This window comes from Leptopilina heterotoma, unplaced genomic scaffold, assembly GCF_015476425.1.
Source record: "Leptopilina heterotoma isolate Lh14 unplaced genomic scaffold, ASM1547642v1 Lhet_615, whole genome shotgun sequence".
Classification (NCBI taxonomy): Eukaryota; Metazoa; Arthropoda; class Insecta; order Hymenoptera; family Figitidae; genus Leptopilina; species Leptopilina heterotoma.
In genome coordinates, this window is record NW_025111144.1 from 206989 (window position 1) to 279077 (window position 72089).

General features: G+C 33.8%; 5 protein-coding genes across 5 annotated transcripts; 3 read left to right on the forward strand and 2 right to left on the reverse strand.

Moving 5' to 3' along the window:
- Positions 1-11212: 11212 nt before the first annotated feature.
- On the reverse strand, positions 11213-11681 carry LOC122509707. Its single transcript, XM_043623937.1, has 2 exons — positions 11562-11681; positions 11213-11483 (listed from the first exon to the last, which is right to left on the reverse strand). The coding sequence occupies exons 1-2, from the start codon at positions 11679-11681 to the stop codon at positions 11301-11303; spliced, it is 303 nt and encodes a 100-aa protein (XP_043479872.1). The 3' UTR covers positions 11213-11300.
- A 1785-nt stretch (positions 11682-13466) lies between these two features.
- Positions 13467-14276, forward strand: LOC122509713. The gene has a single exon (XM_043623943.1). It carries the CDS (start codon positions 13467-13469, stop codon positions 14274-14276), a length of 810 nt encoding a protein of 269 aa, XP_043479878.1.
- A 2513-nt stretch (positions 14277-16789) lies between these two features.
- Positions 16790-17608, forward strand: LOC122509714. The gene has a single exon (XM_043623944.1). It carries the CDS (start codon positions 16790-16792, stop codon positions 17606-17608), a length of 819 nt encoding a protein of 272 aa, XP_043479879.1.
- A 7035-nt stretch (positions 17609-24643) lies between these two features.
- On the reverse strand, positions 24644-26774 carry LOC122509705. The gene is made up of 5 exons (XM_043623935.1): positions 26239-26774; positions 25338-25524; positions 25152-25243; positions 24931-25066; positions 24644-24854 (listed from the first exon to the last, which is right to left on the reverse strand). The coding sequence occupies exons 2-5, from the start codon at positions 25518-25520 to the stop codon at positions 24717-24719; spliced, it is 549 nt and encodes a 182-aa protein (XP_043479870.1). The 5' UTR covers positions 25521-25524; positions 26239-26774; the 3' UTR covers positions 24644-24716.
- A 20859-nt stretch (positions 26775-47633) lies between these two features.
- Positions 47634-49204, forward strand: LOC122509715. Its single transcript, XM_043623945.1, has 3 exons — positions 47634-48135; positions 48675-48999; positions 49090-49204. The coding sequence occupies exons 1-3, from the start codon at positions 48036-48038 to the stop codon at positions 49202-49204; spliced, it is 540 nt and encodes a 179-aa protein (XP_043479880.1). The 5' UTR covers positions 47634-48035.
- Positions 49205-72089: the final 22885 nt, after the last annotated feature.

Sequence of the window (72089 nt, forward strand, 5' to 3'; positions counted from 1 at the left end):
ATGTGGTCGAATCTGCAGCTTGTGTTTCTAGAACACAGTTTTGACCAGACATCTATAAAAAATTTTTTCAATAGCAAAAGGTTAATTGTTACAAACCAGAAATAAATTTATAAATTAGGCTTTTGAGATGGCCTTTTATATCGATTTGGGGAGGCACCAAGCTGCCAGAATGTTTTATTATTCTGTTTAATTTTGTGGGGACGTTATCCTACTTTTAAAAGTTACCTTCTGATTCGTTAAAGGTAAGGGTTAGAGGCTTGTCGCGAAATCTCAATCATTGCAGTACGATTTCTCGCTTCTTCTTGAAGACACCTCTCCTGGGTCTAACCTGGCAAGTGTTTTGGGACAGAGAAATTCGCGATTCGCCCGTCCGCGACCCGGAACCCGAATTTCTCGTTGAAATTTAGGGCAGACGTTAACTTTTCAAATTCTCTGAGCCGGTGGAGTCCAGTGCGGGCTGATTTTGGAGAGATTTCGAAATTGTTAATCTAATTATCAGTTCTAAAATCTTGTTATTTATAACCGGCCGGTTGCATAGATATTGCCCGCGTCCGTCTCAAATATCGGTGGCCCACGAGCGCGATCATAACCAATTATCGAATTATCGGTTGCATAGATATTGCCCGGACTAATTCGGTAAAAGGTAGATCCGCAGTGAGTTTTACACAGTTGTGTGAGACGGCCGGTTGCATAGATATTGCCCGCGTCCACTCACCACAGGTGCAATCTCGCAAACAAAAGAAAATAGCGCGAATCTTACGTCGCGATTTTCGGTGAAAACAAGAACAAAAGAATTTTCGCCCGACGGATGCTTTGTGATTCGAAAGAGGAATAGCTCCGCCGGTAGTTGTAAGTAAAATAAGTATCGTTTCAAATACATATTCTAACACACACACACTTTCTATTTGTAACACACACTATAACCATTCTGTATTCAAAAGGTATTTTGCTATTCTAAAATAAATCACGTATTCATAAAATCAATTTCTTTACTTACCTAACTAAACCTAAAATTCAAATCATTCTAAAAATAGTGCATTTAACGAATCAGAAGGTAACTTTTAAAAGTAGGATAACGTCCCCACAAAATTAAACAGAATAATAAAACATTCTGGCAGCTTGGTGCCTCCTCAAATCGAGATAAAAGGCCATCTCAAAAGCCTAATTTATAAATTTATTTCTGGTTTGTAACAAGCTGATGGTGGCAGCGGTGGGATTTTCCTACGCGTTACCGCCCTGCCCCGTTACCTGGTAACATTTGTTACCAGTGGCACCAATTTTCACATTTTTCAAAACTTAAAATTTTTACATAATCGCTAAATTAAGGGTCTCCGTTTCCTCTCATATCTTGCTTGCCTGTTCTTTATTAAATTAAAAAAAAACTTTAATTAATTCGAACCTTATAATTCATTAAACACAAGAATAATAAATATAAAATATATAAAGGATCTCTGTCTTGGAGAAACTACGAATTTGGCTCTCCAACCGAAAGGTTGTTGATGATGATTTATTCTATGTTTTCGATTTCGGCTCTCCAACTGAAAAGTTGTTGATGACGACTTAATCAATTAAGACATTGACTTTTAGTATTTTACCTATTTTTCTATACTCCTAATTCCGATCAGAAAATTAAGACTTCTTGCTTTAAACGAAATTGGAAATTTGGCTCTCTGACTAGTCGTTGATGATGACTTAATTCTAATTTATTCCTGAAGCATTAAGTTTAAACAATTGATCGAAAATAGAAACGAGTTAAATTAAAATAGAAATAAATATTTTTGTGATTATGAGTCAGGTTTTGAATTCCTAGCAAGTTTAGACAGCGCGGTAATCGTTAAAAAAAACGAAATAGTGTCTGTATCTCTAAACTGTTTCTAAGCAGTATTTAATTCGAATCTTATAAGTCATTAAGCACAGGAATAATAAATATAAAATATATAAAGGATCACTGTCTTGGAGAAACTGCGAATTTGGCTCTCCAACTGAAAGGTTGTTGATGATGACTTATTCTATGTTTTCGATTTTGGCTCTCCAACTGAAAAGTTGTTGATGACGACTTAATCAATTGAGACACTGGTTTTTAGTATTTTAATTATTCGCTTATTCTTCCGTTTCTCATCAGAAAATAAGAATTTCTTGTTTTAAATAAATTGGAAGTTTGGCTCTCCGACTCGTCGTTGATGATGACTCATTTCTAATTTATCTTGGCTCTCCAACCGAAAGGTTGTTGATGACGACTCGAATAATTGAAACATTGAATTCAGACAACTGATAAAAAATAGAAACGAGCTTGATTGGAATAAAATATAAATTGCTTAGTAATTATGGAATTCATTGGTAATGCCTAATAAATTTAGGCGGCGTGGTCATCGTTCAACGAAACGAAACCGCACTAGTAAGGAAAACGTGCCGGTAAGCGATGCATTTTGATCAAACAAGGAACGACTAGGGCACCAGAATCTGAAATCCCAAATCATACAAGCAAGACGTAGGCAATTAGACTTTTGTAAATCCTTAAGCGAATTAGAACAACTAACGCAAAATTTAAATTTGGAACCTTAGAATATGGATCTAAATACAAGAATTACAGGCCGTTCCCCTTTTTCTATACCCTTAGTTAAAGTTGTTAAAAAAGAAAACGGTAGACTGATTGTCGACTTCACGAAAGTTAATCCCGAATTCAGCAAAATACATTTCTTGATTAGAAACCGCATCCTTAATGAGAAAAAATCTAATTCCTAAAAGGCTCAAGTTGCAGGAATTTTCTGCGGTGGCGAACCTTCTGCTCTTTTAAAAGTTACAATCACAGTTACTTTTAATACATACATATAACCACTCACACTTTTCGTATAAATATAAAAATCGTAAGTATAAAAAAAATTGTATATATATCTAGTTATAACACTTTTATGCACCTTAAATATCCTCGCATAAACATGTCGATCCCAAATCCTAACCGTCAGCAACCTCCGGCGAACCTTGACGTTAGAGTGGCAAACGCTTTAGATCGATTAAATTTACGAACAAGCGCAAGTGACATCCCTCTGTTCGACGGTCGAAACCCCTCGCTAAAAGAATTCCTACAAGCCGTACAACGTGCGGGAATTTTCGTCACGGATACCGCCGAACCCGAATTTCTTAGGGCCGTTTTAAGTAGATGGCATGGAGCAGCATGGGACAGATGTAAAAACAAAGATTTTGATCAATTAGACGAGCTGCTTGATCATTTAAGGAAGCGATTTGCCCCGAATAAAAAATATCAATGGTATTTCGAGAATATCCTTCATTTAAGGAAGGAACCCAATACTGCGACGAGACGAAGAACGGACTCTGACAGAGAGACAAATTATGTCAACCATTCCTCCAAGCCTACTTCCTCTGACATGCTGCATCTTACCCCAGAGCAGCTTGGGCATTTCTATCGATCCATCATGCCTCAGTATCCTCCTCCTTTCACATATCCTACACCACCTCACATGATCCCACCTCAAAACCCGCAATATCCAACATCTTTTGCATACCCACAAATGATGCCCCAGGCTCCTCTTAATCCCATGCCTATGCAGAACCAATATCCTAGACCAACTCAGAACTATCGGACTAGTACAACCCCACCACGGGCTGTGTCCCCAGCACCTGCTAGTAATTTAAACTACCAGCAGACTCGCCGTCCGGACGCACCAGCGAGTCCCCTTCCGCAGCGTCCGAAGAACGTGCACTTTGCGGAGCACTCGATAGGGTCTTTAGAGCAAAATCAGAGGCCGAGGACTCCCTAGTAGTCCAATTAAGCGCCCCTGAATTCAGACATGATAAAATAAGATTCCTCGTAGATCCTGGGTCGGACACTAACCTCGTAAAGATTTGTGCATTAAATCCCGTGCTCACACTTGTCCCAGACAAGTGTCTTGAGATTACGGGAATAACTAATCACGCTGTTAGAACGATGGGAACCATTCAGTTAACTATCGATAATGTTCCGCTAGAATTTCACGTTGTCAAAAACTGTTTTCCCATTTCGACCCATGGTATCCTTGGAAGACCATACCTACGACAGGTCCAAGCCCAAATTTCTTTTAGGCATAACACCCTAGTGACCATATCTTCCCCAGTGACCCCTATCAATTTTGTTGATAAGGAATCAGTGGAGGCTAAAAAAGCCCTAAGGTCTGAAATCAAACCGTTTGCTCGAGTCCTACGCATCAAATCCCGCACAAAAACCCCAGTCGCGATAGATATAATTAACACAGGGTTAAAGGAAGGATATCTTCCCCGAATCGAAACCCCAGAAGGACTTTACCTGGGTGAGGCCATTGTCACAAATAAGGATGGTGTATGCCACGCCATGGCAATTAACACTACCGAAAATGACATTGACATAACCCTTAAGCCTCAGGAGTTAATCCCGTTCGATTTCTGTAAATTCCCCGGTGAAGAATTTACAGATTCTGAGGCTGAAGGCACTCAATTCGATTCGCAACAAACTTATTCTGAGAGAGACATCAAGGTCAAGAATGCGTTATACTTTGCTCATTTGGCTCCAGACGAGCGGAAAATCGTTTCAGGATGGGCGGAAGACTATGCGGACATATTTCATTTAAATGGCGAACTACTATCGTGCACTCACCTTATCCAGCATAGAATTCCGACCATCGACGATAAAGTCATTCACAAGAAACAATATAGGTCCCCTATTGAGGCCCTTGAACAAATTGACGTTCAATTATCAAAGCAGTTTAATAGCGGAATTATAGGACATTCTAATTCCCCATACAACTCGCCACTGCTGATTGTCCCAAAGAAACTTGACGCGTCGGGTGAGAAAAAGTGGCGTGTTGTAGTAGACTACAGAGTCCTAAACGAAAACATCATAGGAGACGCTTTTCTACTGCCCAACATAACCTCAATATTCGACCGGTTGGGCACCGCACGCTACTTCACCGTTTTCGACCTTGCCAGTGGTTTCCATCAGGTGGAAACTCACCCAGACGATAGGCACAAAACTGCCTTTTCATCTCGCAATGGTCACTATGAGTACAAGCGGATGCCCATGGGCATAAAGAACGCCCCGCCTACATTCCAAAGACTGTTAAATAATGTTTTAAGTACAATACTTGACGATGAAGGGTTTGTGTACTTAGATGACATTATAATTTACTCTGACACCCTTGAAAAACACGACAGACGAGCACGTAGACTTTTCAATCGACTTAGGGATGCTAATTTGAAACTTCAGCCAGATAAATGCGAGTATCCAGACTTTAGTGAAACCTTTAAATTAACGTGCGACGCGTCAGAACACGCTGCAGGCGCAATTCTAACACAAGCAAGGGACGGCATTGATTTGCCTGTGGCATACTACTCAAAGGTGCTAAACAGTGCAGAACAATCTTATCCCAAAGCTGAAAAGGAGTGCTTAGCCATACTGTACGCGACCGAACATTTCAAACCCTATTTATATGGTCGCGAGTTCGTTCTAGCCTGTGATTTTGAGCCAGTACACTGGATGACCTATATCGATAATCCGGGACCACGAATTCAAAGCTGGAGAATTCGTCTTCAGAATTATCAGTATAAGTTTGAATATAAACCCGGAAAAATCAATAGGATTGTTGAAGCTTTATCAACAAATCCTGTTGACGCAGAAAACGGGTCGAATTCAGATTCCAGTTGGTCAGAATCATTCTTCTCGGATCTCGAAAAGCCCAAATCTCGAAAAAATGCAATCACTCGTAAAACGGAATCCAGTGATGTCGAGCCAAGCGAAAAGGTAAAGACATGTCGGGCATTACCTATAACGCGTTCCTCAACCAGCGAAGCGAATGAAGATGCGCGAGTGAACCCAAAGGATAAGGAAAGAAAGTCCGAAGGGACTGAAAAAGCCAGCACGTCAACAACCCGACAACGATTTGGTAGTTTACAAGAAAAACTCAAACCAAAAAAAACGAAACCACGACCTGGACCTTCCTCCAATTTTGGGGCTACGCAGAAGTTGTTTAACCCAAAACATTCAGGAAAGGAACCTCCTCGTCGACCCTCTGTTACCACGGCTCCAAAAAGGATAACGGAACCAAGAAAGACAATTCTAAAGCGCCCAAAGGATCCGGAACCAAGTACCAGCTCGGGACAACCAAGCAGTTTAAAGGGTCCTACTAAACTCCATTTGAATCCCACTAAGACGGCTGCCAAGGAACCTCCTCGTCGAGGGCGACCTGTTGGAAGCACCAAATCTGCAATGGCTGATAGTGACGAAACCTATCGACCCCCGCAGGATATCCCCGTTAATGAAGCATCCGCTTCATCCGAAAGCTGCATCGCCAACAGACTACGACCCCGAGGAAACACTGCTCCAAAAGAGGATACAACTAAGGAACCGTCCTATTCATCATCAAGTGATGAAAGTGCTAAAGAAGAATCGGAGGAAAGAACAGATGAAGATTCGGATCCCCCTGTGTTCCGAGAAGACTATAGTGCTTTCCCTCATCTTCCTGTCCATACTATTCCACCCAAATCACCTAAGCTCAAAACCAACGCTCCTCAGAGTCAAGGCCCTGATCCGTACACGGACGTTTTCGTTGATGGAGCCTGCTGCGAAAATGGAGGATCCAGTCCAAAAGCAGGAATTGGCGTATGGTTTGGTCCAGACAATCCTTTAAACATTTCTCGACGTTATAACGGACGTCAAACGAATAACGCTTCTGAAATCGAAGCAGCCACTATGGCAGCTCGACAGGCCAAAAAGGTGGGCATCAAGAAACTAAGGATCAAAACAGATTCCCGGTACTTGGTGCAGAGCGTTGAGGAATGGATACCGAAATCGAAACAGAACGATTGGAGGACAACAGAAAACAAACCAGTGAAGAATAGGAAGCCTTATGAACGATTAATTAAGGCTATTGAACCTCTTGACGTTGTTTGGCAGCATATCCCTGGACATGAGAGCATTATCGGCAATGAGAACGCGGATCGTCTTGCTAGGGAAGGAGCTCTGAAAAACCCAGAACCGGATTCATCGCCATCATCGAAATCGGAACTTGAGAAGTTACCTCTAGAAGAAATGATCATCGAAGGTCGACGCAAAATTGATAACAGCGATGACGAATCCAGCGAATCAGATGATCAGAAAGCAGAAAAACGATCACCGTCCAACTCTAAACAACTGATCCAGAGTGTATCAGAATCTGTCAATAGATTCGATTGCTCGATTGCGAACGCTGGATTAAATCTCTCCAATCCAACAAACAACACTCTACTTTGGGATTATGAAGGCTTAGACCATAGTCCACGAAGACAATATGTTTCTGACGGTGAAGAAGATCAAGAACATCTGGACTATTTAGAAACTCTTGACCCTGCCGTTGGAACCGATGACGAACTCTCCAAAAGAGTAAAGAAATTTCTGGACGACTTCAACCGGAGTAGAGCGAAAAAATTAACTGAACCGGAAGAGTTTTTAAGTGAGCAACCTGAATTGCCCACCACGGTGGAAGGATCACAAAAGGAAACTCCTCTAACTAGTAAATCTACCAACCCAAGGAGACAAAGCACGGTTAGATTCAAGGATATCCCAGAAGTGTTTGAACATTCTATGGATGATCGATTGCTCCGGATGGAAACGGAACTATCAACTCCAGGGCCATCAACTATCCCACGTGCACAATCCACCCCGTTCACGAAATTCAAGGATGAAAGTGTCAACTCTAACCAGGAGATCACCGCGAGGAACCAGGGCATGAAACCTAGACGAATACAGGATACAGACAATGATGTAGCAAAGAAGTGCGCGCCTCTTAGCTCTTCGTTCCTAAACTTCAAGAATTCATATTTTGATCCCCCATCATCTTCTGGGACATCCAGTGAAAGTGATCGTGATTGTGATAGTGAGCCCCAGGAATTGAAACCGAACAACAGCAAGCCCCTTGGTGGTGTAACAAATCAATGGACAGAACCTTTGACGTACAGACGAGACAACTATGCCCATTTCCTTTCAGAAGATTGTAAACCGGTCGATCAAATCTCGAAACTATTAGTCGCCACAGAAAATATTGACTTACAGGATATTAGGGATAGTAGACCCGTCAAAGGACAAATTTTCATTTCCCCTAACGGTAAATACAAGGTCTTCTCGATCATTGTTAAAAGACGTCATTTTGATGAAATTTGTTGGAAAGATGTTATAATTGGACTAAAAAATTTGAGAAAAGCCTTAGCATCTAACAATCAAAATTCTTGTCGAATGGCAAATTCCGGAGACCTGCTAGGTACACTCCCTCAAAATAAAATGTCGGAACTTGTCGCAGGAATTTTCCGCGGTGGCGACGCAACCATCACCCTGTGCCACGGAAAAATCGAAGTACCTCCTGTTGAATTACGCGGTAAAATCGTTTCCGAATTTCATTCCAGTTTGATAGGTGGACACAAAGGTATAGGCAAGACCTACCGACGAATAAGGGAAATATACTATTGGCCCCGGATGCGTGACGACGTTACCCAATTTATTCGAGGATGTAAGAATTGTTTCGAAAACAAACTCGCTAGGTCCCGTACAAGAGAACGCTTTTTGACAAGGTGTCTTTAGACACCGTCGTGAAATTGCGAACCACCCCAAACGGAAATCAGCACATCCTCTCGATGCAGGATAATTTCTCTAAGTACTGTATCGCGGTCCCCATTCCGAATATAGAAGCAAAAACAATTGCCCATGCGGTAGCTACGAACTTATTCTCAGTGTTTGGAGCACCCCGTTGCATTCTAACGGATAGAGGAGCAAGTTTTGTTAGCACCTTGATGCGTAAATTGGAAAAAATCTTTGGCGTTAAACAACTTACGACATCTGGTTACCGCCCACAAACTAACGGGGCACTTGAGAGAAGTCACATCGAACTGACGGATTATATTAAACATTACGCGAAGGATTTTGACGATTGGGATCGTTTGCTTCCGTTCGCGATGTTTAATTATAATACGTCCGTTCATGAGGCAACCAATTTTACCCCATACGAACTCGTGTTTGGACATTTGGCCAAAGCACCTAGTTCGTTACCTCAAGGACCCGAACTCGAAACGTATGGATCCTATCTGAAGGACTTAATTACACAGATGAACGAACTACATAATTTAGCTGCTAAATATTTAGTTCGATCAAAACAACTGGAGGATTGCCGTATTCCTGGACGTGGGCAAGCAGACTCGATTCTTTGACGACCTAAGGAGCAGGCTGCAGCGACTAAAACAGCAGTGTAAACCTGATGAGGAATGGTGCAACGAATTAGTCGAATACTATGACTGGGAAGATAAATGGGAAATGGCATCGGAACTTTAAAAACAGTTTCGAGTCCAGATCGAAGAGTTGGAATATACTAAAAAGACCTTACCAACCAAGATGACTACGCAACTACGAGCAAGGCGTTCAGTCCCACTATTAGGATTCCTGAGGAAGATTGCAGGACCAATCGTCGGCGTTTTGACCTATAATGACGGAGAAAGATATAGTGCTGCCATCCAAGATCTCAACGAAGCCCAGGCCAATTTGTCACACCTGGTGGGAAAACAAACCCACGTAGTGAGATCACAACTCGATTCGCTGCACTCCCAGGTGCAACAACATGGATCTTTGCTGAAGGAACTACAGGAACAACTCCAAGTCCTGATTGCCGTAGGGAGTACTAAGTCGAAGGCCGAAATGGAGAAAAGAAATCTAACATATGCCATCGCCAAGACATTAAGATTGGGCCTCGATCACAACATGCAGGCCACTACCACTATGTTAGAAACAGTTCATGAAGCCAGGAAAGGATATCTACACCCCGGCCTCATAACATCAGAACAACTGGAACCAATTCTGCGAGAAGTGCAGGATAACCTCAAGGATGTTCAGTTTCCATTGACCGGAGCGAATCCAAGTCTTACTGGAAGCCTTTGACCACCATAGGCGGATGGATCTATTCCTTTGCTGCACCAGAAAAGGCGACAATAGCATGCCATTCCATGAGTCCAATCAAGATCATGCTGAGCGAAGTTGGGATCCTCAAATTGGGTCCAGGGTGTTCCCTCAAAACCAAGGACGCCATAATTCCAGCCACCACCTCACAAGCTGGTCAATCGGAATTTATTTTTGAATCAGATCTGCACTTAAACTTAACGAAACTCTCTCCAACACTACTAAAATATAATCACTTGCTCGAGAACACCAGAGTCCTAACGAAGTCTATTCTTGAAATTAACCCGAATTTATCAGCATTCGAGGTGAATTCAAAAACCCTAGATGAACTAGAGCAACAGCTTCAAGAGTTCGCCTTACAGCAACATAATCAAGAAAGACACTCGACCTTGATTTACGGATCATATGGAGGAGTTATTCTCCTATGTGCATTTCTGCTTATGTACCTGTGCCGATCACCGCTGAAAACCGGGACATATAAACTGTCTCAAACAATTTTCTCAAAGTCGAGTGATGAGAGTATCCAAACGTCACAACGAAAGAAACCGTCGATTAAAACTCCAACACCCAAGGATGTTGCTGGATTATACGAGGATATCCCTTCTACAAGTACAACCGCTGTCAACAAGGGGGTGACCATACAACAAATAACAACCTCAACTGAACCAGCAATTACCCAAAAGAAGGAGATAAAGTTTGCAACGTCCGAAGATAGACCATCAGTGAAGATCAGATGACTAACCGAAGGGTTAGGTTCCAAGCTGCGTGGAATCCAGGTGGAGGAGACTTCATTGGGAAGGAATCGCCAACCACCTTCTCGCCAGTAGTTCCGCCAAACATAACCTTGCAAGACAACAATGAAGATCTTCGACTTAAGAGGTTAGTGTTCACGATGACCTTAAGAAACGTTCAAAATCGCCACCTAAAACAGCCTGATGCCGCAGGTCTATCTATCCATTTCTTCTTACACATAATTATCCAAAGAAATTAAAAAAAAAATATTCAAACTCAATTTCAAATTTGTTTGCCTAATATAAATTCAATATTAAAGGTTTCTCATTCTACTAATATAAAATTTTGTTTTGACTTCATTATTAAATTACTAAGAAAATTCTCATTTAATATAAAAGAAAATAGTTAATGATTTATTCATTATGTAATCCAAATATTCTAATTTTAGTTATCTCAAATAATCAAATCACTTTATAAAACATATATAAACGGAGAAGAATTATTGTTGGGATATTTTAATGATAAAACATCAACTGCGTGTAAGCCTGTTTATTTCCTCAGGTACAATTGTTAAAAATTGATTGTTGTGATAAAAGTAAAATTTTAGATTTTATTTTATTTTTTTATCCAATTAATGGATTCTAACCCATAATGGGTTCTCACAAACCGTTTGTCTCTCCACCAAATGAATTCTCCTCGAACTGGGTGCCCGAGAGTCTGGTAATCGCAGTTCGAACGCACAGCTCATGCACCTCCAAACGTACGGTCGTAATTGGTGGATCACCCTCCGTGGGAGATCGTGAAAGACATCCGCCTAAAAACAATACACACAATTAATATTCTATATCACATAGTAAAATAATGACAACAACATAAGTAATTAACATTATACCCGATAGAGCCCCATCGCGTTAACTCGATTCACCTCGTCTAAAAACACCTGGGTGTGGTTGAGGCTGTCATAATCCAGTCTGTGCTGGAACAATTTCACGTGGATCATCTCGTGTAACATTGTCCCGAATAGGTCTTCCTTAGGAAGAAGTCTGTGTATCTCCCAGCTTCCCTCCCTAGGGGATTCAAGACCTTGCCGTTGGTGGGAGGCGTAGGAGGGGCTTTTACCCAGTGGGAGGCTACTTCTCGATATCTCTCGTGGGGACTGAGGGGGCGAACCCTTCAAAATGGGTCGGCCGCTACAGAAACCGAATCTTCTGTGTTTCGCTGGGCAGTGTCTCAGGGCACGGGGATTTAGAGGGATATCGAGAGAGACGGGATGTACAGAGGCTTAACCGCGGGTCCATTCCGAAGACTTCCTACTGGTGGAAGTCTGACCAAGAAGAAACCCTTCCATGGTTACGTTGGCTGTGCCATGGCGATTGAGGCGCGAGTCTCTGCCACCCAATCCGTGATGAACTCCTGTCCATGGATGAATGATACTAGGGTTAACAAATCCGTCGGGTTCTTCCGTGGGGAGGGGGTTGGACGGGGGACGACCTTCGCTGGGTACAATAAACCGTAAACCGTAAAGCTCGGGAACGGTTGTGTTACAGGAAGGGCCCGTCATCTGGACGACCCGTCCCCGGGGTGGGGCTCGAATGGAGGTATCTTGAACGAGACTCTGAGATACCAGGCGAACTTTCAGATGTAATTTAGCCTTTTCCTTAAATAGAGGCTCTTTAAGGATTGACCTTTCTTTCCTCTTTTCTCGTGGGACCATAATGGATACTACAGAAATTAATAAAAATAAAACCACACACGTGAGCGTCGAAGAGCCCTTTTGGGGGATCACGATGCTGGCGATCAAGGTGTGGACGCGACAGAGGGGACAGTGAGTCAGTCTTAAATATGGCTGCTTCCGGGATCCACTGTATGCAGATTAACTTGCATCATTGTACAGTACCGTCCGCAATTGTCAGTCCACCCATTTTTAAAGGAATGACAAAAATTTTTTAACATAAAATTCATGAAAACTAAAATTTTTTTTGGTTTATATTTTGAAAGACGATAAAATTTTGAAAAGAATAAGACCTTACAGAAGTCATTTGGCCAAAATTTGTAGAAGATATTCCTAAAAATCGTCATTTTCAATGTTTTACAAAAATTTAAATAACTTCTAAAATAATGAACGCTTTTTAATAATCTTAGGCTTATTTTAAAGGTCTTTTTCTACGGAAAAAGAATTACTTATAGGCATTAACCTGTCATTTTTAACTTGGAATAAGCATGACGTCAAAATTGGACAAAAAAATTGGAAAAATTTGAAATCAATTTTTTGTACTAAAAACTATTCTAGAACATATATAAAACATGATATGGTGTAGATTTTTCAAGAAAATTTAATAAAAATATATGTTTGAATTTCAAAAATTATTTTTCTTTTAATAATATTATTTCAAATTTTTTGAATTTTTTTGTCCAACTTTGACGTCATGCTTATTCCAAGTTGAAAATGACAGGTTAATGCCTATAAGTAATTCTTATTCTGTAGAAAATGGTCTTTAAAATAAGCCTAAGATTATTAAAAAGCGTTCATTATTTTAGAAGTTATTCAAATTTTTGTAAAACATTGAAAATGACGATTTTTAAGAATATCTTCTACAAATTTTGGCCAAATGACTTCTGTAAGGTCTTATTCTTTTCAAAATTTTATCGTCTTTCAAAATATAAACCAAAAAAAATTTTACTTTTCATGAATTCTATGTTAAAAAAATTTTGTCATTCCTTTGAAAATGGGTGGACTGACAATTTCGGACGGTACTGTAAGGGCGCTTCGGCGATTCTAGCCAAGAACTTTGCAAGGATGCAGGCAGCTATAGCCTTTGTTCAAGAACCTTGGGTTTACAAGGGTAAGATTAGAGGTCTAAGTGGCGGTGGGGTGCTAGTTAGTTCACCACAGGAACCAGTTCCAAGGGCTTGTCTGATCTATAAAGGTCTAGATGCTTTCCCTCTATTGGAATTAACTACCAGGGACTTAGTTGTTGTTAAGGCTAAGTACCTAGAAAAGAACGGAAATAAAAGGGAGGTTGTAGTAGCTTCCGCATATTTTCCGGGATCGGGGGATGACCCCGCACCACCTGCAGAGGTGGAGAAGTTGGTAGATTACTGTCAACGGCAAGGTCTCCCATTAATAATAGGTTGTGATGCCAATGCGCACCATGTCGTATGGGGCAGCACTGACATTAACGATAGAGGCAGAAGACTTTTAGATTTTCTGTTAGATACAGATTTAGATATTTTAAATCAGGGTAATGAGCCGACTTTCGTTACTGTTAACAGAAAAGAGGTGTTGGATATTACGATCTGTTCAAAGTCTTTTTGTGATGGTGTGAGGGACTGGAGGGTGTCTGATGAAGATTCCCTCTCGGACCACAGGCTTATTACGTTTAGATTGGAATCGAAGGATCGGGAACAGGAGTGGGGACGTAATCCTAGAAGTACCGACTGGGCTTCATATAGTGAAGACCTCAAGGCCTCCATGGCATGCTTCCCCACTTCCTATGGAACGATGGAGGAGTTAGAACTTGCAGCGGAATATCTGCGAGATTCTGTGAGGAGTGGTCAAGCGGTGATTAACTTCGGTAGCTCGGTCCAAGCGGGGAAATACTTTTAGGTGGGAAATAATGATAAAGTGGGAAATACTTGTAATGGGGAAAATTGCGATAAGGCAGTCTCTCCTTGCCCTTCCGCGTGTTAAAATTGTATAGTCACTTTGGTTATTTTAAATATATGTATTAAATGGTTTTTTATGTGTGCGAAAATCAAAAGATGTTGACATATGTAATTATACCTGCGAGAAACGCAACCGAGGGCAAGGAGCGATTGGCATTAGTTTTAAAAACAGCGAGCGAGTATGGATTAGAAATAAACTGGAAAAAATGTCAGCTGCTTCAGTCGTCTGTGAATTTCTTGGGGTATATTGTAGAAAATGGGTCAATTAGACCGTCAGCTGAGAAAACTCGTGCTGTGGAATTATTTCCAGAGCCAAAGAATGTAAAGTCGGTACAGAGTTTTTTGGGGTTAACGGGGTTTTTTTGAAAGTTTATTCCGGGGTTCGCTGTGTTAGCGAAACCATTATCAGATTTGACAAAAAAAGATGTAAATTTTGTATTCAGCGAAAGTCAGCGGTGCGCGTTCAAAAAGCTTAAGAATTTGTTATGTGAGAAACCGATCTTGTCTTTGTATAGTCCGTTTGCGGAGACCGAGCTACATACTGATGCGTCAGCGCTTGGATTGTGGGCAATTCTTATGTAGCGAGATAGCGAAGATAGATTGTTCCATCCTATCCATTATGCTAGTTGGAAAACTAGTAAGACGGAGGAGAAATATGACAGCTATAAGTTGGAAGTGCTTGCAGTGGTGAAGGCCTTACAAAAATTTCGCAACTACTTGATTGGAATGGAGTTTAAAATTGTAACAGATTGTCAGGCCTTTACGAGGACAATGAGTAAAAAGGACATTTCTTTACAAATTGCAGGATGGGCTCTTAAATTGGAAGATTTCCGATATACAATAGAGCATCGTGCAGGGACAAGGATGCAGCATGTAGATGCTCTAAGCCGTTATCCTTCTCCAGAGGTGTTGCTGATTGAAGAAGAAGACGAGACGGTAGCAGCGAGAATTAAAAAATGTCAAGAGCAGGATGGTGTTCTAAAGGAGTTGAAAGAGCAAATACTGAGCGGGTTGACGAAGGGATTTTCTCTCGAGGATGGCATTCTGTGTAAGGAAGTCGAACAGGAATTTATGATACTGGTGCCAGAGCAGATGCAAGACGAGATCATCTGTAAATGTCACGATGAAGGTCATTTCGCAGTAGCCAAGACTGAACAACTGGTGAGAAGAGACTATTGGTTTGCGGGGATGACTGAGAAGGTGAAATATGTAGTTCAGAATTGTTTGTCGTGTATATTGGCGGAACGAAAATATGGCAAACCCGAAGGATTTCTGAATCCATTAAATAAAGGTGATGCTCCGCTGAACACGTATCATATAGATCATTTGGGACCGTTGAATTCGACTAAGAAAAATTATAAACATATTTTAGCAGTTATCGATGGATTCAGTAAATTTGTTTGGCTGTATCCTACAAAGACAACCTGTTCAGCAGAAGTTATAAGCAAGTTGCTGCGGCAATCAGCTGTTTTCGGAAACCCGAGAAGAATAATTTCTGATCGAGGCTCAGCGTTTACGTCGTCGGAATTCAAGGAGTACTGCAAGAATGAGGGAATTGAGCATTCTACGATTGTGACAGGTGTTCCGCGGGGAAACGGTCAGGTGGAACGCTTGAACCGAACGGTGATACCAATCTTGACGAAACTTGCAGCGCCTACGCCAGGAGATTGGCATAAGTACGTGGGAAAAGCACAACAATTCGTTAATCATGTTCCTTCAAGCAGTACAGGTGTCGAACCTTTTACACTTTTGTTTGGCACCAGAATGAGAATTAAAGAGGATCCACAAATCGTCGAAATTATCGAAGAAGAGAGAGTACGACTTTTTTCGGAAAAAAGAGAGGAATTGCGAGATCACGCTAAAAAAGCAATTTCTAAAGCTCAGAAGGAAAACAAAAAACACTATGTTAAAAAACGCAAGGCAGCTAGTGTTTACAAGGAAGGAGACTTAATCGCAGTCAGACGCACGCAACAAGGACCAGGTTTGAAGTTTTGCCATAAGTTTCTGGGACCATATAAAGTATCACCAGTTCTACGGGCAGACAGATATTTGGTTAAGAAAATAGGCCAGGGCGAAGGGCCAAAAGCCACGTCTACCTCAGTGGATAACATGAAGCCGTGGGTGGGATCTAAGTGTACCACCAACACCTGAGGACAGGTGATTTGTCAGGACGGCCGAGTGTGAGGAGTGGTCAAGCGGTGATTAACTTCGGTAGCTCGGTCCAAGCGGGGAAATACTTTTAGGTGGGAAATAATGATAAAGTGGAGAAATACTTGTAATGGGGAAAATTGCGATAAGGCAGTCTCTCCTTGCCCTTCCGCGTGTTAAAATTGTATAGTCACTTTGGTTATTTTAAATATATGTATTAAATGGTTTTTTATGTGTTTTAATTATTTGCAATTCCCTTACAATTCTATTATCTGTTCCTTTGAAAGGAACTGTGTAGTTAAGAAAATGGGCTTCAATGGGGGCGGTAAATGGTGGACCCCCCGTTGGGAGGAACATAGGAAAACTGTAAGAAAGCTTTTTAATAAAGCCAAGAAACGTAGGCATCAGCGAGCATGGGATGAATATCATACCGCTCGCGACTCTTATAAGAAAGAAGTAGATAGGGCAAGGGGTGTCAGCTGGAGAAGTTTTTGCGAGGGAATCGAGAGGGTACCAGAAGCTTCAAGACTTCATAAAGTACTAGCTCGAGACCCAATGGCAAAATTAACTACTATTAAGCTGCCTAATGGGCAGTATGCCCAGGATAAAAGGGAGTGTCTAAAGCACCTGATGGAAGTAAACTTCCCGGACTTTAGAGAAGGTTTGGAGAACAGCCAGGGCATAGGACCAGGTAGGAACCGAGGATATCGGGAACACTGGAAACTAGCAGCCAGGGTTGTAACTCCGGAAGGGATTGATTGGGCAATAAGCACTTTCAAACCATTTAAGGCTGCAGGGGGGGACGGTATATATCCGGTTCTTTTGCAAAAGGGATTGGATTGTATTAGAGTACCACTGTGTAAAATTATGAGAGCATGTATAGCTCTTGGTTATACACCGGAGTCTTGGAAAAAGACGAGGGTTGTGTTTATTCCGAAGTCCGGTCGGTCAGGCTATACTGCGGCGATGGACTTCAGGCCAATCAGCCTAACTTCCTTTATATTAAAGACGTTAGAGAAACTGGTGGATAAGTTTATTAGACAGGAATGTCTTAGAGATTTTCCCCTACATCAGGGACAGCATGCATATAGAGCAGGCTTCTCAGTAGAAACAGCCCTCCATTAGCAACAAATTAGCAGTGGTGGTTATGCGGTTGGTACTTTTCTTGATATCGAAAATGCCTTCCCTAACACCTCTAGCAAAACTATCTGCAGGGCAGCCAGGATGCGAGGCGTGCCCGAGCCGCTAGTTAAGTGGATCGACAGCATGCTTCGCGAAAGGGCCCTGGAGGCAGAGTATGGTGAGGCCAAGGTAACCGGCCTTGTCTCAAAAGGGTGCCCACAGGGAGGAGTTCTCTCTCCTTTATTGTGGTGCTTAGTGGCAGATGAGTTAATTAGAAACCTCAATAGCCATGGATATTATACGCAAAGTTATGCGGATGATTTCCTTATAATTATAAGAGGGCACTCAATTGAGACCCTCTTAGAACTTACGGAACGTGCGCTTAAGATTGTCAAGGATTGGTGCAATCTGACTGGACTTTCTGTAAACCCAGAGAAAACGAATATAGTAGTTTTCACAAAAAAATATAAGGTACCGAGTTTGAAGAAACTGATATTTTATGGAAAAGAGATTTCCTTTTCTGAATCGGCTAAGTATCTGGGAGTAATCCTGGATAAAAAGCTGGTTTGGAGGGAACATTTCGAATATCAGTATAGCAGGTTTTGTACCGCGTTTTGGGCGTGTAGAAGGGCGATAGGGTCATCATGGGGACTAAGGCCTAATATGGTCAACTGGCTCTATCAGATGATCTTAAAACCAAGGTTTCTTCACGCGGCGGTTGTCTGGTGGTCTAGGACTCAACTGATAACCTCTGCATATTGCCGCGGTGAAAAAGGCGGCTCTCACTATGAGCAGGTTAACTGCGCAGGGAAGGTGAAAGGTTGGTGGTATACACACCAAGCTTCCACGCTCAATTCTATCAATACCAGAATTAGGTATGGTGCAAGATAGAATGATCAAGAGGGTGAAATTTAAACCCCGCTTTAAGATCATTACACCTTCCAGAATGGACTGGAAGAAAGGTTTTCCACTTGGGGACGAAGTCTGGTATACAGACGGCTCTAAGATGGACTGCGGTGCAGGCTTCGGAATTTATCGGAAAACTGGCTGCATTAAAGTGGCTGAGTCATTAGGACAGCATGCCACGGTCTGGCAGGCAGTTGTCTGTGCGCCCAAATAATGTTAACTTGCGCCCAAATATCCATTCGAAATGGAACAAAGGGCAAGAGGATTAGTATTTGTGTGGATAGTCAAGCGGCCTTAGGGGCTCTGAAAAATCCCACAATAGAATCAAAACTCGTCTGGGAATGCCGGAGCGTACTAGATGAGTTGGGTTCAGCAAATAGACTTTCATTGATTTGGGTACCGGGTCACTCGGGAATCAAGGGTAATGAAAGAGTAGACGTCTTGGCGAAAACCGGTTCCGAGACGAAATTTATAGGTCCTGAACCAGCAGTGGCAATAATGCCATGCTTGGTTAAGGGAGCCATAGAAAGATGGGGTGAAAAGGAACATGAGAAGTATTGGGCGAACGTTGGGGTGGGAAGGCAAGCGAAAACTCTGTTGGGGTTAGCACTCAACAAGAGGCGAGCGAGCGATCTCCTAAAACTCGATAAGCTCAGAGTTAGAACCGTAGTTCGTCTACTTACGGGTCATGGACTATTGAACTACCATCAGCATAAAATAGGCAGACAAGTTTCACCTATGAGCAGACTGTGTGGGGAAAGTAACGAAACTTCGACTCACATATTATCTGAATGCCCAGCGTTAGCTAGGATCAGGCTATCTAGCTGGGGTCAAGCAATTATTGACCCTAAGCAGGTGATCAACCTATCGATAGGTACTGGACTTCTGGAGAAGAACAGGACTCTAAGAAGTTGCTATAAACGAGCGAACTGGAGTCTGGTACAATGGGTTCTATAACCTAGGTGCTTACTTTCCCCTCTTGAGGAAAATCCAGCTCGATCTCGGTGTCAGATTAGATTAGATCTCCCAGCTTATGCGCACTTCGCGTGGGGGTAAGTCAGTAAACCCTGAATTTGACGTCATTTTTAGTCCTCAATGCAACGTATAGCCGGCACCCGCAAGCTCGCCATTAAAATATATTTTGTCCAGTCCTTTAAATATCCCTCTCAAATCTGGCCTCCCGTCCGTAGTGCGCTTGCGCTCAGAAAAAATCAACCCTTCTTCTAAGGGTTGTTATTGCGATCGTGTTGCTCTTCTGCTCATTTCGAGAGTTTATCTAAATGGAAGTAAAATGTAGCGTTAAAACAAAAAGGTCTTATACGGGTGAGATAGCGAGAAACTGGAAGGTCAAGAAAAACAAAATTTTACTGGCAGAGTGTCAAAAATGTCGTTTCCGGAGCGCCCCAACTTTAAAGTTGGGTCATTTTTGAGGCATTTCCGTTAAAAATTCGCGACACTCGAGAATCAGGGAAAAATATTGTAACTATGATTCCGAGGAATAATATAAAACTTACTAAACAAAAATCGGCTTATTTTTGTGGTATTTACGACCAAATTTTTCGATCCTGTCATTTTCGAGCGCGCGAGATACTTGCCGGCGGCTGCCGCCGAGCATGGCAGCCGCCGCCGACCACGTGAGAACCCCCGTCGGATAACCACTGTAGACTGAATAGACTAAATCAAACTAAGCTCCCCGGAGTTCAATTGTTCTCAGAAATTTATTTTTCCAATTTTATTTATTTTCAATATATAATATTGAAAAATATATAGAATATATATATATATATAAATATGTAATAAAATTGTCAGTGGAGTTCTATTGATTATGAATTTTATAAGTCTCTTCGCAATGATTCAATTATTGTTTTAGCGAGGAATAGCATTTTACCAGGAATTCAATTGTTTTCATAAACTGGCAATTCACTTTTAACATCCGTAGTAATAGTATAATTTTATGTCGCATGTCACATGAGAATAAGACTTAAATTTTATTCCGTTAAGCATGTTAAATTTTAGGGTCGACTATTGTTCATGGAGGAGAGTGATTGCCAATGAGACGATAATGGAAGATATGTTTGTTGCAGTATTTTGACTTACTAATTAAAAAAAAATAATATAAATTACATTTAATTACAATTAACTACTTATTTGTTGTTTTGTCTCTAATAAGTTTTCAAGGCAAAATTAAATAATATTATTTTCATACCATGAACATTAAAAAAAAATTCAATAGTTCAGTAGAATCCTACACAAAATCACTATTTTCTAAATTTATTCAAAAAGGGGTCGGAGAATTTTGTCAAGGGGCTGAAACAACTTTCAATTTCAAGAATCCATAAGAAAATTCTGAATGTTATTCCTCAGCGTTGAAGAGATTTTATTTAGTTCAAACCTTTCTTTGCAATGATTGGACTTTACAAATTTAAAAATTGAATTTTGAGATGATTCAATTATTGAGGAGTGAATAAATAATGAATTTTTACTAGAGGTTCATTATTTGCAGGTTTTTCTTTTGTGGATTTATTTGCAAAATTCAATTGTTTTATTACACATTTTGATCAAATTTCCGAAAAATGTAATTGTTCTTGAAAGTTTTGTTAAAAATTGTCAAAGAAATTTAATTTTTTCAATAACCTCTGCTACAATTTGATTATTAGAATTCAAATATTATTCAATAAATTTAATTTCGTATTTAAATAGTGAAATTCTCGTAGAATTATCTCATGAAAATTAACTTAAAAATGGATTTCGGTTGGAATTTTAGATTATAATTGAACACTGAAGGTACTAGAGCGTAAGGCTTTAGAAGCGATTAAATTTTGGGAGATTTCAGGATAGAATCTTTAAAAATTTGAAATTTTTTTTACTAAGTAATAATCCTGTGGAATTGATCCTTGAGAAGTTTTGATTGCGAATTTTAATTGAAGTTTTATTTTCTGATACATATTTAATTGAAGAATTGATTTAAAGATTGTCAAGGAACTTTTCGGGGGTTATAAGAAATGGTCGATTTCGAGAAGAATCCTAATTGAGGATTTTGAAAGTAATAATTGAATTGGCAATGGTTTTATCACTCTATCTTTAATTATTATAAAACGGGAAGTAGTCGATCGCTCCGAGTCTTTAAGTCGGAGCTGTCGGTATCTTCAATTTTATCTAAAAAAGTAAATATATATTCCAGGTAAACTTAGACGTTTTCTTTTTCTTGGCCTCCCAGTCTTAATTCTACACATTGATTGTTTAATTGGATTTTAACTTTATAATATTCGGAATAGATATTTGATACATATATATATATATATATATATATATATATTTAACAAATTTTTTTTTGACAAAGGATTTTCATTGATTGTTGAATATTCTATGACTCAAGTAATTAATTAAATACATTAAAAGTAAGTCACGTTAAAAGTTAACGAAGTAAACATATTAGACAACACTTTATGAAAAAAAAAACTATAAAAAAAATAAATTGTATTAAAATTACTATTTTTTTTAAAATGCATTTTGATGACTCGAACTTATGTTTATATAGTTTTGGTAATATGGTAGTTATTTAATAATAATGATATCTGTCAAAATTTTTGAAAAATGAGTATTATATCGTTAACAATTATGTTACTTAGAGTTTTACATGTTAAAAAGAAAGATTATTAAAAGACAAATTTCGTAAGCTTACCTTACGATTATGAGATCTAGTCCAAATTAAATCCTTCACATGTTTTCCAATTGTGGCACGAACGAAAGAAAAGAAAAACGATTGTTAAAAGAAAAGGAACACAAGAAAATAATAATGATTGTTGTTCGCGAGTATTATTGCTCCTTCACTCCCGAAAACCAAGGCGCACTATAAGAAAAACAAGCGTAGAACCAAAAACGAATTGTTATGTCTAAAAAAAAATCTAATCTCGCTACAACGAAGTGTTTGTACGACTGGGCACGTTTAGGGCGATAGCCGGCGTACTCACCGCAACAGTCAATCCCCCCCTTGGAACAGCCAAAGACCCATTAAACTTAATGTGTAGTTAACGAGCGGCGGCGACGTGACTTTTCAATAGGAAATTAAGTTTCTCTCAAAATCAGACTTTCTAAAATTAATTTCTCATATAAAAAAAAAACATATATATTTTTATTTCTAGCGTTACAATTGCAACTACATTTTCTTTATATTTAATAAAGTTAAAACTTAATTATTCCTTAAAATTCTTATCATAACGCTTCTCATATTCAAGTATTTTGAAAGCTTTTATTGGAATTCCTTATAAATCTAATTTTGTAATTGAAAATTAACTTTTTAACATGAAAAAACAAAATTATTTATTTGAAAGAAATAAAAAAAAGGAGGAAAATTTTCCTAGTTTTGAACTTTAAATTTGAATGAGTATTATTATTTATTGCTTGCAAAGGAATTGAAATTTCAAAAAGTTTTGAATTAAAAAAAAACATTTCGAAATCTAATTAATTCTAAACATTATATATGCAATTTTCTGAATGTTAAATATTCTCTGAAATTCTAAATGAAATTCTTTTAGAAATTAATTCCTATCTAAAGGTTCTACTAAAATTAAACTAATTTGACATGACATGACTTCTGACATGACAAATAGTTTGGAATCAGAAAATCGTAATTTCACTTGAGTACAGAAATTTATTAGTATATAAGTAATGATAATTATAATAATGTATTTATTATCTAACATTCCTGAATATTCAAATAAATAATTTTGTTCAATTTTGCTTCTTCGTGTGAGTGCAGTTCTTTTAAATTTTTTTTTACTTGCTACAAATAACTAAATACATTATGATAATTTAATAAAGATATAAAACAATTAAAAAAAGAAAAAGAAAAAAAAATTATTTTTCCTTTTATATATATAAATGAACAAAACCATTTTCCAATTATTTCTTTATGAAAACTAGAAATATGTTTTCTTAAAAGAAAAACGTGTGGCAGCATTGCCTGTAACATTCGGAAAAGCATAGCTGCCAGTTAGTCACGTTGAATCGGTGTCAGGTTACCTACGGCGCCATTCAATACTCCGACCGCCATAAAACTATTTGAACCCTAACGCACTTATAATGACCAGCGGGTGATGAAAAATCTTCAGCAAAAGCATAATAGTTCTTTTTCCTTCTCTCCGACTCCAATTTTCTCTGGCCCTCCGTTGTTGGAATTCTACGTCTCAGAATGACTCAAAATTCTAAGAAGAAAATATTTCTTTAAATTAAACAACTGCAAAATATTTTGTGTTCTTTCTTGACTCTGGGGAATGTTTTGTTTCAGAAGTGATTGGATATAATAAATAATTGAATGCTTTTATTTTATTTGCCTACCAATCTCATTAATATTTTAACTAGCACAAATAACGCTCGTTAAAGCGCGCGTGAAGTTTTTGTTTCATTTTAACATATATATAACAATAATGTAGTTTTTACATTATATATCACATGAAAATTAATAAATGCGTGAATGCCAATAAGACGATAAAAAAAATAGGTTCATTGCTTTATTTTGACTTATTAATTAAAAAAAAAATAAATTACATTTATTTACAGTTAATTATTTATTTGATATTTTGTTTCTAATAGTCTTCTAGTCAAAATTAATTAATATTGCTTTCATGCCATCAACATTCAAGAAAACTCAATTATTCAGAAGAATTCTACACAAAAATCACTATCTTTCTAAATTTTTTTTTAACAATAATCAGACTTTACAGATTTAAAATTGATTTTCTAAAATAATTTAATTTTTTTTTTAAATAAAAAAATTATAAAAAAAAGAATTATTTTATTAACTATTTTGCAATAATTTTTTATAAAAAAAAAATTATTGGTGTTTTCAAATAATTTTAGAATTAAAGAGACTCGTAAATAAAATTAATGGAACATTTTTGGAGTATCTAATCATTTTAGAGTTAATCGGAATATTCTTTGGAGTCGGGGAAGAGGTCAAAATATTGTTAAGTAATAAGGTTTTTCATATTAAAAAAAAAAGAATATATTTCACAAATTTTACATTTGTTAATTTTTTAAAATGTTTGTTACAAAATGCTAATTTTAAGAAACAAAGGCAATTAATGAGTAATATAATAATATTAATAATTTTTAGACTAATGAAAATATTTCTGGAATTATTTCAAAATTAAAAAAGAGAATAATAGTAAAAAAAAAGAGGAGAAAAGAAGAAGGGGAGCTGAGCCTAGAACCAATCTTCCTCGCTTTCCTCAGCACCAGCATCCGTGCACTTTTCCTCTGAAAAATTGTCGCGGCGACCTCCGAATAAGTGACCCTCCGAGCCAATAGTTTCCCACGATTCGGGCAGTTCCACATTGTAAGTCTGAAAAACGGAATAGAAATTTTTTTTATTGAAGGAAAATATAGTATATATATGTATCTTAAGCGGTAACACTCACCAATTGCCACGAATCCGCCTGCTTGTGTACACCCGCCGCGGTTTTAAAGAAAACCTGCACGAATGTGAGGCGAAAAGAATCGCGCTTGGAAAAAAAGCCCACGTGCGGCGGAAATTGGGGAAGCGACTGAAACAAACTAAGAACGAATAGGTTAAAAAAAATATATATATAGAGGGAGATTCATGTGAATATGTTAATGGAATTGAATTACCAAACCTTACCAAGTTTCCGTGTTCGGTACCGCATTTAAACCGGTTCGCAGCATCAACTCCGAGGAAGGATGCTCAACCAATAGGGGATGTCTAAAATGTTTCTGAAAAAGAGAAGAAAGAGTATATACACTACAAATAAAATAAAAGTAATTAAGCCCAAGCTACGCAATAATAGATATAACTATGTCAACTCACCGTGGCCCAGAATCCTCTCACGCGGTACTTTTTTCGGATCGCATCCCAATAATACTCCTGGTGCCAGCAACTCCTTGAGAATGGCCTGGCACTTGTGTTGTCCCGCAAAAGTCGGCTGAAGTGCCAGGTCTCATTCGAGCTTGCTCTGGAGGGGGCGGGTTCCCATAAACCGAACTTGATCATAAATCTAAAAAAAAGGAATATTAAGAATTTTTTTATTAAAACATGTTTATTTAATTTTAATTTTGGCCTGAGTTTCGAAAATTATTTGATATTTTGTATAAAAGTGTTTGTCTATTTTAAATTTATTCTTTTCTATATCTAAATAAAATAAAATTTTTTAGATTTGAACGATTACTTATTTTATTAATTTAATAAACTTGTTTAGAGCACATTTTATATGTTTACTTACACTATTTATAATCATTAACAGTCGAAAATTAATTTTTTTAAATAAATTATTTAACCTTTAAATTACAAATTTTTAAATTGTTCGTATATAAAACTAAAGAAAGAATTAGGCTCAAATATCTATAAAATAATCATTCTCAAGCTTTATTAGAAAGATCTAAAAAAAAATTTTTTTTCTAACATATTCAAAGGTTACCACTTTGCGGAGAAGCACCCATATATATATGCATAATTTTCTCTCAATACATGTTTTGTAATAATTAAAATTAATTCACTGCTCAAGTCATTTATTCTATGTTATAAAATGTCACTACTATTAGAAAATTCTTTTTGACATCATTATTTAAATTTCATCTTTAATTCAAACCTTCCGTGGAAATTGAATATTTTGGTATAAAATAAACCGAAAATTGAAATACTGATAAAAGTCGAATTAAAGTTGTTTAAATATAAACTTAATTGGAAGTTAAAATAGGAATGCAGAACCTACCCTCTGTCCGGTCCACTCTGCAGAAATGCATTTTTCGCAGCAAAATATCTCTTTATTTTCGCCGCATAAGACAGGGGATTCTGTTTTGTTTCGTCTTCGAATAGTTTCGTTAATAAATAACCCCTCGTTATAACAGACTTATTGCCTGGTATCAGCGCACATATCTCCCTGCCTCGCCTCACAATATCTACAGCACTTTCACCCTCGTCGGATGAGGACCCTTCATAGGAGCAAGAAGAAACACAATCTTCCCTGTCATCAAGCTCCGGAATAATTCTTCCACCAATGAAGGCCTTTTTTTTCTTTTGTTTGTTGCAAAAGAACCAATAACTTCAACACACTCAAACTTAACACAACACTCACGGCCTGAGAAATGTTCACTGCACTAGTCGCCGCAAAGACTGAGAGAGCACTGAACCACTGGAGTGAGGTACTGGACCGCTACGCACTAACATTACGTGACTAATCTGACGGTTCCCAATTGCGTTTGTACTACTTGGAGATGCACGAGCCTAACATTAAGGGGTACAAAATGTATGCTATCAATGGTTGCCGAATTTTTTCTAGTTTATGATCAATTTAAAAAAAAAGAAGGAGAAAAGAGAGAGGAATATAGACAGAGAAAATGTTCTTCCCTCAAAATGGGAATTATTGACTGCTATCAATAAAAAAATCAATAAAAACAAAAGAATTTTTGCCCGACGGATGCTTTGTGATTCGAAAGAGGAATAAGCTCCGCCGGTAGTTGTAAGTAAAATAAGTATCGTTTCAATTACATATTCTAACACACACACACTTTCTATTTGTAACACACACTATAACCATTCTGTATTCAAAAGGTATTTTGCTATTCTAAAATAAATCATGTATTCATAAAATCAATTTCTTTACTTACCTAACTAAACCTAAAATTCAAATCATTCTAAAAATAGTGCATTTAACGAATCAGAAGGTAACTTTTAAAAGTGGAATAACGTCCCCACAAAATTAAACAGAATAATAAAACATTCTGGCAGCTTGGTGCCTCCCCAAATCGAGATAAAAGGCCATCTCAAAAGCCTAATTTATAAATTTATTTCTGGTTTGTAACATTAATACAAAACAAAAAATATATAATAATATATAATAATAACAAAAATAATTTTTATTTAAAATGCTTGAAAAAAGAATTAAAATTTGCATGACAGTTTTTATTATTTCAGAAAATAATAAAACTCTGCATACGAATTTTATAAAAAAAAATTGTTTTAAAATTTTTTTTTCATTTTGTCAACATGTAACAAATATTGCGGAGTTTTTAATTTAATTAATTGAATTTTTTTTGCTAAAAAACTTTATTTTTGAAATTTTACTTTTTATTTTTTTTTCCAAAAAGTTGTAAAACTAATTGTGGTCTTTCAAAATACTGTTCAAAATATTGCAAGTCACATAAAAAAAATGCCCTGACTTTAAAAAAATTTTCCATGACATCTCCAGGTTTTCCAGGTGTAATAAACACTCTGCCTAACATAAATTCTATTATTGAACGAAAATAATGAAACTATTCAAGGAAATTCAATCAGTTTCATTACTATTTTAAAAACACAAAAACTTCCGCCTTCCGTCAAATTCAAAAATAAAATTTTGATAAATAATATTACATTTTTAATTTTTCTGTCATTATTTATTCTTATCTAACAACATTATTTTTTTTTTTTTTAAATAATCCAAATTATTCTTATTAATCAAAAAAAAAGTTTTTTTTCTTCCTTTATATTATTAAACTATTCATTATTCCATTCCATTTGCTAAAAATTAGCATTTTATAACAAACATTATAGAAAATTAGTAAAATACTTTTTTTTTCTAATAGGAATAACTTTATTACTTGACAAAATTTTGATTATTTCCTTGACTCTAAAGAATATTCTGAATCACTCTAAAAAACGATTAGATACTAAAAAAAAAAATTTTCTTGTGATTGTAGGGGAGAGTCTCCAGTTGTGAGACACCTCCAGTTGTGAGACAGTCAATTTTTTTTAACATGCAATATTAAAAAGCCGATTGGTTTATATAAAAACATTTCTTTTTATATGAGCCAACTTTTTCGTGTACGCCGAAGCGGATATATTGTTTTTGTTAAATACCAACACTGTGTGTGATAATCGACTAAAAAGCGTTTTTTCAATAAATACAAAGTACTTTTTTTCCAAGTTAATTAATTGGAAAAGGTAAATGTAATGCATTTTCTTTTAGTGTTTTCCTTATATTTTGTGATGCAATATTGCATTGTTCCAATCTACGGTTGAAAATAATTTAATTTTCCTTTTTCAAAATAGCGCCAATTTCTGGGTGTGAGACACAGCATATCACCAGTTGTGAGACGGTGTCAACACCCATCTGGGCAGCATAAAAAATACGACTTTGCAGGCATACTATTTAAATGTTGTTTTGATTTTTTTTCTAGTATTTTTGGGCATGTCAAGTGGAAAAAAGTCAATTGATTCAGAAGAAATCAATTTTAATGCTCTTGTTCAAGCTATTAAATTGTGTTTATTTGATAGTCATATTTTGGCGAATAAATATTATTATTTAGTATATAATAATATATATTATTAATATATTTAATTATTTCTACTAAACATAACGTTTTATGTCAAACTTATTAAATTTTAGCAATTTTTAATGAGTGTCTCACAACTGGAGACATTTTTTTTTTTTGAAAAAAGCGATGTGCTCGGAAAATGTATCGTAAAACTTTTTGAGTTCATCGAAACACTATACTTTCTTTTAATAAAAGTTGCGTATTTCTGTTACCTTTCGAACGGTGTATTTTATTAACAATTTCGTTTACCCGTTTACAATTTACGGGTCAAAAATGAAACCCGTCTCACAACTGGAGACTCTCCCCTACTTATTTACAAATCTCTCTAAATATAAAATTAATTATCTAAAAACATAAATAACCAATTTTCTAAACAAATTTGAACGATTAATATTTTCCCACAGGAATAAATTTTATTAAATGATTTAAAGAGGGAGTTTTTTTTATATTCATAATTCTTCAACTAAATACGAATCTAAAAAAAAACTAAAAATACAGATAATTTCAAAGAAATATTCAATTTAATCCAAAAAAAATCAATTAATCCTACAGAACCATTAGTTACAAGTATGAAAAATACAAACTTATTAAAGAATTGATTTAGAACCATTTTAAAAAATTAATTATTTCTTAAAATTCATACTAGGGTAACTGCACCAATTGCCGAGGGTGCTCCAATTGTCGAGGATAATAATTTTCTTTTTTAGATAAATAGTATAATATATAATATTTAAGAACAAAAAAAATTTATAAATAATCTTTGTATTTTCAACTGTATATTTATATATACAAATTTCGTAGCGATTCTACTAAAATAATTATTTAATTAATATTATAATTCACTGCTGTGAAATTTACACGAATCTCCATTTTCTTAATACTTTAGGTTGATTAAAACAGATTTTTAGAAATGCAAATTAAACGTATTTATAATGACTTTTTGTGTACAAAATTATTATTATAATTTTGTACACGAACTAAATTAATTTTGTATGCATGTTTTTTTGTTAAAAAAAATATTTAATATTTTTTAAAAGCAAATCATCGGTATTTGGTTCCTTTTTTTTGACAGTTCCATTTTTCGAGGTAATGACTCGAAAATTGGTGTAGTCCCTTTTTTGCTGATGCACCATTTATCGATGGTTAAGTGTTTATTTACTAAACGTCAAACATAAATGCCAAACATTTATAGGTACAGAGAAAAAGAAAAAAAATGCTCCAAAAATTTACAACCAACAGAAAATAATCAACCAAAAAAACTAGGAAGACCGAAAAAAATTAATAAAAAAATGCATTATTATTTAAAACTAAAAAATTTTGTACTATAGTTTAATTATAATTAACCATTATATTTACAGTTCGTAATAAAAGTTTATTTTATTCGTTTACAAATTTAATGTGACTTAAATTAATTTATTTTTTCAATTAATGTCTGATTAACAAAATTGATTAAATTTAATTAACTTATATTTATAAAAGTTTAAAAAACAGTTAAATAATTTTCTGTCCTGTATCATCTACTATAAAAATGTTTTATATCGATATTATAAATTATTCAATTATAGTTAAATAAATATATTTGTTTTCTGGTAATGTTCTATAATATTTTTATTGAAAAAATAAATATCTACTCGATTTTCTAATATCTGTACAGGTTAATTGTTAGGTTATATTGGTTTATATGTTTAAAAATGTCATACCCTCGACAATTGGAACAGACACTCGAGAAATTAGCACAAGACCATCGACAAATGGTGCTTTTGCTCGATTGACTTTTAAATATATTTTTTGCTTAACAATTTAGTTTATATTAAAAAAAGAAATATGAATATTAAACATTATTAGATCCTTCGTCCAAATATACAAAAATCAAATTTTAAAGTGCATTTACTTCCGAGAAAAAAAATGTCAAAGTCACATGTTGCCTAAAACCCTTGACAATTGGTACAGTTACCCTATAATGCTTTTAACACTCAATTATTATGTAGAACCTTAAATAAAATTCATTTTTAAAATAAACTGTAATAGATAAATCAATGATACACAAAAAAAATAATTTATGGAATAATAGAAATTTCGTATAATTTAAGCCTAATAAAAGTTTTTTTTGAAAACATTGATTTAATTTTAAAAAAAAAATTTTACCAAATTTTAATTGTTTGTAAAGTATTCAAAATTGAAAACTAATATATTTATATAATTACAATTATTATAAAAAAATTAAATTTTTGTAATTCGATAATTGAATTCAAGAAGAACTTTTTGAAAATTATTCAAATTAATTGATTCATAGATGAAGTTTAATTAAAATATTTTGTTTAAAAAAAAAAAGTTTAAAAACTAAATACTCTGTAATTAAGAAATTTATGAAAATAAAATTCAATTAAATATTATACCAAATATTTTTTTAATAATATCGAAATAATGTTAACATTAAATAAAATACATTAAATTAAATTATAAAAAGTATTCACTCTTAGAAGAAATTATGGTTGAGAAGTTAAAACTTAAAGTGAACAAACAAAGATATAAAACATAACCGTTGAACACATCAAAACACATTAAAAAGTTAAATATTAAAATTATTAAAAACGCTCCTAACCCATAAAACTTAATTTTCAAAACAAACAAATCTAGTCTAAAACTATTAAATTAAATAAATTAAATATAAAAATATATATATATATATATAAATATAATATAATTTCTTATACATAATAGTAAACGCTGACAAAAACAAAAAGCTAAAAAAAATTAAACAGAAAATATGCACAAATATGTACTGAAAGAAGAAAAAAAGGAAGCAAGATAAATGCATGAAGATCGTACGGAACATGCACACCCTAGGCGCTTGAAATTTTTCGGTTCTCGACAAACTGGGATCGCGCCAGAGAAGATAGTTTGTAGGTACCGGAAGAGGTGGAGAAACGCCGGGGAGCGGGCGAAAAGCATAGGAACAAAGACAAACGCATGGAACCATGCACTGCTTCGTGGTAGTCTCGGTACAGGCGGGGCGCCTACGAAGGTGTGGAAGCGGAGAGAAACGGAGGAGAATCATACGCCAAGTATAGCTATACAACAATATATATGACGGGTTCCACGTCAAGTGACCCAGGTCAAAAATTTACATGGAATATTTGAAAAATTTCTAGTTTCTTTAAAACAAAACGAAAATACGTTTTCTATTTTGGGTTTTGCTGCTGTTTTTCAACACTTTCTAATAGTGTGAAAAAATGTAGAGAAGAAAAATTGTTTGACCTTGAAAAATTAAATTAAAAAATAAAATTTCATTTTTTTATCAAATGGGCAGTTTTTATTTTTTTAAAAAAAATATAATCACAAAGGTGAGGTTTTTTCCTAAAAAAAATGTATAGGTCAAAACGTTAGACAAGAACTTTTAACTAGTCAAATTAAGCAGTTACATCTGCACTGCACCGGCCCACAGAGGAATTTTTTTTACAATTTCCTATTAAAAAATGTCTATAGCTTACTTTCTTACTTGTCTATTAGCTTTTTTTAACCGATTTGAGTGTTCTTTGTCTTAAATTAAAGGGGAATAAATTCTTAAGACATCCTTCGAGGCCGATTTTGGGGATTTTAATTATTTATAATTTTTTTTAAATCAAAGTTAACAAATTAATACACTTTTTTAAAAAAGGACGTTTATTTTCTTATTCCGTTAATGCACATGATCTACATCAATTTAAATTCATCCAATATGACCACCAGATAATTAATAAAGCATAAAATAATTTATTTTAATTGTTATAAACAATATACAGCCCAACAACGCGCAGGGGCGGTGGATTGCAGAAGTAAATGTTTATTTTGACCAGTTAAAAGTTCTTGTCCCACGTTTTGACCTATACATTTTTTTTAGGAAAAAACCTCGCCTTTATGATAAAATTTTAAAAAAAAATAAAAACTGTCCATTTGATGAAAAAATGAAATTTTATTTTTTAATTTAATTTTTCAAGGCCAAAATTTTTTTTCTCTACATTTGTTTACACCATTAGAAAGTGTTGAAAAACAGCAGAAAAACCCAAAATAGAAAATGTATTTTCGTTTTGTTTTAAAGAAACTACAAACTTTTCAAATATTCCATGTTAGACCAAAAATTTAAACTTTGACCCCCTCCAGTTTTTATATTTGTTTAAATAAATGAATAATATTTGGTACTTTTAATTGTATCGAATAGGACTACTGTTTGTGCAAACTTTTAACCCGATCCCAAACATTTAAAATTTGGACCTGGGTCACTTGACATGGAAACCGTCATATATATATATATATATATATATATATACGGGCGGAGAGTCAAGCAGCGAGTATATCTATATAACACGCTAAATATATAAAAAACCAAATAACTTTTTAGACGTTTGACAGAAGTAATTTAAAATGATAAATATGATAAAGCTCTATTTAATTTTTAAAAAAAATTAATAAATTTGAAAACATAAGATTATTATATAAATATATTTTTAAAAAAAAACTTTTTCTATGATTGTTTTGAATATAAAAGGGTAGCAAAGTTTTTTTTTGATATTCAATTTTCTTTGTACAACAAGAAAGTTCGATTATTTATTAAAGTAAAATTTATTAAAATTTTTTTTAATATACTTTAAAATTTTAATATAATATAATTTGACAATTTAATTCTAATGAATTTTTATTGAAATTCATGATAGTAATAAATTTCTTTTAAAAAAAATATTTTTCAAAAAATAACTTCCAAAAATTTAATAAACCTAAAAATGTTCGCTATTTTTTTAAAAAAAATGTCTTAAATAAGGTTCTTTAAAAAAGAAGTAAATCATTTGTAATTGAATGTAACGAAATTTCAATTACATCAAACATTTTCAATTAATTGTTTATAAAAATTTAATTACCTTAAAATAACGAAATTAAAAATGTTTATTTTTTAAAATATTGCGAAAATTCAATCTTAATTTTTTTAATTTTTTTTTAATATGAATCCTTTTTATAAATTAACTAATTAAAAAAAAATTATATTAATAATAATAATTTAATTGTTCCCACTCACCGTTGCAGTACAACCGCCTATAGAAATAATACAAAAAAATTCACAAAACACCAAAACCCAGTCTTTTGTCAAAATTTACACCAACAGTTTTTTTTATATACATAGGTGATTTGCACGTAACTGTAATATTTGGCGGCGTCACAGAAAACACATTCAAAATAAAAAATTTTTGCTTGGGTATGGATACATTTCACAGGTATATATAAAACCTATTCGCAACCACAAATATGTACAAATAGATATTATAATTTTTGATAAATTGCGGAGTTCCCTCCAAAATTTCAGCTCCGTGGCGTGTCCGTTTTTTAAAATTTTAAGTTAAAATTCAGAAATTTTATTGAAAACGCCGAAATTAAAAACGAGAATTTTTGTAATATGAATTGTGTATATAGGTGAACAATTTCTACATATAATGCATCTTCTAATACTTCTTATAAAATTATAAAATGTAAAATAGTTTTGTCCACAAATTTTTTCAATTTTGTAATAAGATTTTTTTCCCTATAATTTAACTGTTTATGGCACATTTTAATGTTATCTGAGAATTACAATCTAAAATAAGATCCATTAGCATCAAATATCAGTAAAAAAAGGTTCAAAAATTGGAAGTTCTACACTCAAAAACAATTTTTTTTTTTTAAATGTGAAGGTCATAAAAAAAGTGATCAGTACCGTGGTATTACTATTCTCTTAATCTAAACACTCTCTGTTGTAATTATTACGATTTTTTTGAAGATTATAATAGAAACAAATTATCTGCCCAAAGAAAAGAATTATTTTGCAGAATTGTCGGAGTTAGGTTAGTTTAAATGTCAAATTTCAGCTCCGTGGTGTCACATAAAATATCAGCTCCGTGGCGCCTGTGGCGTACAGTGTGAAAGTGCAAATTCATGGATCAACAGTTGCTACAATAATGGAGAGTCCACAATATGTGCAAAATGCAGGTAGCAAGTCCAAGTGCAAGTGCGATTCCTATACATTTAGCATTGGTTCGCACTTGCACTTCTTGCCCTTTGCACCTATTGTGGACTCTCCATAACACATATTATAGAAGAGGACAGGCATAGTTGTGTCCTTTTATATTTCAGTGCTTCGGCAACCGTTGACTTATTAAAAAACACCTTAATATTCGAAAAAACACGCCTTTACTTTTGGTGCTTAATTTAAAATGTGTTTATGTCAACCATGCAGAAGCACAGTATTACTGTTGATCGTAACGCTTTTATTTGTGAATACTTTTCTGAAATTAGTTTTATGCGCTAATTTCATAATGTTATGAAAATAAAATTCTCTGGTTATGTCAAGCTGATAGTAAATAGTAAATATTTTTGCTGGGGCTATTTTGTGTATCAAAATGCTTTTTTTAACTCAGTGATTTATTCAAATTCAGAATTAAAAGAAAATCAACTTTTGCTTATGTTATACTTCCTTCTGAAGGTTTCCTACGAGTTAGTCAATGAAATAAATTTTTTTGTCGGAGTTGTAGTCATTAAAAGTTGTGCACAAAATAGACCCCGGGATGGGGCTACTTTGTGCATTGATCTTTCTGCTTTTATAATGTTACGTAAACATTTTTTTGATCCTTTCTTATTCATTAAATCTTTTGTGTAGATATTTCAGAGTAAATTAAAAAAGAATAAGATATTAAACAAAAAATTTTGTAAATATTATACAACAAAATGTAAAATAAAACATTAAGATTTTGCTAAAATCATGATTTATTAAAAATTAACAACCTTTCTTCAAATTTTATATTACTCAGAAAATAAATAACACTTTTTCTTTTTAAATATACATTTTACAATAATACATTATGATAATTATAATACTATCATTTAAACACATGTAAATAACTTTGAATCTCATCATTTCAATAGGAGTTTTTTTAAACGTTTTGAATATGATATTTTTCAAAAACTTTAAATTAATATTTTAAGGTTAAATGAATAACAATTTAATATCTAATACACTTTTCAAGTTATTAGAGAAACGAGAGAAATAGTTTTAAAACTAATTTGAAAAACTTATAAATATTAATTAAAGTTAATTTCTTGCCGTTATGTTCCTCACCGGTTGAAGTTTTAATCGTTTTAAGGATTTTAATTAAATTATTTTTGGTTTTTTGACAAAGAAGTTCTTTTTAATAATTTTATTTATTAAATACCTCGAGTACATAAAGTAGCCCCAGTTGACGACAGTATTATTCAATGCATAGGTTGGTCAGCTCCGTGGCAGCCAATTTTCGAAAATTTGTTATAATTTTTTTATAATTATAGCTGTAGTAAAACCGTTAAAATTACAACTATATTATGCCCTAATGATGAGGAAAAGTCATATTTAACATTAAAAAAACAAAATTTTTTTTCTTTTAAAACTGATCTTGAAATTGCACAGTTACGTGAAAATCACCCATATATATAAATTTTTTTAAATACAAAACACTAAACAATAACTAAAAAGAGAACAAAATAAACACTAAACAAAAAACACTATAACTAAATATAAAAGAAAACTACACTGACGCCTACAAAGACAACGAAGTAGATAATAAACGAGATGTGAAAATGCATACTACAGCACAATGCACATCTCACACGAGTGACCACCTCACCGAGAGATGCTGTCACCATACGACAATTAATCAAAACTATTACGAACCACTTCAATTCAAATTCTACCACTTAAACAATGAAATAACAATTAATATAAATTATTTCGCTCATTTTTTTATTAAATTTTTTTTATATAAAACAGGGATCGTTTAAAGCAAATTTAAAAACCGGAAATTAAAGAAAATTAGCTTCTATTTTTTTATAAATTCAATATTTTCAATCACATATTTCCAAAAAATTCAAACAAATTTAAAAATAATAACATTTTATAATTATTTTTATTTTTTTACATTCTGAAGAAAACAATCAAGTTCGAAACATTTAATTGAAATTTATCAAAAATTGACTAGATTCCTTTAAATTATACAAAATTCTTCTAGAAATAGAATTGTTTTTTCTTTAGAAAAAGTTAAATTATTACAATTAGTTTTATAACATTTTTTAAAAAAAATATTCTATTACCTTCAAACAATACAAACAAAATTTATGAAAATTCATTTTCTAAACTTATGAAAATTTTATAGAAATCATGATCCTGAATTTAATACAATTACTAAAAAAAATATTGTAAGAATTTAACTCAATTTAAATTTTATTCGGTATATGTTTGTCCACCTTTTGTACTGTGATACCTGTATAAAAGCTCAAAAAAAAACCACAATATCTCAAATATCACTTTTATATCCTTTTTTCCAAGTATCCTAACTTTTTAAACAAGACCTGGTTTTGAAATCAGTCTACGTTGCCCTGACCCTAACAAAATAATTTTATAAAAACAACCTATAAAAAAACAAAATAATTTTTTTATAAAAGATACAATGAAATATCAATTTAAATTTTAAGTACATTATTTTTTTTATTTTTTTTCACAAATATGCCAAGCAAAATAATGTTTAAATCAATCATTGTCTAAACAAACAGAAATTTCGCATTTATTTGTTCCATATTTATTTATCACAAAGCAACACAAAATGTAAAAAAAAATGAAAAGAAATCTATGCTGGTCAACAATATAACACAAAACAAAAAAATCAAAAAAAAACTTTTCACTGAGGAACCCAAACAGAAGAAACATCCAATTTCCAACGCTGAAACAAATAACATAATCATCATTTTCTTCACAACCTACTCTTCGATTATAAAGTAAACAAATATACATTTCTTTTTTCTTACGAAATTTAACAACTTAAATTTGTTGTGCAAAAAAAAAGACCAAAAAAATATATAAATACAAAACCAGAAACACATTCATTTTTTTAAAAAAAAGACACTTACAAATTCCCACCCAGAATAAGACAGCAACAATTCCTCCCACTCTTGACGATATCGCTGCACGAATACTAAATCTAAAACTCCGTTTTTAGGACGAAAACCTCGCATAGGGGGAAATGCTGGCAAAGTCGAAAAATCTCTAAAAAAAAGAAGGAAATAAAAAATAATAACAACCAATCTAAAAACAAAAAACACATCCTTCAATTTTCTTTTCACAATACAAATAAAAATCAATCAACTCACTGACAAATCACGTTGATTCCCAAAATCCCAGCAATCTTTTCAACCACCTCATCTTCCGGAACACAACAAAACAAAGGAAAAACAAAACCTCTTGGACACTAATAATACCGCACCTTGTACCTCCTCTCATCCCAGGACCATTGGTACTCTTGTACCCACTCAGCCCCATCACAATCATAAATTATTCCCTCAGACAAAATCTTCTCCAAAGGCCACAAAGTTTCACCAGAGTCGCGAGAAGAAGCATTTCCCCAAGAAGAAAAAAACACCCCTCTCCTATAAACAAACAATGGAACACATTTTTTGTTAACATTTTTTCACAGACACAAAAATAATATTAACAAAAATATAAAAAAAATACTTACCCCAATACACCTGATTTAATTTTTCTTTCTTCCTCCAACAAATACTTTTTTTTAAATGAACAATAAGACCTTCTACACTATTGACATTATCCGCAATTAAATCCAAAGAGGCACGAAGCACAGTAAAATCAAAAAATCCACCAGACATTTAAATTTTGTCCTGCAGTCACAAAAAAAACAAACACTCGAACAAACGACAAACGAACTGAAACCGACAAACCACGGAATGTAGATTCTACTACAAGACATTTTGCAAGCTTGCAAAAAAAAACAACCGTGAGAAAAAAAGATACAACTAGACGGAGACAATCCACGAACAAATAATCTTTATATTATTTTCAGCTACAACAAAATATACGAAAATTATTTCCAAAATAATTTTCATATTTTTTTTTCTTTTTGATTTTCGTTTATATATAAAAAAAACACTGTCAAGGGACGACAGTGCATAAAAAAGGGGGGTATGGGGTTAGAAAATATAGACACCATATAGACATAAAATTTTATTAATTTGCGCTTTTCATTTTTTTTAATGATTTGATTCCAAACTGGTATTAAAGAAACAATGTCAAACAATAAGAATAAACATTATTTCTTTAAAATTTTACAATATTCAAAAGAAACACGAATCATCGAACTATACTTACGTTTTCGTTTTTTTTAATTAACTCATTTAGAATTTCATGAATGCAACTTTAATAAATTCAGCACATTTTTTTGTTAAACAAAAATTTAAATATAAAATTTAATATCCATCATTGTCAGTAAACCAAATAAAAATTAGCGACATATAGGTTATCTTACAAAAGTCATTTCATGTAGATGTATTAAATTTCAGATTATTTAAAAAAAAATAATAATTCTTTAAAACAAATAAAAAGCATGAAATAACTTTTAACTTTGTTTTCGTCTAAAAATATAAAAAGAATAAATCAAACAACAAATAAAACTTTGTAATCTACGCAACAAATAAAAAAAAGGAAGCAAAAATATACTGAGAAAATGAACAATTCTTTATAAACAACAAAGACAAATTAAAAAAAAAATGGTACTCAAATTCAAACAAATTGTTACAGTAAATTCAAATTTCTACATTAGGAAAATATTTCATTGCAAAAAATCTATTCTATGTACTCTACGTCTGAAATTCGAAATAATTTGATCATGAATAATAATTATAATCATCTGTTTAGCATAAAAAAAACACAGAAATCATCGATTAAATTACACAGCCCCACAAAAAAAGAAAAGTATCCTGCGCGAAAGTCCACAGTATACACCAGTATCCACCTCTATGTATTTTGATGCGCTGAACACGAATCCAAAGTCAGATTTGCTCCATCACGTCAGAATTTTTTTCTAACCTCAAAAAACATGTCAGATTTTATGTAATTTATGTAAAATACAAAATTTTTAAAAAATTAATTAGATTTTTCTCAAACTTGTTTTTCGGGGGTTTTTAAGATCGCTGATTACAAATCTGCAGTCAGTTTTTAAAAATTCAAAATGGCGGATCCAATATGGCGGACAAATTAAAAAATTTTGTTGGATTTTCACATTACTTGGTATATGTATAGGGGTTTTCGGGGTCGCTGATTACAAATTTGCAGTCAGATTTTAAAAATTCAATATGGCGGTCATTTTTTCGAAAATTGATTTCTTTTGCTTTAAAATGGGTACTCACTGGTTTTTCGGATCGCTGATCACAAATTTCAAATCAGACTTTAAAAATTTCTAACAACTGGTCCAATGTGACTTGATATGCAAGCATTTTGGGAGTCGGTTAATTTAAAAGTTTCGAAAAGTTTGTTGGTAAACATTTATGCAGCAGAAAATGCAGATTTTTGTTAACCTGAATGCCTAAATTAAAATGTATTTATCGAGACGACATCTAGGAACATTTCTAGAGAATTAGGCATAATTTCTGGATGAAGTTCAATTCAACAATTGCAGAATACTTTTCTCTTGAACGCAGGCCTGCTAGGACATAATACTGTATTGTATTTCCGTTGTGCTTTGGCACAATATAGACCTTTTCATTTAAGACCGTAAGTTGAAGCTACGCCATGACAGACGGCGCGATTTCAAAATTTTCGAGCAACTTTGTGTCAGAATGTATATTGTGCTAATAACAATTCAAATAAAAAAATAGATGAAAATGATATTCCAGAAGCAAAATTAATGTATGAACAGGTAGAGAAAAATACTGTGGCTGTCAATTAAAAATATAGTTATAAAGCCGAAGTCAGTGTTTAAAGGGTAAAAAAGTCTATATTGTTTATATGTAAATAAGGTTATGTTATGTTATGAACATAACCTTACCTAAGGGTCTCATTTTCGATATACTTGACAAGTTTTGCAATTACTTCGAATATTTTCATTCCTAATATTTTATTTTTTAAATGTTAAACGGTTTTAGGAAAGAAATAAAGTAATAATTTTCAGTCAAATAAGACTTGCAACGAGCATCACTTTTGCAATTCCCAAAACAATATTTTTTTTGTGCATCAATTTTTTTCCTTTGTGGATTATTTTTCTCAGGAATACTGCTCATTTTTAACACACGCTAATTATTTTTTTCTACATTCATTAGTAATATTTTTTAATTACTTTTCACTATTAGCACTGTGCATTTTGTACAAAAAGTGCTATATATATACTCCGCGCTTGCGCAGTACAGATTCCTTAAATGAAAAGGTCTATTAATCCTGCTGCTTCGATAGATGTAGTAGGCGATGACAACTGCCCCGAAATAGGATGTGTAGAATTATTTGCTTCCTGTCTATCGTAGTGTGTCCGACGACGAGTTGATAATGTCCTCGTCAAAGTCGGAAAGCTCTCATACTTAGGCCTAGCGAGGTATGAGGGTTATCACCCCTAGGACGGTGGACTCGCCTGCGATCAGACCAGGATCCCTAGCGTGCGGGCATTTTCCTAAATATCATGGCTTTCAAAAATCAAAACAATAAAAAAACTTCAAACGCTTCAAAAGTTCTATTTGGAGTGTCAACCTCACAACATACATGTGACAGCAATGCAGATGTATTTTGTTACGTATGCGGACAATTTTATATCCCGAAAAATCGCAAATTAATTAATGAAAACATTAAACAAATTTACAAAGATTGTTTTGATTTTGAGATAGTCAATCAGAATGAAAAATGGGTTCCAAATACAATCTGCAGTTCCTGCTACACAATGTTAACTCGTTGGAATGATACGAAAGAGGATAAACACCTGAAGTTTAAAAAACCAACATTGTGGAAAAAACCATTGAATCGAGAAGATTGCTACTTTTGCATGACCAATGTAAAAGGCTATAGCCTTAAAAAAAATTTTTAAAAAATAAAATAAAAGAATATAATTTACGCATGTGTAGTATCTGTGAAAAAACCCGAAATTTTAAGTCATTTAACTCTCTCTTCTGCAAATATGGAAATCGACAGTTCACTATTAGAGTATGTACTTTTCGATATAAGTGTTGCGATTAGTAATATTGTAGAAGACAATGATGATATTTATATTCCAGATGGTTATCAAGAAGAAAAGGTTAAAGAAGGCTTTACGCAAGAAGAGCTTAGCAACCTCATCAGAGATTTGAAATTACCCAAAAATGGAGCAGAATATCAGCTAGATAGAAAAATGCAAAAATAGAATATGCAGCTAGATATCTAGCTTCAGTTTTAAAAAAGAAAAATTTGTTATCTAAAGGCACCACAGCTTACTTTTATCGTGACAGAGAAAAGGAATTTCTCGGAAATATTTTACAAAAGACGATGAGCTTTCATTAGTATATTGTTCTGACATTGAAGGACTAATAAATGAATTGAAACCAAACATATATGAAGATCAACATATGACTAGAGGTTATTCATTGACTCTTCTAAAAGAAGTCTAAAGGCAGTGCTAATTCATAACACTAATGTTTTTGCTTCAATTCCCGTAGCCCATTCCACTGAACTTAAAGAAGATTATGAAAATGTCAAATTAGTTTTGGAGAAAATTAAATATAAAGAACACAATTGGCAAATTTGTTGAGATTTTAAAATTATAAGTATCATGTTGGGCCAACAAGCAGGTTTTACGAAAACACCTTGCTTTTTGTTTGTGGGACAGTAGAGATAAAAAAACATTACGTACAAAAAGAATGGACCAAAAGAACATCCTTTACACCACGTTCCAAAAATATTATAAAAAAACCTCTAGTTGATCCTACAAAGGTAATTCCACCACCTTTACATATTAAACTAGGGGTAATGAAACAGTTTGTAAAGTCTTTAGATAAAGAAGGGAAATGTTTCAAGTACCTGGAACAAAAATTTCCAGAGATATCTGATGCTAAATTAAAGGAAGGAATTTTTGTTGGGCCAGAATTCGCAAACTAGTAAAAGATGAAAAATTTATCACAGTAATGAGTAAAAAAGAGAAAGCTGCATTTGGCTTAGTTTTAAGGGAGTTATTGAAAACTTTCTTGGCAACCATAAGAGCGAGAATTGGGAACTAATAGTGAATGTTATGATCAAAAACTTTCAAAAATTGGGATGCTTGATGAGTTTGAAGCTCCATTTCCTACATTCACATCTGAGTTACTTTCCAAAAAATTTAGGAGACTACAGCGAGGAACAGGGAGAACGGTTTCATCAAGATATTAATGAAATGGAGAGCAGATATCAAGGCAGATGGGACGTAAATATGATGGCTGACTATTGTTGGATGCTAAAAAGGGATATTGTTCCAGGAAGAGTAAACTTAAAAAGAAAACTACTGCACAGGTCTTTCGAAGCCAAACGAGTCCGTTACCATAAACAGACATAAATAAAAATTACATTATTTTCAAACGGACATATTGATTTTTCAAAACCTAATTGATGATTTGTTATCAGTGATCCGAAAAACCACTGAGTACCCATTTTAAAGCAAAATAAATCAGTTTTCAAAAAAATGACCGCCATATTGGATCCGCCATATTGAATTTTTAACATCTGACTGCAAATCTGTAATCAGCGACCCCGAAAACCCCTATATACCAAGTAAAGTGAAAATCCACCAAATTTTTAATTTTTGGCCGCCATATTGGATCCGCCATTTTGAATTTTTAAAAACTGACTGCAGATTCGTAATCAGCGATCTTAAAAACCCCTAAGAAACAAGTTTGAGACAAATCTAATCAATTTTTTAAAAAATTTGTATTTTACATAAATTTACATAAAATCTGACATGTTTTTTGAGGTTAGAAAAAAATCCTGACGTGATGGATCAAATCTGACTTTGGATTCGTGTTCAGCGCATCAAAATACATAGGGGTATGGAACTGTGAGCTTTCGCGCAGGGTACTTTTCTTTTTTTGTGGGGCTGTGTTATTTAAAATTTTTTTTGCAGAAAGAAAAATCATTGTACACCGAAACAAAACAAATAAAATCTAGCCTGGTAAAAAAAATGCAACAATATATCAGTAATTAAAGTAAATTTTGGGTTCTAGAGTAACTCAATTTCTAAAAAAAGGCAAGTTTAAAATAACATATTCAAGCGCATTTTTTTACCATGCTCGATCTTAATGATTGAAAACACAAAAATTACTTGTCACTAAACAACGGTAAAATTTGAGATCATCACTATTATTAATAAAACAAAAGCAAACTTTTTTTATTTAAAAAAATCTTCCTAAAACAAAAAAGAGAGGAAACGACTTTTTTTGAAATAAAATTACAACTAAAAGTTTGCCTCTGTTTTAAAAAAAAGAACCATTATTTTCAGCAAAACCAACAACCTAAATATTGTAAAGCATTGGAAGAAGGAATATATGTAAACTACACAGAAATCATATGTTAAACAAAAGGCTGCCAAGGGACGTCAGCCCAAAAAGAGGGGTATTTGTTACGTTCAAAACGCAACTACTTTAATTTTTTTATTAATACATTTTAATTTTATTAAGATTATATAGAATCTAATAAATGGGTAAGCTTGTTAATTTAAGGGGTAACACTACCCTAGAGTCAGAAAAAGAGACCTTTATCTTTGATGATTTGTTTTGAGAAAATGGAAACTAGAATAGGATTTCTTTATGGAGGGTTTATTAAATACATATTGAAGAGTAGAAAAAAAAATTTTATTAAAAGTTTTATAACAAAATCTAGTTTTTATTTTCTCAAAACAAATCATCAAAGATATAGGTCTCTTTTTCTGACTGTAGGGTAGTGTTACCCCTTAAATTAAATAACACATACACATAAAAAGGGGGTAAAAAGAATTCTTTATATGATTCTCTCATCAATTATTTACTTGATTTATCAAATATTTTATTTATTATACCTGAATTTGAGAAAATTCGAAATTAAACATTTTTTTTAATGGTTTTTACCTAAATATTGGGTGATTGGGAAATACAAAATAAATGTTATCAAGTATGGAAATCATCTACAACCCTTGGTAATTTATCGACTCCCTTAAATTAAAAAGATATTTCTCTAAAGAAAGGAGTTTCTTTTCTTAAATAATATTGTGGAGAATACCTAAATTGAATGCATATTGGCGAAACAGGATACAAAGTATCAAACTATATCACGCCATTCTTGAGGAATTTGCAAGTTTGCTAAAAGCTTGCTTGGCAACAGCAAGGTTTGGTGGGCCGTGTGCAACGGATTCTCCCACTTTAGCGATTTTAGTCGATTTTCCAGGGTGTGACCGATTGTCCACGATAATTAATCGAGGAGTCTTAATTAGTTTTTCCCGCAGAACGGACGTTACCATTTTTTTATATTTTGTGATTTATTCCCGCAAAAAGGCGGAGGTTTTGTATTTTATTTCCCCAATCTTAAGGGTTGATTTTATATAAGTTGAATCAATTGAGTTTAATTGTTTACTATTGTGAAAATATATAATAACGAGTGAAGTAATGATTATTTGAAGTTAATTATAGAAGATAATAATTGAAACAAAGTGATTTATTTGAAAATATAAAGATAAAAGGAAATATTAAAGAAGTTATTCGAGATAAATTGAATTAAAAGTAAAAAATATTTGAGAAAACAGTTTGTGTGAGAAAAAGAATAAATTGATAAAGATTATTAACAAAGAAAAGAGAATTTAAAAAAAAAAAGTAATAAAAATATTGAACCTCGTTTTTTGTGGTTTGAAAATTTAGTTCTTTCATTTTACGTATAATAAAGGATTTCAGAATTGATTACAAATTTAAAATTTGGTGACCCCAAAATTTTAAATATTAAAATCAATTTTGATTTTTCGATTTTTTCTAAAATAAAAAAGGAATTTATTTAAAGACCATTAAAAAGAAAAAAAATATAAGATGTTACAAACCAGAATTTATTTATTGTTTAAAAATTGAGCTTTTGAGATGGCTCTAAATTCTAATTTGGGGAGGCACCAAGCTGCCAAGGTCTGAAGGACCTTGTTTAATTTGCGGGAACGTTATCCTACTTTTAAAAGAAACCTGCGATGCTTCGTTTGATTTATAAATTTAATTCTTTTGACTTTAATTAGTTTAGGAGATTTAAAGAAACTAAATCAGATTTAGTATTTTAAATGGCAACATTTATTTAAACATTATTTCAGAACAGAATGCAAAGGAGTTAACAAAACTTGCTAATGTTTGTGTTGGAGGATATAAAATTTGTATAAAGATTAGACATTGGAACAATACAGAATTACTTACGTATATTTTCTTAATCCTGCCGACAGGGCATAATTCCTTTTAGACGCGGCGCAGGTGCTACGCGCGCAGGCTGGCCGGTTGAGGAACAGGGATCCTCCGTCGGGCAAAACAGAGTTGAGAAGGTTGAAAATTGAGTCGTCTATGCGACTAATTTTCTTTTTCGCGAACTCGCGAATTTTGTAAAGAAGAGAGTCAGTCTTCTTTAGTTTTGTGGGACCACTGAATTGAGACGGCGCAGGTACTACACGTACGGACTGGCCGGTTAAAAAAACAAGATTTTTTAATTGTTTAATATTTAATTAACTGAAACCTCACTCTGTTACGACCCGAGCTAAGGTTAGTTTAGTTTACTAATTTATTAGTAAAATTGGAGACAAGATGCTGATTAATCAAGCTGGTAAGACTTGATATTTATTTTTAAGTGTGGATTTATTTGACTTTAAAGAAACTATGGGTTTCCGTTAATAAATTATATGCATATTCCTCTTATATAATCATTTATTAATAACAATAGGATTAATAATTATTACAGTTACTTACAATTTTGAAGTTTTGTTGATAATGAAATTACAATGATGTGACTGCAACCAGGCTTGCGTCGCCGTAGTTAAGTAGTATGTAGTTATAAGTTTTATATACTTTTCAGTTCGTTTCTTTTGACACTTTTAAACACAAAAGAACAACTATTTGAACAATTATTTAACAACTCTAAGTGTTCTCTCACACACTGTACCTTAATACAAAAGAAAACTTGTTTTCTTAGTGTTTTGGAAAGAACTCGCACTAATTTTATAAAATTAGAAAGAGAATATTAAATTAAATTGTTATACGACGAAAGTGTTATTAGTATTTCAATTAGTGCGATTTATTCCCTTACAATAAGAACAAGTCCTCTTTAACACTGAATTTACTACTCAATTTCACGATCGAAGGGCCGACTCAACGATACCGTTCGGGCAGAAGCACACCGGAGTATTTGACAAATGCTCTAAGAAAGCTAGGGGTTTATATAGTAGTTAAAAACTGCTTGATTGGGGATGATTTGTTTAAAAGGCACGTAGTCGAGCTAAAATCTATAAGTCACGTAGTCACGTATTCTAGCCGATTTCTAGAAAGCACGTATCTAGTATTAATTTCGTTTATAACAATTACTATGCATAGCCAGGTAATATGATACTTGCTTTTACAATAATTTGTTTAAACTTCTATATACTTAGTCATGATATATGTTTTCACGCTTGTAGTTTTGAATTCAGGACTCTGGTGTCTGAATCAAGAACCTTCTTACGCGTATATAACTTTGCGCTGTTTATGGTAAGTGAGCGACGGCAGATTAATTACCATGAGTGTAGATAACGAACCGACCGCCAACCACCTATCACGCCTCTCTAGATCACGGTCGATTATAATTTCGATTGTCTTAGATGGTAACTCACATGCGCAAGTTACTAATTTATCTTACAGGGTTTAGTATTCTTACTATATATATATATACATATATATATACATATATATATACAGTATTTATGTTACATGTTATTTATTAATTGTTCAAGATATATATATGCACATATATCCATATCTTATAATTATTTGAAAAAGTTATATCTAGGGATGTAACAGTCCTCCCTCCTTAGATTATTTATCGTCTCGATGAATCTTAAATTTCGAAGAATTTTACAATGCATTGTTTGGTGTAATCTGATCTGTTCAAGTTTTTGAAATAATGAAAATGTGCTCGAACGTTGTTTTGTCTAGTTATATTAATTTTATCTTTATGTTTATAATTGTGTGACATTGTGTTGATGTAGTGTTTAGAATGAAAACGTGCAATGTAACTTTTATTCGTATTTCTGAGGTAAGTAGTTTTTGATCCTTTTTGAACTTTGTCTTCTTTCGTCGTCATACAAGTATTTCTTATAATCATCAGTTTTCACAACCATGTGACTTTATACAGTTTCTTCTTGGGGAGTGTCCTAAGTTAGTTTCTATTACATATTCGACAATGGAAGATCGTTGTTCTTCATCGGCATCCACCATTATTTTTACAAAAGAAGAAGACGGAACTATTTCTACTACTACTCCAGGTGGCTCTTCTTCATTGAGTAAGTAGTTTTCAGTTTGATTTTGTCTTTTAATAAGTGAAATGTCGGAAGAACTCGAAAGTAGTATTTTTGATTCAATTATTGATAATGAAATTACAATTTCTCCTATAATTACATCGGTTGATCAATGTATTGAAGATTTTGATTTAAATTTGTTCGAAAATTGTTCTGAAAATTTGCCTTGTGAAACTAGTGTATCTAGCGGAGTTTCTCTTACGAAATTTGAAGGGATGTTATGTAGATTGCGTCGTGTCGAAGCAAAATTTGGTTATTTTTATTTGGCTTTATGGAAAGTAAAATTTCACTGTGCGGTTCAAGTAATTGTTAGAATTTGTCGAGAGAGACTTAATTTAGAGGTTTCAGAAAATGATTTTCAAGTGGTTCATGCTTTAGAGTCAAAACGTGCTGGTGTACTTTTACAAGTGTCATCCATTTCTCTTAGAGACAAGATTTTATCTCATTCTCATGACTTTTTGCGCGAAGGATTTAATGTGACCTTGGAATAATCGATTGTTCTTCTTCTTATTTTGTTATTATAGATAATGCAGCATCGGAGTCTTCTTGTGAACTAAACAATTTTCTGCACAAAATAAATGCTATTTCGATTTCTCTAATGCACCATTTGCAAATTGTGGAGAACATTGAGGAAATTGGGCTTGTGGATGTGAAGCGCAAAAGAGGTCGTCCAAGTAAGGCTTCTCGATTCCGGTTACAAAATTTAAAAATGATTCGACAATCACAATTAGATCAAGCAAAAAGGGAAGGCAAGGAGGAAGCCTTTGAATTGAACCGGATTATTACCAACTTTATGTGGAATTTTCCTGACGTTGTAGATTCCTTAACTTCAACTTCTAATACAACAGGGTAAATTGTTGATTTATGTAATATGTCTAATTTATATTATTTTGTTTTTCATTTTGATTTAAAATGTCCCCCTTTTTTTTTTGTTTTCAGGGAAGAATTTTCACGTTGTAAATTCTGCATCTGTGGTCGAATTTATCCTCCAACATACTTGTATGGAAGTTGCTTTTGCGGCGAGCTGTTGGCGGATCGTTCGGAAGAAGATTAATTGGTTTCTCCATTTTTTTTTTTGTTTGTGTTGTTTAATAATTTGTGTATGAGTTTCATTTTTAATCACTTTTACTTATTGGCTAAACTGACAGAATTTTGTTTCTTAAGTGTATTTGATATATTGTATTTTACATCGTCTTAAAACTAATTATTTTATTTTTTGGGCACCTGATATCATTAATGTTTTAATGTGTATTAAATATGGTTACTTTGAATTTTTGGTTTTATTACGTGTTTAAAATTGATCCTAAAATAACAATAAACTTTTTATTAATTTTAAATTCAAAAGTATAAAATATAGATATATACACATATAAATTTTGTTGTTCTTGATGATTTAGAGTTTCTGCCTTTATGATATAGCATGTCGTTTTATGAGTCATTCCTTAGTATCAATTCCATACGTTTTAACGCGGCGCTACGAACGTTTTGCCTAACACAATTAAGATTAATACATAGTACGGAGACGTTCGGATGATGTACAAGGTTGGTGTGTATACAGGGTGTGTCGCTACGGTGTGGATGGAGAGAGAGATGGAGAGAACGTGTCGCGTGATCTCTCGCATGAAAATTCGATAGTTGCGGTCGATATACGTATGACGTCATTATCGGTGTGAACAGTGGAGCGAGTCGTTGTTACGCAAGGCGGAGAGAGATAGAGATAGAATTTGCGCGTCGCATCGTGTCTCGCGCTACAGAATCGATGCAGAGATCGAGGTACGGGTGACGTCACAGACGGCTCGTACACAGTAGTATAGTCGTTGTCATGCGGTCGAAGAGCGAGATAGAGAGGGCGATTCGTGTGATCTCACACACGAGCGAATCGATAGTTACGGATGACGTCAGAGGTCGGTAAAGTATTATGCGTATAATTCGTATATTTTTAAAAATTTTTATAGATAGTCCTCCCTCCATAAAATTTCCATTGTCCCCAATGGCTATCTACAGGCTTGTTGGTTGGTTTGTCCGTCGTCGTCTCATTGAAATTACTTTATAGCAGATATATAAATTTTTAATAACTATTATTGCCAATAATAATAGTAGTAATTTAAATGCGACAGAAATGTAGTCCATTGCTTCGGAAATAGATCCAAGGATTGGGATGTTCATCTGTGGAATGAATATTATAATTAGTATTTTGTATTTTCAGACTTTATTATACATAGGGAATTTTGAATTTTGGGTCTAGGGATTTTTGAAATTTGTTTTTCTTTTTATGTTATGAGTTTTCGTATAAGTTAGATTCTTTCCTTTATTTATTTAATAATTTTGATTACTTATTGTTATGTAGTTATTTGGTTAGTGTTAAAATAAGGAATTTTATTCGTTTTATCGATGCGTATATCGATGTTGGTATTGATTGATATATCGATATGCGATATAATGTATAAAGGTTGTTTTTGCCTTTGATTATTTTATTAATTTTGTTTTTAATTATTCTTTCTTTTATGTATTGTTTGTTATTAATTATTATTGTTATATTAATTAAATGGTTTTTAATAGTTATTTTTATTATTTTTACTATTTATACATATAATTGTATAAGAATGTCGATCGATATTTCGATCGATATTTTGTTATAATGTTGATTATAATTTGGATATAATTAATTTAATTAATTATATTTTATTTGTTAAATAATAATTTCTTTAATTATATTCATGATTTTGCATGTAATTTAATGCATTTGTCATTTCTGTAGAGCATATATCGATGTTGTTATCGATCGATATATATCGAAGAGCGATATGATGTGTAAAGGTTGTTTTTACCTTTATTGTGTTAGTAATTTATATTGAATGTAGTTGTTATATTATTTATTTCTGGTTTTAGTATCAATTTTGTTAATTGTTAATATTTTGTTAATTCTATTTTAGAGAAAAATTTTTTTAAAATAAAGAGGAAAGAAGAAGGCGACCACCAAATCCCCTTCCTTCGTTTTCTCTCGTCTTTCTTTTAATAATTTTATTTAATTTATTCATTTAATCAATACAGCATAGTTTTTCTTCAAGAGTTATTTAAATTATCTTATTCTATTCTTTACTTTTGCAATATAGTGTATTTTAAAGATATTTAGTAATATATATATATATGTATATCGATTGAGAATTTCGATTGACATCTCGAACGATATATCGATCGATGTATCATTCGATTATTATTCAAATTTTAGCATTTTTCGATTATATATTGTGTCTTATTATTAATTTTTTAGCTTATAATTGATTTATTATGGTAATTTCATAGTGAGAATTTTAAAATAAAGAGGAAAGAAGAAGGCAACCTCCAAATCCTCTTCCTTCGTTTTCTTTCGTCTTTCTTTTAGTGATTTTTATTTTTATTTATTAATTTTGTGACTACACTTTTAGTCTAATTTAATATATACATATATAATGTGGATAATATAATTTTATAGTTTTAATTCTTATTTGCTTATAATAATATGAATATAGTATTAATATTTAATTGTATATTGGCTTAGTTTTTAATTATTTTTCATATTATTATTTATTTAGTTTTATTTATGTATATATATGTGTGTATATATTATAGGTTATTTGTTTTATAATGTTAGGATTATTTGCCATTCTTTATTATGATATTAATCGAAAAAGGCTTCTGGAGAATCCCAAGAGTCATTTTGAGATTTTTCAGTTTCTGGAGTGTCCCAGTTTTCATTAATAATTTGAGTAATATTTGAATTTTCAATTGGTGTTCCTGGGATTTCCCAGAATTCGTCGTTATTAATAGTATTTTTCTCATTTTTAGGTAGCAACTTTTTGTTTCTTATTGGCCCTGTGCATTGAAATTTTGTGTGCCCTCTTAAAAAGCAAAATTCGCAGCAGTTAGTCCATTTAAATAGTTTAATTTTTAGTTTTGTTTGCTCTTCTTGAGCCATTACATAAATTATTCCTTTATGATTAATTTCTTCTTCTTCCTCGCTAAAATAATAGACGTCATTGAGTAGTTTTAAGATTTTTCTAGCTGTGGCGTGTTCGCCATCTTTGATTTTTCTTTGTTCTTGAGTTTTAGCGACGAACTTATTGTTGTTAGCTAAATCTGTTACAGTACAAACCACATCATAACGTCTGTTATTCGGAGGTCCCGAGACCTTATCTACTTTATAAATAGGTTTAGTTAAATTATATTCTGCTGTAAGTTCTTCTAATATTCCTTTGGGAAATTCTATATCGTTTATGTCTCCTTTTGGAAACAAATTGAGAATGATGAATTCTCCTTGGAGAGGAGGTGTATGAAGTACCAACTCAGCCATCTATAATACATAAAATAGTGTTATTATTTTTATTCATAAGCTAATTTTAATTTATCAATATGTTTTTGAAACCTTTGACCCTCATTTGTGATTAAAATTGCGGTATGTTTGTCTAAGATATCCACAATTTCGTACGGCCCGTGATAATAAGGTTCAAATTTACTTTTCTTAACTTCTCTTAGGACGTAGGCTTTGTCTCCTATTTTTCCTAAAAAGGGTTTAGTCTTTTTGTCGTAGATTTGTTTGGATTTAAGTTTGGACTCCATAAGATTTTTCGCGGCCATGTTTCTTATTTCTGTCAACCTAGATATTAATTCTACTAAATATGAACCGTACGTTTCGAGTTTTTCTTCTGAAGGAAATGAACTAGGGGTTCGCGCTGTTTTTCCGAAAATTAATTCGAAAGGAGTGAAATTCGTTGCTTCATGAACAGATGTGTTATAAGCAAACATACAAAAGGGTAATAATTTGTCCCAATCGTCGTAGTTTTCAGAATATTGTTTTAGAAAATCTACAAGGACTATATGGCTTCTTTCTAAGCTGCCGTTTGTTTGAGGTCTGTATCCTGAAGTTGTAACTTGTTGAACTCCAAAGATTTTAGATAGTTTTCTCATGAGTTTACTTATAAATCCTCCTCCTTTATCAGTTAAAATCGTCTTAGGGGCTCCATATTTGGAGTATAATTCTGCAGCTACAGCATGTGCTATTGTTGTAGTTGAAACATCAGGGATTGCTACTGCAATGCAATATTTTGATAAATGGTCTTGCATGGTAAGTATATGGCAATTACCATCAGGAGTCGTAGGGAGTTTTCCTACTGTATCCAAGGATACTTTATCAAAGGCGTCCAGTGGAGTGTCCGTAATTAGCATTGGTTCTCTAGTTTTTACTCGAACAAGTTTTTGTTCTTAACAAGTTGGACATTTTCTTATGAATTCAGTTACTTGGTCTTTGAGACCAGTCCAGAAGAACTTTTCACGTATTCTTCGATAGGTTTTTGTGACACCTTTATGTCCTCCAATTTTACTGTTATGATATTCTTTGATTATATCTTCTCGTATTTCTTCCTTTGGAATTGTAACTGTACCATAACATATAGTGACTTTTATGTTACTATTTAGGAAAATTGTATCTATTATTTGTAGGAGTTCTCCTTTCATTAATTCGTCTGTCAAATCATTTCTTCTGGAGATTCGAATTTCCTTCAATTTTTCGTTTTGGAGAATGGTTTTTAGTTTTTGTAATACATCAAGGACATCCTTCTTTATTAATGGATCAAAGTGATTGTGTTTCACTATTAACGTGTAAATATTATATTGTCCTCGAGGAGTAATCAGTATTTGTCCTTTTTGTGGATTTTTTAATTTTATTTCTTGAGGATCAATTGCTCCTATGTCAATGAGTAATCTTCCTATAGGAGTTAAAATTTCGCAATCAGCAGACAGAAAATGAGCGTAGTTATTTCGATAGTAGGTTAGATTTTCTCTACAACTGTTTATGTTTAATGATAAGGATTTTTTTATTTTTGGAATTTCTGGTGGAATGCTATCAATAGATGTTTCTAATTTTGATCTAATTGTTGTTTGGTCTTTTAGTGGTTCGTCATCTGATGATTGATTTTCTTCATTTGCTTCTTCAGATTCAGATGTTTCTTCTTGTATTGTGGGATGTTTGAAGGGTGTTGATATTGCAAGAGGTTGATTAAAGCTTAAAGGTGTTATAGATCTTCTAGTTTGATCTGCAAAAGTTACATTTTTTCCTTTATTAACATCCTCCATGATTTGTTTCTTTTTACTTATATTATCATTTTCAATATTTTGAATCATGTCGGTTAATTCTTGTATGTCTTTATGAGCACCTTTTAGAATTTCGTTTAACTTTTCTGCAAAATCTGAATGACTTCCAGGTATGTATTCGTTTGCTGCTTCATGAATTTCAGGGTCATCATTTCCAACGGAGACATTAAGCCAATCTCTAGGTGCTACTTCTTTTTCCGTTAACCAATCTTTATGTTGAGCCATTGATTCATCAAATTGGGCTATTGATTTTTCTAATTCTTTTGCTATTTCTTCCCTTGTTTTTGGAATTTGTTGTTCTTCTTCTTCTGAACTATCTTCGCTTCCACTTAAAGGCGGGCTAACTATTTTCACTACTTCTTTACTCGTTGTTGGTTCTGTAATAAATTCATATTGTTCGAAAGGTGCAGTGGGGGGTGCGCTTTTTGGTGCATATGGGTCATAAAGCGGTGTCGGTATGACCAAAGTAGGTAGAACACTTGTGCTCTTTTTACGTATAGGTGGTTGTTCTCTCTCATCGGAATCAGAGCTTGAGGACTCATCTTTCGTGAGTTGTGTTTTTAAAGGTCGGGGTTGTAGTTTATTTCGTTGAGCGACGCGTTGTGCAATAGTACTTTTTTCTAATAATTTTGTATTTGTGGCTATTTTCTTTGTAGGTTTCATAATACTTTTAATTTTTGTTGGTTGTTTGAGAGTTCTTTCTTTTTGTGTTGAAGTATTAGCAACTCCGGAACTTGTGGATGGAGCTGCAGGTTTAGGATTTGTAGATTGTCTTGTGTTTACAAGGATTCGTGCCTGTTTTATTGTATTTGATTCTTCCACTGTAGTTTCAATGGGATTTCTTGATAGGGCATCTGCATTATGATTTAATTTTCCTGGTTTATACTTAAATTCGTATTCGTAATCTCTTAGTTTTAATCTCCAACGAACTAGTCTTTGTCCGGGGTCTTTAATTGAGTCAATCCATTTTAGGGGTTCGTGGTCGCTAACTAGTGTAAACTTTTTACCGTAAATATATGGTCTAAAGTGGTTAACCGCGTAAAGAACGGCTAAACATTCTTTTTCAGTAGTGGAATAATTTTGTTCGGGAGCATTTAAAACTCTTGAAAGGTATGCTATTGGTAGATCGATGCCATCCTTGTCTTGGCTTAAAACAGCGCCTATTGCGAAATCTGATGCGTCTGTTGTTATTGTGAACATTTTATTGTAATCAGGATACTGAAGTATAGGGCTCTTACATAACATTAATCTAAGTTCCTTAAAACTTTTATCTTCTTCTGGTCCCCATTCAAATTTTACGTTCTTTTTCAATAGATTTGAAAGTGGTTTTGCCTTTGCAGAGAAGTCTTTTATGAATCTTCGATAATAACCTGCAAGACCTAGAAATTGTTTTACATTTCTGGGTGTCTTTGGTGTTGAAAATTGCTCTACTGCTTCTATCTTTTTAGGATTGGGTTTTACACCATCGCTACTAATTATGTGTCCTAAATATGCTACTTCTCTACATAGGAATTCGCATTTTTCAGGTTGCAATGTTAAATTTGCGCCTTTTAGTCTTTCTAATAATCGTTTTACTTTTGTACCATGTTCTTTTAGAGTTTCTGCGTAAATTACTATATCATCTAGATAAACAAATAGTTCTACACCTTGTAGTCCGAGTAAGACTTGGTCCATTAATCTTTGAAATGTTGCTGGTGAATTTTTCAATCCCATCGGCATTCGTACGTATTCGTAATGTCCATGTACTGTTGAAAATGCTGTTTTTTGTCTATCGTCAGGATCCAATTCTATTTGATGAAATCCACTTGCTAAGTCGAAAACTGAGAAATACTGAGCTTGGCCCAAGGAATCGATTACACTTGTAATATGAGGCAGTGGATAAAAGTCTCCTACGGTCTTGTCGTTAAGGGCTCTGAAATCAATAACTATTCTCCATTTCTTCTTTCCGGTTCCATCTATTTTCTTAGGTATAATAAGTAGTGGAGAATTATAAGGTGACGCAGAAGGTTTTATGGCACCTTCTGACGTCATTCGATCTATAACCTTGTCTATTTCTTCTTTTTGGGCAAGAGAGAATCTGTAAGGTCTGGTATGAATTGGAATTTCGTCTACAGTTATAATTTTGTGTTGTACTTTATTGGTTGGTCTTAAAGGTTCTCCTGTTAAGTGAAAACTTTCAGCAAATTCTCGTACTATATCCTTGACATGTTCTTGTTCTTCTTCGTTTAAATGATCTAGTCTTAATTTATCGATAATTGATGAAATTCGATCTATTGGTTCTTCATATTCTTCATCTGATGAGTCTTCATCTATTTCTTCGCCTGGTAATGGATAATATTCGAAAGGTATGAGTTCTTGGGGTGGAACATCTATTTCCACGTCCTCTACTGTGGTATTTATTGCAAAAATGTGGCACAATCCATTATTGTTGCTTACTATGCCTTCTCCTATTATTAGACCTTCTTCTGTTTTTATTAATGGTAAATAACCTTCTTTTACTTCTTTATTTGATACTTCTATTGGTATTACTTGTCGGCCTCTGGCTTTAATGGTTAATCCTCTTCTTTTGTTTTCTTTGTTTTCCACTAGATTTTCTCTACACATAATTGATTCAACATCTTGAAAAAATATGGGGTTTACTGGATTTGTGTGAGTAACGATAGAATTATGCCAAAAGGAAATTTCGGCCTTTTCTTGTCGAAGATATTCTCGTCCTAATATACCATCAGAATGTAAAGGAAAATCGGAAGACACTACTTGAAAGGTAATAGGTTTTTTATTTACATTAACTTGAACTGTTCCAAGTGTGGGTTTTTTTTACGGGGGCTATTCCTTTAAGTTGAATGGCTTCGTTTATTGTTACGTTCAATTTTCGGTTGTAAAATATCCAACTTTATTAAATTTACGTCGGCACCGGTGTCTACTAATAATGATGCCTTTGAATTTAAGAAATCCGGGGATTTTAAGATTATTACTGGGGATTCTTTGCTGCATTGTGTTTGCAGGATTGTTCTTGTTTTTGTAGTATCCTCACAGTTGCTTGACGCTCTTGTTTTTCCTGACTCGTCGTCGCGTCTGTCCGTCGAGCTGGATAAGAGTTTAAATGTTTTTCATTAGATGGGGCTGGTGATTGAGCGCGTGGGGGCGTTTTAGAGCCTCCATATGAGTTATTGCTATGTCCATCCGATCTTTGTGGTTGTTGATAAAAATGATAAGGATTATAAGGCATAAAAGGTGGTTGATTAATTTGAGTAGGATAATAAGGATAAGGTGGATAAAATCCAGCAATTGGTTGTTGAGGTTGAGGCAAAACAGGTTGTTTTAAAATACCTATAGGAGTAGGAGAATGAGAACGTGGTTTCATAGGTTCCTCTTCAGGGTTGAAACGTACTCTAGGGCTGGGACTCCTATTTCTTACCTCAAAATTAGTGTTATAATTCTTATTTTCGCTCGGCTGCTGATATCTTGAGACATGATAAGCATGATTGTAGTTATCTGTTTGATGTTGGTGTCTAATTTCGTATTGTAATGCAATGTCTACAGCATCACTTAATTTGTCGCTTTTACGGGCTTCTATTAAGCTAGAAATTGCATCAGGAACACCGTTAATGAAAGCTTCTAAGGCACAATCGTCTAGAGGTTCTAGCATATTTTTCATTTTCGTTTCTCCGTATGAACTAAGTAATGCAGCCTTTGCTCCGGCTACTAAAAGTGTTAATCTATCGTAAAATTCGCTTATACTCTCACCTCGAGTCATACGAATTGTGGATATCTCATGAAGATACCATACATAAGATTTTTTAGGGGCATATCTTTGTTTTAAATGTTTAACTAGGTCGTCAAGGGTTTCAAAAGTTTTACCATAAGTGCTATCGCGTGCAGCACCTCTTAATTTAGATAATACCAAGTTAACATATTGTTTATCACAATTAATGGGAATAGAAGATTCTCCATTTTTTACATCTTCGAGAAAATCTCTTAAAGGCATGTTTTTACCATCATAAAGAGGAATATGCATAGTTCCTTGTTGTAGTGCAAAGCATTCCGCCATGGTAGTAACCATGGGGTCATTAGTGTCAGATTCGTTATCGTCAGGCATTTTGCTTAATTGATTACCAATTTTCATAAACGTTTAATGAATTTACTTTAATAAAATTCGTTAATAATGTCGAAATTAAAAGGTATTCCCAAAATACCGGTTATATCTGTGAACCCTGTATAATTAATAGAGTGAAATTCGAGAACTGTATGATTAACGCAAATTTTAGTTTTCCCCAAGGTTTTTATTGTACCTTCTCTTAATGAAAGAGTTTTAGTATAATCAATACCAAAGTAAGAATTTAATTCCTTGTTTTTAATCAGATTTATTGGTAATGATGAGTCAATAATGAATTTCGCTTCGAATTCTTTAAAGAATCTCGATTTTAACAAAATAAGTGGGTATAAATTATTGTATCTTTCTATGAAATAGAAATATGAACTCATGAGGGGTTAGATGTGGATAACGCTTAAAGGATTAAGCCTAATAAGTGTAGTTGTTTCCGCGGTATGGGCGTCTGACTTGACGCGGCTCGAACTACTGCGAGTATACCGCGCGTGAAGTCAATAAGTGGTTAGAGTCAATGATATGCGTTTTCGCGCTATATTTGAATCTGAATATTGATTGTCAGTTTAATTATGTTTGTTAATCAAATTTTGTACAACTGGACTTTGTACAAATACTTCAAAACCGTTAAGAAGTCTATCTATTACTACTCTATTATTCCAATTTCCGTCCTGATTAATAGTTTGTCTGGCGAAGTGATCGATTTGCAGAATTTGATCAAGAAATTTTGCTCCTAATACTGCTATAACTTCCGAATTGCTTTGACTATCTATTACTCCGAATTCATAAAATTGAGGATCGTTATCTTCACTGCTTATACTTGAATTTAAACTTATGTTAAATGGGATGTTTACTATACCGAGAGTTTGAATTTCTCCGTTAAAAACTGTATGTGTAATGTTTTTGTTAATATGAACGAAAGGCTGCAATTCGGATTTTTTTATTAAATTAATTGAAACAGTAGGATCAATTATAATTTGTTTATTTTGAGATATAATGTGATGAGATGAGAATCTAGCGATTGGATAATTATAAGGCACTTCGGTATATTTATGCATGAGTTTTATCTTAATTATTCTGATTACTATTTGCCTGAAGTTATTTTTTCAATAATTTTATTATTTGATGTATTAAACTATTTTATTAAATATACTTAATGCTGTTGGATTTTTGGCTATTGCTTCGAGACCACTTTTAAATCTATTTATTATTATATCTTTATCCCAATTTCCGTTTTGAACAACTGTTTCGTTGACAAAATAATTAAATTGACAAAATTGATCAAGAGAACTAGCTCCTAAAATTGCAATTATATTAGAATTGGTTTGATAATTAACTACACCAAATTTTAACGATACTTTTTCGCTTAATTCGCCTTTTGTGTAATATTCTTTTGTTATGTGAACTGGTAAAATTACTTGGCCAATAGTTCTAATTTCTTCTTTAAAAGTGAGTGAGTTTTATTTTTATTAATATTAACAAAGGATTTTAATTCGGAACGTTTTATTAAGTTTATAGATATGGTAGGATCGATGAGAAATCTTTTATTTTGAGAAATACAGTGATGAGAAATGAAATGTCCACTAGGATAATTAAAAGAAGAATCCAAATATTTATGCATAAGCTTGCCTTGATTTCAATAATTAATTAGTTAATGTGAGCTTTATTATATTTATGAGATTAGAATTTATTTTGTTAGGATAAGATTTTTAATGTATTTCTATATCTATATATATTTACTTGCTGTGAATCGCCAGTCCGACCTGAATTAGTTTGAACTACTGTGAGATCGTTACCTAAAGGCGAGATACAGTAGTTTAAGTAATTGCAATTTCTTGTCCAGAAGGGACTCGCGCCTAATTTGAACTGTGTAATTTAAACACTGTCTTATGATAACCACAAGAAAACGAATAAAACTATCAATGTTGCAATAGAAACACTAACATAAACAAAACACATGATTGAATGAATTTTAATTTATCTACTGCAAATTCTTATTCAATTTCGTCAAGATAAAATGACAATTTTAAACCAGATTTTATAATAATTCATGGAAATTTTCTAATCGAAAAATTTTGAAAAATTCGACTAACTCGTCTAATAATTCGCTGTCGAATAGAATCTTCTCTTCTTTGAATTCGTCTATAGTTCTCTTCAGCAATTCGACTAAAATAACTGGTTTCAAATAATTGATCAAGAAACGGTGCGCCTAAAACACCAATAATTTCCGAATCTCTCTCGTATTCTATGATTTCAAATTTTAAAGTAAAGTCGTGAAATTCTATTTCAGTATCGCCTCTAGTGTAGATCGAATTTTGTCTCACAGTATAACAATTATTTCTATTTATATTAACAAACGAAAATAATTCCGTTTCTTTTATCAAATTAAAATGAATAGTATGATCAATTACAAAATTACCTGTATGATTTGCTAAATCGCCTGAAATTAACTCTATTTGAGGATAGTTAAATCTATTTGAATTAATTAGTTCAAAATAATTATTCATTAAAGATAATTTTTGTTTATTTCTAATTTTGTATACAATTATTATTTGTGTAATTCGATTTTTTTTTTTTTTGAGACTTATTTTTTATTGTTTAATATATTTTCGGTATTATTTAATAGTGCTTCGAAGAAGTCTGAAAATTCTTGTTGTGTTTTTAATGTTTTTACTTCTAATAATTTTTCTACTGTTTCTAAGGATTTTTCCTGTTGTCTTTTTTGAACTTTTCGTCCTCCTCTATTCCTGGGCTTTTTGAAGACTTGGTCCTCGTTTTGCATGATAAGTTAAACTGAAATAAAAGACATTTTGTCCTTAATTTAGTTTAACCTGTTGTTTTTATGTTTAATAAAAGAAAATCAATTATTAAAGTGAAACAAAAAGAGATTCCCGCCGAACGGCGTAGAATTTCATTGTATTAAGGTCGAAATTCGCCGAAAAGGCGTAAAATTAACCTTTTAAAACGATTAGTGTATAGTATAGCAATGAATTTTATGTTTTGTGTATAATGAGTATAGAGTGTTTGTGTAATTATAATTTTTTTTATCAATCTAATATTTTATCCTAAGTGTAATTGAATTTTAACTTGCACCACGTGAATGGAAAGAAAGGGTTTCGTATAACTCCGAACTGCGAGCAGAAACAACAATTCTAAGTGTTAATATTAATTACTTGCACGATAACCGAGTACAATTCTATCCGCAATTGCCGATTAAAGAAAGGAATAATTTATTAGTTGAATTATGCTAAAAATGAATTTTAAAGGGTGAGTTTTATGAAATTCGAACAGGTTTTGGAATAATTAATAATTATTAACAAAAGTAACAAATCCACACCGCTGCCACCAAATCAGCTGTTACGACCCGAGCTAAGGTTAGTTTAGTTTACTAATTTATTAGTAAAATTGGAGACAAGATGCTGATTAATCAAGCTGGTAAGACTTGATATTTATTTTTAAGTGTGGATTTATTTGACTTTAAAGAAACTATGGGTTTCCGTTAATAAATTATATGCATATTCCTCTTATATAATCATTTATTAATAACAATAGGATTAATAATTATTACAGTTACTTACAATTTTGAAGTTTTGTTGATAATGAAATTACAATGATGTGACTGCAACCAGGCTTGCGTCGCCGTAGTTAAGTAGTATGTAGTTATAAGTTTTATATACTTTTCAGTTCGTTTCTTTTGACACTTTTAAACACAAAAGAACAACTATTTGAACAATTATTTAACAACTCTAAGTGTTCTCTCACACACTGTACCTTCATACAAAAGAAAACTTGTTTTCTTAGTGTTTTGGAAAGAACTCGCACTAATTTTATAAAATTAGAAAGAGAATATTAAATTAAATTGTTATACGACGAAAGTGTTATTAGTATTTCAATTAGTGCGATTTATTCCCTTACAATAAGAACAAGTCCTCTTTAACACTGAATTTACTACTCAATTTCACGATCGAAGGGCCGACTCAACGATACCGTTCGGGCAGAAGCACACCGGAGTATTTGACAAATGCTCTAAGAAAGCTAGGGGTTTATATAGTAGTTAAAAACTGCTTGATTGGGGATGATTTGTTTAAAAGGCACGTAGTCGAGCTAAAATCTATAAGTCACGTAGTCACGTATTCTAGCCGATTTCTAGAAAGCACGTATCTAGTATTAATTTCGTTTATAACAATTACTATGCATAGCCAGGTAATATGATACTTGCTTTTACAATAATTTGTTTAAACTTCTATATACTTAGTCATGATATATGTTTTCACGCTTGTAGTTTTGAATTCAGGACTCTGGTGTCTGAATCAAGAACCTTCTTACGCGTATATAACTTTGCGCTGTTTATGGTAAGTGAGCGACGGCAGATTAATTACCATGAGTGTAGATAACGAACCGACCGCCAACCACCTATCACGCCTCTCTAGATCACGGTCGATTATAATTTCGATTGTCTTAGATGGTAACTCACATGCGCAAGTTACTAATTTATCTTACAGGGTTTAGTATTCTTACTATATATATATATATACATATATATATACATATATATATACAGTATTTATGTTACATGTTATTTATTAATTGTTCAAGATATATATATGCACATATATCCATATCTTATAATTATTTGAAAAAGTTATATCTAGGGATGTAACACACTCAACACAGCTCGCACTGGACTCCGTCGGTTAGAAGATTCTATTTTATTTTTTCGTCCGCCTTTCGTATTATACTAGTTTTTTCGCTGAGTTCTATACGGGGGTCCGACGCGGAACGCATGATTATTCCCCAAATGGCATTTTTCCGAAATGTCATTTTACCGAACTGCACTTTTGCGAATTGACATTTTTGCGAAAAGCTATTTTTGCGAATTGTCATTTTTGCGAATGGCCATTTTTACGAATTGTCAATTTTCCGAAAAGTCATTTTTGCGAATCGCCATTTTTACGATTTGTCAATTTTTCGAAAACTCATTTTTGCGAATTTTCATTTTTACGAAAAGACATTTTTGTGAAATGTCATTTTTGCAAAAAGTCATTTTTACGAATTGCCATTTTTGCGAATTGTCATTTTTAAGAAATGTCATTTTTGCGAATTGACACTTTTGCGAATTGCTATATTTACGAATCGCCATTTTTACGAATTGTCATTTTTGCGAATAGTCATTTTTGCGAAAAGTTATTTTTACGAATTGTCATTTTTGCGAAAAGTTATCTTTACGAATTGTCATTTTTGCGAATCGCCATTTTTACGAATTGTCAATTTTCCGAAAAGTCATTTTTGCGAATCGCCATTTTTACGAATTATTAAATTTCCGAAAAGTCATTTTTGCGAATTGTCATTTTTGCGAAAAATACAATAGAAAACTTGTAGGTTTATAAATTCACTATTGTATTTTTCGCAAAAATGACAATTCGCTAAAATGACTTTTCGAAAAATTGACAATTCGTAAAAATGGCGATTCGCAAAAATGACTTTTCGGAATGTTACGTATGACTTCGTAACATTTATATTTACATAGAAACAACGAATTTTAATTAAATTATATAGAATCCATTTGATAATTTTGACTTGTAACCTAAAAACACAATTATCGTTCTTACACAAAAATACATATTTATTAGCAACACCAATAAATTCCAACATTAAGCAAAATTCTTAACAACCCACTTTTAATCGGGTAATTAGCACAAATAAATTAAGCAAAGTACATTTTTCTTTTTGTGTTAATATCGCAAGGCAAGGTTTCCTTCAATTATTTGTAAATTATTGCACAACAACGAAGTGGTCAAAATCTAAATTTCGCAAGTACCAAATTCTGCAAGCTGTCAGAATAAACTGCATTGAGGATTTCCCCACCTAATTGTCAATCAATAAAAAGAATTGACAAGGAGAAATCTGGGCAGTTGCCCGCGTAAACTTGGCGAAACTAAGTTGGGCAGTTTAATTCAGGCAAAGTACCTGAACGTTATATATATTGTGAGTCATAAAGACTAAAGAATTTTTATCCTTTTTGTGAATTAAAGGGCGTAGTCCCCATTTATTGTAAAATAGAAATATTGAATTGAGATTAAGTCCACTTTAAAGAATATCAAGTTTGAGACTAAATACAAGTAAGAAAAAAGGAAGATTGCTGCGATATAAATACAAATAAAAGAAGCAAACATAACGATTAAAAGTGAGTAAATAATTTCACATTACACTCATATACACAAATCAATTTTCAAAGAAATACGTAAATTTTCATAAGTTGATTTCATGAGATTTTACTAACAAGAATATTCACATTCTTTTTTTTATTATCATTTATATTTTAATCCCAGAACATTTATATATTGGAAAATTAAAGGTTTATAAAATATATGTAAATTTGATAATAATTAAATAAATATTAATTTAACCAATAATTTCTATTCTTATTAATTGTAACTACACAATTGATATCAATAATTGTGAGAGAGGAAAAGTCCCCTACCTATTCAAATTTATTTAATTTGCTGAAGAGCATTTTTCGTTATCACGCTTTTCGCAAAAATGACAATTCGTAAAAATAACTTTTCGCAAAAATGACTATTCGCAAAAATGACAATTCGTAAAAATAGCGATTCGCAAAAGTGACAATTCGCAAAAATGACATTTCTTAAAAATGACAATTCGCAAAAATGGCAATTCGTAAAAATGACTTTTCGCAAAAATGTCTTTTCATTAAAAATGACAATTCGCAAAAATGACTTTTCGGGAAATTGACAATTCGTAAAAATAAGTATTCGCAAAAGTGCAGTTCGGTAAAATGACATTTCGGAAAAATGACATTTGGGGAATAATCATGCGCCCCGTCCGACGCGCAGACGGGCTTAGTCTCGGCATTTCCTACTTTCTTGCGATCAACAGATCTGCCAGGCCGTAGCCGGGACAGGTGTTGATCGCTTGAAGAGGAAAATTGTACAGCAGCGTTGGAAATATTGCGACAAGCCTCTACTCCTTGTCCTAATGCCAAAGTGGGGTAAATTTGTCAACTAAGGATTTTTAGAATTAGAAGTAGGGATGTTCTTGAGGCCCATTGGACTTTGCATTATGCTGACTTTTCTGATTGCATGCAGTTTTCGTGAGAACGGAAACGGCGTTGTTAATTTGATACTTTTTAGAAACTATTTTTATAACTAAATATATAAATTATAATTATATTGTAAAGAAAGAATTTTTTATTTATAATTATAATTTATTAATAGTTATAAGTGTTTAATATAAGTTTAGATAAGAAGTAGAATTCCCTTCCAAATTTTTTTTTGGTAATTATGAAGTAGTAAATTCGATCAATAGGAAGGTAAATATAAATAACATTTATGTTATTTTTTAAAGTTGCGACGTTTCGACAGTTTGGTTCACTGTCTTCATCAGGCTAAATTTATTTAATAATAAAACCAATTAATAATATTACAACGAAACACCAAAATAAAACACATATGTATAAAATAATAATACCTGAATGTAATAAAAACTTAATCACATTGCAACTATGTCAACATAAATAAAATTACTTTTAAACACATACGACATAATTTAGAACATATAAAATAAATAAAAAGTTCACAAATTAAATCAGGACGCGTACACGTATCTAAGAGGTGGTATTTCTCCAAAACAATTTTATATTCAGTTTTGACTTGATGCTCGCATCATAATGACCGAAATTTTCGTGTCTTGTATAAAATTGTGTACGCGTCCTGATTTAATTTGTGAACTTTTTATTTATTTTATATGTTCTAAATTATGTCGTATGTGTTTAAAAGTAATTTTATTTATGTTGACATAGTTGCAATGTGATTAAGTTTTTATTACATTCAGGTATTATTATTTTATACATATGTGTTTTATTTTGGTGTTTCGTTGTAATATTATTAATTGGTTTTATTATTAAATAAATTTAGCCTGATGAAGACAGTGAACCAAACTGTCGAAACGTCGCAACTTTAAAAAATAACATAAATGATATTTATATTTACCTTCCTATTGATCGAATTTACTACTTCATAATTTAATATAAGTTGTATAAATAACGTTATATTGATCCTACATTTTATAAGTTACTAGTATATGTACTTTGCATTCATAATTATACAATGCATGTGCATTTGTTATGATATTCTAGTCCCTAAGTTTGTAGGCCCAAAGGGGAAAAAGGAAGGAGAGACAAGAAAAGACAATAGGAGAGACAAGGCAATGAGCAGAGGCATGTGTAGCATGCTTGTATGTGTGCCCGTAACGCGAAGAACTCAAGGGTGTGGTCGTGTTAGATCTTGTAGCCATCGGAATCAGTGGATGTGCACGTATACACCCTGGTCGTCTCAATCCATGTGTGAAATGCATTACTTTTGATTATTTTCAAATGGAGGTTTCATTTATTATATAAAAATTTTAGAATTAATACTGTTCATAAATTTATGCATCTAATTTATAAACAGTTTATAAAGTATTTAATAATAAACATGTTTTACTATTTCTGTCCTATGTTTTGTAGCTTTATTAAACGATAATAATTAAAATAATATTAGCTGTTAAGTACCTTGTACGTAACATAAGAGATAGAAAAAAGAGAAGTAAAAGTGAATACGTGAATATTACTACAGGTGTAACTGGAAGACTAGGAATAAGAAACTTTTCTGTCTAAAAAAAAGAGATATAAATTTTAATAAGTTATAATTGGTGAGTTAATTAATAATTATTCTGTAATTACTTTTACACATTTACACACACATACACTTATTAGTTAATTTCTTTAAATATCATTTTCTGTCTAAAACAGAGGTATATTCATAAGTTATAATTTTTTCTATTGTCACAATTCTAAGTATTGGATTTTATTTTATTAAATGTAATGTCATAAAGGGTATTTTTTTGAAACCTAATTAATATAAATTAAAAGGGGTACACATTGTAATAATGATAAGACAACATCAATTGCAATAAAATTAATATTAATCTATTTAAACGAACTGAATAAACAGACTCTTGTGACATCATATTACACATATTACTCAGTGTCTTTATTGAAATTCTACCTTACTATTGCCACCTTTTCTTTTTTTCTTTCAACTAAAAAATACCGTCTAATCGGAGACGTTGAACTGATAACGTACTTAAAGGGGGATCCTAAATTTTTAATAACAGTATTTATTTTGAAATAAATTTAACATCCATTTCTTACTATAAAATACTGAGCGTTTTATTGATTTAAGACTATTAAAAATTCTTTTTAATACAGTTAAGTCCGAATTCAATTAAATTATAAAATCTTTTAAATTAATAATAATTAAATCATAAACAATCGAATTCAAACATAACAATTATTTTTATTTTTTTTGTAGTCGTAAGTGGAAAATCTGTGAATTCAGATACCTGAGCAATGAATTCCAGGTTATGTGGGGATGACCGCTATTGTTTTGGTCGACCCACTAAAAACCACTCCCATCCTGTTTTGGGACATCTGATCCACATGCGGTACTACCGTCAGGCCTTGAACTTCGCAAGTGGTTGTCCCCTTGTCCTACTCCTTAACGTGCTTTTAATCCGCCCATACAATGTGGGAGCGAGAGTGGGAGGAAAAACTAGTTGCTTTCCTCCCCCACGCTCACACACCGATGAGCATTGGATTCCTCCGGTCAACCTCGTCTTCCGTCTCTATCTTTTTCTTTCATTACTTTAATAATGAAGGATTCAATATGCCTCCACGAGTCCACGTTCTGAACCATGGTAGACACCATGTTATCGGCGTTGATTTCAAAGCCAACTGCCGTAAACATGGCCATTCTATCATGGCTCCAGTGCCCGCAATAAAAGAGAGTATGCTCCGCGTCATCTACTGAAGCGTCACAGTAGGCGCATTTTGCTTCTCTCTTAATCTTGAACCTATGAAGGTACTGTCGGAAACAGCCGTGACCTGACAACACTTGGGTCAGGTAGTAGCCAACTTCTCCGTGCTTTCTGTCGAGCCAAGTGGCGAGGTTGGGGATCAGGCGATATGTCCACCTTCCTTTAGGATCCCCATCCCATCTCTCTTGCCATCTTTCAACGAGTCTACATCTCGCCTCTTTTCGGATAACCGCTTTAAGGAGATTTCTACTCTGTTGTTCTTGCGAGGAAGCTCGATGTTTAATGAGCTGGAAGACCTCCTGTCTTTCCCTCGCTAGTAAATCTACTGGCGGAAGGCTCGCAAGAACCAAATCAGCACTCGTTGAAACTGTTCTGTAGGCTGAAACTACTCTCCGCGCACAACCACCCTGCGCAGAGAGTAGCTCATCAGAGATGCCGCGGTTCTTTAGGGACTCAGCCCATGCAGGGACAGCGTAAAGCTGCTTTGCCTGAACCACGGTCGCCACTAATCGGCGTTTCTTTTCCCTGGGGCCACCGACATTGGGCATCATCCTAGATAGGTTCCCCATACAGTCGGCGGCGTTCAGTGACGTGATCTTAGCATGTTGGTCGAACTTTAATTTTCGATCCAACGTCACTCCCAGGTACTTCAGACTGTTTCCCCAGGAGACTTCAGTTTGTCCTATACGAATCATTGGGACTGTAAAGGATCTCTTACCCGTCACGAGCAAAGCTTCTGTCTTCTCTATAGCCATTTGCAGGCCGTTAAGATCTAACCAGAACTTCGCTCGTCTCAGACTGTCGTTGATCATTATTTCCAGAATCTCAGGACTCTCCGCGCCACACACTATAATAACGTCGTCCGAAAAGCCAACCATTATCGTATCTTCAGGTAAATCCATTCTAAGGAAGTCATCGTACATGACGTTCCATATGAATGGACCCACCTTTGATCCTTGGGGAGCTCCGCATGTCATTTCATGTTTGAGATGACATGCATCGCTCTTGTATTCAACCCATCTGTTGCTAAGATAATTATCTACAATTCGCAACAGATAGGATGGTACCTCTTCACGACGCATCGCCTCGATGCAATTGTCCCACCTTGCGGAATTAAACGCATTACGTATGTCGATGGAGACAAGCGCTCAGAATCCTTTCTTCTTGTCCTCTTTGACTTTCTTTGCCTGATTTACAACAGTGAGTATTGCATCGACTGTTGACCGGCCTTTCCGAAAGCCAAATTGATTCTCCGATAGGCTATTTTCGCCTATCAGGATTTCCTGAAGTCTCTGTAGAACCATTCCCTCTAGGAATTTTCCCATCGTATCCAATAAACAAATTGGTCTGAACGATGTGACCTTATCCAGAGGTTTATCGCCTGTCCTGAGAAGAACCAACTTCTGCGTTTTCCAGTCATCGAAGAACTCTCCGGCTTTCAAGCTCGTATTAAAGACGTCAAGAAGCAACTGTGGATCCACTGCGACAACCTCTTTTAAGATTTCGCTCGGGATGCCATCATTGCCCGGCGCTTTGCCGTTTCTTAACGTCTTTGCCACTTTTTTTAATTCTTCAATCGTGAAGAGCTCCTCGTCTCGTACTGCGCAGTGAGTATAGTCCTCTCTGGGGCTAGGTTCCACATAGGGAAACAGTGCCTTTATGATTTCTAGGACCCAAATCGGATCATCCAAACCAGGGGTTTTATGCCTTGTCATTAATTTCTTAGCGACAATCTTAAAGGCCAAACCCCACGGATCCTTTTCGGAATCTCCGATTAGTTCCTTCCAGCAACGGCGTTGGCTACTTTTCACTGCCTGCTTAAAAGTCCGCCTGGCTTTATGCCATGTTTCCCGCAGCTGGAGGTTTCCCTTCGAATGGGTAAAATGCCTCCTTGCTGCGTGGCATTCTCTCTTAAGACAGGCCAATTCTTCATTCCACCAGTACATAGATCCCTTTCCCGTTTTTCTTTTCTGCCGGCGAGACATAGAGTGATTGCAAGCTTGTACAATCACTCGCCTTACCTCTCGCACTATACCCTTTAAAGAAGCCGGTTTTCTCACCCAGTTTAGTTCCCGAATAAATCGCGACTCTTCCAGGGATTCCACCAGCTTCTCCCTGTTTAGCCTCCTGAGGTTCCAAGAGGGGCTCTTGCTACCATATTTAGGAGCGACGCGCCCTCTGGAATTCTCCTCGGAGACTAAAAACTCTATGTACTGGTGGTCACTCATTGTTTCCTTGTCCAGTACCCTCCATTCAGTTGTTCTGCGGGCTAGTCGGGGAGACGTAATTGTTAAATCAAGAATAGATCCTGATACTCCCCTCCTAAACGTGAACTCCTTGCCCCGGTTTAAAACCACCAGGCCATTCGCGGAGATCATGTCGGTTACCAAGATCCCCCTCCTGTCAAGACGAGTCTCTCCCCATTCCGGTGACTTACTATTGAAATCGCCCGCAATGAGGACATCCCCGCCGCAAGTCTTGAGACTTAACTCAAGAGAGAGGATCTCGGTGTCGAATTTTGTCTCCAAAAATTTCCCGATGGCAAGCCCCGGGTTGCATATCATTATTCCTGATCTCCTTGATGCATCCTGAAACCAGTTTGAGTATATATGCTTCTTATACTGCTCATTTATAAGCAGTACATCAGCTCCTCTCTCCCTGGCAGTCTGCATCAGGAGATCCTGAGCAACGCGTCCTCTTCCGAGGTTGACCTGGAGGAACCTTAATTCCTTGCCCTTAGCTGTCTGAGCACCTCCTTATAAATTGGGCAGGACCCAGTTCCTGGATTGTGATTGATCTCCTTCTCTACTTTGTCCACACAAGTTAAACAAACAGGTTTGTTTTTACAATCCTTGTGGGAATGATCAGGAGAGCCACATTTCCAGCAAACCTTGCCTCGGTCCGGCTTCTGACAGGTTTTTGACTGATGCCCATAGCAAAGACACCTGAAGCATCTGTCCACCTCGATTCTAGGCCGGATCCTGCAATTAATCCAGCCGACCTTCACCCTGACCGTCTTCAGTAGCGCATCCGCGTATGCTTCCTGGAGTTGCACAATGGCAAGTTTTTCTCCACGGCTTAGGGGAATAAGTCGACAAGACATTTCCAAGTCGGTCCTGCCCAAAGTTTGTTGGACTGCCTGGGTTACCTCCTCAACACTCGTTGCCTCGTCTAGGTCTCTAATCTCTAGAGACCTTTTTGTCACAATATGTGAGACGTCCGCCTTATCCTTAAGGGCGTCAGCCACTTTTTTACTAAAAATAGAGACCTCTTGATTTCTTCGAAGTACGACAAGCATCTCTTGCTTTCTAGACCTCTTGATTGACAGAATTTCTGTCCCAGTGTCAGCTGGATTGACGGACGCCTTCATATGAGCAAGGATTTTTTCGTAAGACTCATTACATGTCACCCTTATTCTGATTGCCTCCGTATTTCTCTTTTTTATTTTAGAAGTCGAATTTGTCATCTTCTCTTTCTGTGTCTCCTTTTCATTTTTTTTTTTTTCTTCTTTTTGGAGACTTTTCTCCACTCTTTCTCGGCACTAACAGTCTGAGGCCCATTTGAGGAAGAACTTTTATCCTCCTTCAGGACTTCGTCAGACATTTTTTTTTTCGGCACTCTGTCCTCCGGAGACGACGAAGCTTCTCTTTTCTGAGCTTGTGCCGAAGAAGTCTGTCCCTTTGATTTGGGTTTTGGCGTCTCTGGATTGCGTTTTAGAGAATTTAACGCTCTTGCAGGACTAGCCATGCGGAAAACTCTAGGCGTCTCCAATGTTTTTTGGAGCTTATCAGCTGACGCCTGAAGAGTTAAGCCTGAGCTTCTTACGGTTCCG

Coding starts and splice junctions, on each gene's coding strand:
- LOC122509707 (XM_043623937.1), bottom strand. CDS start 11,681: ATGTTACACGAGATGATCCACGTGAAATTGTTCCAGCACAGACTGGAT. Junction 11,484..11,561: donor ACGCGATGGGGCTCTATCGG/GTATAATGTTAA, acceptor TATTGTTTTTAG/GCGGATGTCTTTCACGATCT.
- LOC122509713 (XM_043623943.1), top strand. CDS start 13,467: ATGCAGGCAGCTATAGCCTTTGTTCAAGAACCTTGGGTTTACAAGGGT.
- LOC122509714 (XM_043623944.1), top strand. CDS start 16,790: ATGGGCTTCAATGGGGGCGGTAAATGGTGGACCCCCCGTTGGGAGGAA.
- LOC122509705 (XM_043623935.1), bottom strand. CDS start 25,520: ATGATCAAGTTCGGTTTATGGGAACCCGCCCCCTCCAGAGCAAGCTCG. Junction 25,067..25,151: donor GTACCGAACACGGAAACTTG/GTAAGGTTTGGT, acceptor ATTCGTTCTTAG/TTTGTTTCAGTCGCTTCCCC. Junction 24,855..24,930: donor AGGCGGATTCGTGGCAATTG/GTGAGTGTTACC, acceptor TCCGTTTTTCAG/ACTTACAATGTGGAACTGCC.
- LOC122509715 (XM_043623945.1), top strand. CDS start 48,036: ATGGAAGATCGTTGTTCTTCATCGGCATCCACCATTATTTTTACAAAA. Junction 48,136..48,674: donor AGGTGGCTCTTCTTCATTGA/GTAAGTAGTTTT, acceptor TTGTTATTATAG/ATAATGCAGCATCGGAGTCT. Junction 49,000..49,089: donor TCAACTTCTAATACAACAGG/GTAAATTGTTGA, acceptor TTTTGTTTTCAG/GGAAGAATTTTCACGTTGTA.